Raw genomic sequence first — 72089 nt, 5'->3', positions numbered from 1 at the left:
AAAATAATTTAAGGTGCTAAATACAATTTAACTCAAATTGATAAGAAAACAAAAAATAATAATAATTAATAAAAAAGCACATAACATAAGGATTAAAAAAAAAAGAACCACGCTACCATTTGGGGAGAAGCATTCCCATAAATTTAATGAGCATAGAATGTTGAGCCCAAATTGTCAGATTTAGAGGGATTATTAAAATCCCTTCCTTCTTCTTTTCTCCTCCCTTCTTCACTCCATGAACAAAACGCTACAAAAGTGAAAATAAAAATTTTATCATTGGAAGAATCTAAAAATTTATCCATACATGTGATCATGTCATTTCTTAAATAAAATCAGTTAACGTTTTATTAAACTAAATTATCATAATATCTTAAAGAAACTATTTTTTTTTGGAAATTATTAGTTAAATAATTCTAATTTAAAGGTGATTGAAATTTAGAGTTTGATGGTTGAGTTTACTTGCCCTTAAATGTTAGGCTCTCTAGTTGACAAAAGAGAAATACAACTGCTAACCATATTATAAGGCTTTTTTTTTTTTTGAATAAAAGAATAGTCATTATTATAAGTAACTTGATGAATATAATTTAATCTTTCAATATCATCCTAATTTAAAATCCTTAATTATGAGAGAGAACGCAATACAAATGTAAATTTTTTTTATTGAAATATGGGTAAAATTAAACATTTATTCTTTTTTACAGACTAGGTTAATAATTTAACTATTTTTTTTCTCAATATAGTAAGATGGATAGGACTAAAAGGGTCACAGAAAGTGTTTAGATTAATTTTTCTAAAAAATAATTTTATAATAAATAAAATAAATATGTAAAAAAAATTGTTTCAAGTTGCGAAAAGATAGAAGTTGAAACAAACGCCCTTAGGATTTCTTCTTCTTCTTCTTCTAACCAAGAACGCCCTTAGGACAGAGCTGGTAATATGGGGTTGTGACCCGTGGGCCAGCCCGCCAACCCAGCCGTTATGCTCATTACTAAACTTGTTGAAGAGATAAAATATAACCAAGGTATATCTTTTTGATCAGAGGTTGAATCGATCATCAGAAGAAGAATTAGGCCCAAAGAGGCGGGTTAGGGTTGGTTTTTTTCCAGCCCACCGAAAAACGAGTTACAGCAGCCCGAACCGTTTAACCTGTGAGTTAGCCCGCGGGTTGGCGGGCTGGCCCGTATAACCCGCCAAAATTTTTTTAAAAAAATTTTATATTTTCTCCTTTTTTGGTTTTCCATCCGAGACTCCTGACTCCACACCAAAGTCACTAAGACACTAATCTACAAGACCGCAAGTCATAACCTTAAGTCCTTAACCCTTCCGGCCTTCCAGTTTCAGCAGCTAACCACTCGTCACTCGAGTACTCGACCAACCGTCCCCGATGACTCCCCCCATCCCTCGCCTCACTCGCTCAGGCGCTCGGCGGCGTCGACGCTCCATCACTCAGTCACTCCCTCCTCTCGCCTCTCGGCTCTCAGTCACTCCCCAAGGACCCCAACACTCAGACTCAATCACGGACTCACGGTCAGTCTTCACTCTCAGAGTCTCAGTGCGACGCTCGCTGACTGTGCCTGACTCTCACTCCCTCAGTCCCTCCGACAGTCCGAACATCACCGCTCACGGAGTCACGGCCTCACGCTTAGGCTCTCACAGTCACGGCTCACCCTCACCTCACGGCACGGTCACCAGTCACGCAGAGGCAGAGTCTGAGAGACCGAGACAGCAGGCTCTCATCTCACACAGAAACCCCTCTCTCAAGTCTCGAACTCAAATCCTCAACCTCAATCTCGCTCACTCTCGTCTTTGGTGACTACCAACAGCGACTAGGGGCTCTTGGAGTTGGTGGCTGGTCTCGCACTCTCACTCGCAGGTCAAAGGCAGAGACAGAGATCGCGTTTGCATCGCTTGAGTCCGTCTCCCTTCTTCATCGTCGTCGAGCTCCAGTCTGGGTTCTTCGAGCTCCATTGCTCCAAGTCTCCCTCCTGCTCCGTCGGTGACTACTCGCCTGTTCTGTGCAGCTGTGCTCTCCTCTCCCTCTCGGCCTCTCGGTAATTTGCTAATTCATTGGAATACTGGATTGATTAAGTCATTAATTTAACACTTGTTAAGGCTGAGATTGTGACTGGAATACTGGATTGATAGATTGATTATTCTTTCTTCAGTTAAATTTCAATTTTTTTAGTTATGTTTGGGCGATTTGGATCTGATTGAAATAGATTAGTAGAATTTAATTTTTTTTCAATGTTTTCTTGTTTGTGTAATTGTTGAATGGAAATATGGAATATCTTTTGCAGTATACGTTGTTAAACCAAAATGGGTGATGAGGCACATAAAAGAAAGTATGTTAACAATGCTGCTGAAAGTAATACTATTCAAGATGAATCTGCTCCACCCGTGTCTTCTATGCCTGAATCAAATAAAAGGGCTAAAAAAACAACATCTGAGGTTTGGAAGTTTTTTACTAAAAGTATTATAGATGGCAAAGAAAAGGCTACATGTAATGGGTGTGGAAAAGTGTATTTAGTTGGTGGTAAGGATTATGGGACTTCAACTCTCCGGCGTCATGTTAATGTATGTGTGTCTCTTCCAAAATATAAGAACATTGGTGCCATGATGATAGATCAAGCAGGGAATGTGAGGGCTAGACAAATTGATCATAACAAGGTCCGGGATAAGATTGCTTTTGCTATTATTAAACATGATCATCCATATTCCTTTGTTGAGTATGATGCAATTAGGGATTTACTTTCATATTTAAATCCTGATTACAAGAACATTACTAGGAAAACTGTTGTGGTGGATGTTTGGAATTTCTATCTTAGTCAAAAAGAGATCCTAAAGAAAACATTAGCAAACAGTCTTTGTAGAGTGTGTTTGACTTCTGATTGTTGGACTTCTATAACTGGTGAAGGATATCTTTGTTTGACTGCTCATTTTGTTGATGATAAATGGAAGCTTAATAGCAAAATCCTTGCATTCTCTAAGATGGATCCTCCTCACTCTAGGATTGAATTGGCTAAAAGGACACATGATATATTGAGGGATTGGGGGATTGATAAAAAGGTATTTTCTATTACTTTGGATAATGTTTCAGCAAATGATAATATGCAAAATTTGTTGAAAGAACAATTGAATCTGACCAATAGCTTGATCTGCAATGGAGAGTTTTTCCATGTGAGATGTTGTGCCCATATCTTGAATCTCATAGTGCAGGAGGGCTTGAAAGTAACAAGTGATGCTATGCATAAAATTAGGGAGAGCATTAGATATGTAAAGCAATCACAGGCAAGGTTCATTAATTTCAAGAAATGTTGTGACAATGTTGGGGGTATTGAAACTTCAATGGGTTTGAGGCTAGATGTACCGACTAGATGGAATTCAACATACACAATGCTTGAAAGTGCTATTAGATATCGTCGTGCTTTTGTTAATTTAGCTTTTCATGACACCCATTACCACTATTGTCCAACAAATGAAGAGTGGTCTAGAGCAGAAAAGATGTGCACGTTCTTAGAGCCTTTTGCGGTGATAACAGACATGATTTCTGGCTCATCATATCCCACTGTTAACATGTATTTCATGCAGATATTTACAATTGAGTTAATGTTAAAATCACATTTGGATGATGAAGATCCAGTGATTCGGGATATGGCTGTGAGAATGGTTGAGAAGTTTGACAAATATTGGAGTGATTATAGTGTAATTCTTTCTCTAGCGATTGTTCTTGACCCACGGATGAAGTTTGATGTCATAAAGTTTTCTTACTCAAATCTTGATCCCATCAATTATAATGATAAGGTTGAAAACATTAGGAGCAAGTTATACTATGTTTTCAATTATTATAGAAATATGGGATCATCAACTTCATCTTCGGTCCCTTTTGTTGGAGAATCAAGTTCAACTTCTAATCTCAATGTGAGAACTGAGATGGCAACACCACCTTCTGACTCTACCTCTCATGATAGTGATGATGAAGGCACCACCTCCTTGAAAGCTTTTAGGGTGGGTTTGAAATTCTTCAATACTTATGACTTAAATGTCTTTTTTGATGTCCCTTTTCATTACTTAGCTTTTACTAATTCTTTATTTTAATGATTAATACTGCAGAAATATCTTAAATGTAAGAGCAAAGATGCCACATCAATTGAAAAGTTTGAGTTAGACTATTATTTGGAAGAAGTGCCCCTTGATCCTAACTTGTTTGTGAAATTTAATGTTTTGGAATATTGGAAGACTAATGCAGCTAGGTTTCCATGCCTTTCAAAGATGGCATGTGATATTCTTAGTATTCCAATTACTACAGTTGCCAGCGAATCAGCTTTTAGCATTGGTTCAAGGGTTCTCACAAAATATCGAAGTTCTCTTCTTCCAGAAAATGTTCAAGCTCTTATTTGCACTTGGAATTGGATTCTTGGTTTTCCTAGTGGTAATATATTTGTTTTGTATATATTAAGTTCACCATAGTAGTAAATATGCTAACACTTTTTTTTAGGGAAAATTTCACTGTAGGACCGTAGAAGACAATTAATCTCAAAGAGCCCCCAAAACTTTCTGAAACCTCACTGCAGGACCAAGGGGCCAATCTGATATTAATTCCACAAACGAAATGACGCCACTGCCCCTAGTAGGAGGGAACAAGTGCGGGAGAGTGCATTTACAAGGGGAACTAGCCAATTTGCAGAATAAATATATATATTCACACGTGGAATCAGTCCGTTCACATGTAGACTGGTTCACCTGATACATGTGTCCGTGAGGGAACAAGTGCGAGAGAGCGCATTTGCAAGGAGAACTAGCCAATTTGCAGATAAAATACATATATTCACACGTGGAATCAGTCCGTTCACATGTGGACTGGTTCACCTGATGTATGCGTCTGTGAGGGAACAAGTGCGGGAGAGCGCATTTGCAAGGGGAACTAGCGAATTTGCAGAATAAATACATATATTCACACGTGGAATCAGTCCGTTCACATGTGGACTGGTTCACCTAATGCTAAGGGTAGTGGCGTCATTTCGTTTGTGGAATTAATATCAGATTGGCCCCTTGGTCCTGCAGTGAGATTTCAGAAAGTTTTGGGGGCTCTTTGAGATTAATTGTCTTGTGCGGTCCTACAATGAAATTTTTCCTTTTTTTTATATGTGGCAGATACATCCGAGTCTAACACCAAGAAGAAGGACATTGTTGATGTTGATCTTTTGGATGCTTCAGATATTGCTTCTAATGTTATTATTGCATATTGAAAATCATTAGATTAGACCTATTTTGTTTGAAAACTTTGTATGATTAAGACTTGTTGAAACCTTGAAGGTTATGTTTCTAGTTTATGTGTTGGATTTGCTTATCAAATCTAGATTGTATAACTTATAATTGTATTTTGATAATAGTTTGGATAAATTTATATTTCAAAAACATGCTGTAAAAAAACATTAAAAAAAAATTGGCGGGCTGGCGGGCAACCCCCTATGGCGGGTTAGGATTGGCTTTTTGCTAGCCCGCCAAAATACGGGCTGAAGCAACTCGCACCATTTAGCCTGCGGGTTGTGATGGGGTGGCCCGCAACCCGCGGGTCAGTCCGTTTTCCCAGCTCTGAAGAATATCAAATCAACATTTTTAATAAAAGTCAAAAACAATATTACTATCCATATCCTCATAGATTTCTGCGATATTAATGGTGTGGTCGTCGTTCGGGTCCCACTTCGTTTGACAAAAAGCCATCCGTACTTTTCACAACTTAAATTTTTTAAAAACTTTAGATCGGACAGTGATTGGGAGGTTTCCCTTGAAGACAGCAGAAAAGAATTGCTCGTTGTGTCAGCTGGAGACCTCAAGTGGACCCCTCTGGTTGGCATTTCCAAAATTCCTATCCCTCATCATCATTTCAAACGCTTTTCTCGTAAATTTAGAGGCTGAAGGAGCACGTGGAGGTGATCTTGTATGTGACTGGGAAGTGTTGACTACGAAGTGCTTCATCCTTTAATTTATGAATAATAGATATATAGTTAAAACTAATTAAAAATAATAAATAAATTAAAAATATATTTGTTTTTAAATATGTATTTATAATAAATAAAAAAATAAAAAAAATATGTAGGGAAATATGACAAGAAAGAAATAATTTGGAGTAACATTGGAAAAAAATACATTACCCAGACATTATTTTTAACTAAATTTAACTAACTTTTTAAACCATGTAATTTTTTTTGTAGTTGTTTCTTATAATAATTAATAAGGGATGGAGGGAGTAATGGTTATTTAAAGATTTATATTTATCAAAAAAAAAATTATCCACCTAAAAAATTCTAATACATACATATATTTCCAAACTTCTTTATATGTTATAAAAAAATTTTAATTTGTATTATATTATCAAATATTATAATTTTAATTTTGCATCACATTTATCAAAATTTATCTATCTAATTTTTTGAAACGACTAAAAGCATACTCCAAATGCATATTTCCTTTTGGGGTCTGGCAAGCAATACCCTAGATTATGTCTCAAAAGGTTGTTTGGGGACTATGTTTAGGAAGATGTGCACACGTTACCCGATTTGTTTTCCCCTGCTGTATGTTTCATATAGGAGTTATTAGCTACTGTGATATATATGTTAACTTATTTGACTTTTCTATCCAAAAAAAAAAACACCGAAAGAAATGAATAAAAGTGAAGAAAATTTTATAGTCATATTTAATTATAAGGCACTTCAACTATGTTTAATATGGACTAAGGAAAATACTAAGAACTTATTCGAAATTATGGCAGTAACTTTTTATTCGTGATTTGTAGAATAATCTTCCCATTTCTTATGATAAAATACAACTACTAATTCTTCCACACAAAAAAAAAAAAAACAACTACTACAATCGCACAATTAAAATGCTAGTTAAAAACAAAAGAGATAAACTTTTGGGTTTGATTGGCGAAAATCCTGGGCCCTTATCTTGTCGGTTTCATGTCTGGGAAAATTCCACCCTGCTTGTTTAGTTTATCCCAAACAGAGAGAGGAATATCTAAAGATAGGGTTATAGGACAGAAAGAACTAGTTTTCTTCCCCTTAACTTGATCTCATCCTTATGGTTTCTGTCCTCTCTATCAAGCAAAGTGTTAGTATGGGGGATTACTGTTATGGTATATGTCACGGATTTTGGTTTATGATTAATGGTGAAATAAAAGAATAACCATTTTTTATTGAGAGAATAGTTTGGACCTCTTTTTTCCTTTTTGGTTGGAAATGATTCTTGAAATTAGAAAATAAATTTTTTTAAAGATTGTACAATTCTATTAATAAAAAATGCAAGCCAAATTAGGCACACATTACTTTAATTTAAGTATTTGTAAATAAACAATTTCAAGCAATACAATAGTGCATGTTTGGAATTGTGTTAGGAACCTTCAAAATGTCAGTCGGGATTTTTTTTTTTTTTTAAAAAGCTAGTTGGATGGGAAAAAAGAGGTTGTGTGTGGCCTCACGAGCAAACCGGCTTTTTACTCTAAAATCACTTTAATTGAAACAATATTTTTAACTTTTACTTTCTCTTCAAATTTAAAACAATTTAAACTGATTTTTTAATGTATCCTTTAAACCAGTTAATGCCAAATTGACTTTTTAAAAAAGCCTATATAAAACGGAAATCAAATTACGCAAATTGATTTTTACCCCTATTTTACTATATAACAATGTATTATTGTAAAAGTCACTTTTAGTTTTAACAACTCTTTGATGATTATTAATGGATGCTTTGGAGGCTCACCATTTGAGAGTGCCAGCGTGAAGGGCTGTGGTCAGATTCCCCTGTTTTCTTATAATTGGTAACAAAAGTGGCACTTCAGCTTACAAATTTAGTATGAACCCATATTTCTTCAACGGAATTAGTGACCATTTCCAATAATGAACGCTCATTCATTTCATCCCAACTAAACATGGATAGATAGATAGGCATCCCATGATACACCAAAGGAAAAAGAAAAGGACCCCGCAAGGCCAGTTTTTGACAGAACATAAACATAACTGAAACAGAACAGAACAAAGAAAATAAACATAAACATAACTGGAACAGAGCAAAGCAAAGAAAATCAATCACTGTCGTTTCGAGGAATTGCTGCCCTGCGTTTCGCCAAGTATAAAACCACCAGAACTCCCCAGATTGCGAATAAGACATACACTAACGGCGTCTCACCACGGGAGAGGAGGAATGATATCAATACTAAACAGGCTAGAGAACCAGATATGACATCCTTTGTACACTTATGGATGGATCTGCTTATGAGAAAAGCCCCCGTCCTAACAGAGTTTTCCTTCAACGGCGACGAATCTCCGTAGTATCTCTCCACCATACCAGCTAGCTCTTCAATTATTTTACCCAAACCCTCATGTGTGGGAATGGACCTGCATTAAAAAAGCATCATTAAACTAATTAACAATCAGGGTTGATGCAAATATACTTAGTCTTAGCTTATTGAGTTACTGATTATGAACTACTGTTAAATATGTGACTGTAGGAACAATAAATTATATGGGGTGAGACCAAAGGCCAACATGTTTCAGCCACCAGAGCAATGCCATTCAATTACACTGGAGATTCAAAGCCCTAAGAGCTTAAGAATGAGATGGAAACGGAAAAGATTAAGATATGACAAAGGAGGAATGAGATGGGACGACACTGACCTCAAGAACTCTATGATGGATGAAAAAGGAGAAGAAGGCATTATCGCTCGTGCCGCGTGGGCATAGATGATGAGTATTACTGGAGATATGATGGCCAAGAATATCAAAGAGCGTGCCCCCTGTAATAGCAATAAGGGTGATAGCACTCCAAGCATAGTCAATAATGTTGAGATGATAAACCGAAACCTGCAAATTAAAGCATATTGGTCAGGAACTTTCTCGTGAGAAATGGGTAAACTTTGCAGATGGGTTACGAGTCAGTTCTGAGTAACAGAGAATTTATAGTTCAAAAGGAAAACATATTCAATAGCTGCACATCTATGCAGACTAGCTACAGATATATGAAAGCGAGTGGAAGAGAAGTTGGAAGAAGGCAAAGGAGGTAAAGAGGAAGAAGATAATTGTAGCCGCAGGAGCAGAGCTTAATTAATGGAGGTACGTACGGTACCATTGGGTTACTTGCCTGAAGGTGTTTGATGAGGAAGAAGGCATCTTACTTTCAGATTTGATGCTTTGCGGAGGAGGAAGCAACAAAGCTCGATCAGAACACAAGGGCGCAATGGTGGTGTGTTGCGAGCGGATCGGAAAGGAGAAGTGTATATGTAGAGAAGTCTTAGGGCAGATGAAGTAACAGAGGTTGGGCTGTAAGGAAATGAGTCGGCTGCCGAGGCAGGCTTTCGCATTTTGACTTGGGGACGGATTGCTTGTCCCAAGTCAATTCTTGTCGCCATTGCTTGTCACCATCGCTCGTGCCGTGCTTTGCTTTTTTAATTGAAAAGTGTCATCATGGCAGAACCAACAAAGAAAAAGCTCAAACCAGTAAACTATCATCTCCCTCCCTTCTCCACTTAGAAAGGGTTCCTTGGCAGTTTCACATCTGCTTCATTGGTAGTGAACACCCAATACCACCACAAAAAATATTAAATATAAATGAAATTAAAAAAAAGAAATAAAAGAATAATATAAGTTTGAGAAATCCACCATACCCTTATCTATTACCTCCTATACACACTCACTTTCTTCCTTTTCTATTTTATTTATTTTATTTTTGTCCACATCTTTTTGCTAATAAGTGTATATAGTTTTTCATTATTGGCTTATTATCTATTGTATTTTCCTTTTTTTTCCTTAGCCAATTGATAAGTGGAGCATCAAGTATGAATTTTCATTCATATCTACTATATATGTTGACTTGAGTTTCATGATGAATTATTTTTGGGTGTTTTTTCTTTTTGTTTTCAAAAACACTCCTTTCTTTAAAATATATACCCTGTGAGATTTTCAGAATCTCTGAAGGTATCTAGATCTATTGGTAAACTATGTGAGACTATGGAAGTCTACGCAGGAATATCAATGTGATTGCAAAAATTTTCTTTCTAAAATAAAAAGAAAGAAAATAATTTTGGCCCTGTATTTATAAATAAATAATAAAGTAGAAAGTATTTTTTAAATATATATATATATAATCTCAAAATGTTTTTCCGGAGCCCTGTGAGGATTTTAGAACCTCTGCATGCTCAAACCATTATTCTCCCGTATAAAGTTATGGGAACCTCCGCAGGAAGAGTAATTCAAACTTTCTTTTAAAAAAATATTTTCTAAGTAAAAATATAAAAATTGTTTTCATACATTAACAAATACTAGCCCACCAAAAAACTTTTTTTGATTAAATAAATATTTTTGAAAAAATACTAACTAAGTGACACGCATGTTTACCTCCCAACTATGTGGGCTTTAATCCCTCTAAAAGGCACGTAAGTTTTAGGTTTTTATCCTAGGTCAATTTCAGTTTTATAAATAATTTATTTTTTCCTTTTTGTAAATACAAATTTTTCTATCTCTTTTTTAGGGTAATTAAAATGTAATAAAGAGGCTATATTAATTTTGAGTAGTTCATTTAGAGTAACGTTCTCTTAGACGGGTATTGTGAGGTGCATAACGCCTTCCCCACACACAATAGACTCTCGAACCCTATCCGATTTTCATAGACTACTTTTTTTTTGTTTTCAAAATTAACTTTTTAAAATTTTGGTGACGACTCTTTTTTCTTTCTTTTTTATGAGATGACCAGGATTCGGGTGTGACACCCTGCCTTGGTGATTTTTAAAACCAATAGGAAAGGATATGTACCCAAGGGGTCACAAGGAGTGAAGCATACCCTGAGTGGAAGTGTTGGTGTAGAATCATCAGCTCTATGTTCCACTCTCTGATAGGCTAGAGCTGTTAATAGGTCCCATTCGGTACAAAATATTAAAAATGAAAGGTAGGGATTGGAATTGGGATTGAAAAAACTTATTAAAAGAATATTTAATATGAGAGATTTCTTATTACATGAGATTAGACAAACTCATATATGTGAGATTAGATAATATCATGATAACATATGGTATTCTCTAATCCCACATCAATAGGTTTGCCTAATTTCATGTAACAAGTAATTACAAATACTAAATATTTTTTTAATGCTTCGTACAAATGAGAATATATAGAAATCCCCTACCTTTTTTAGTTTTTGGCCAACGGAAATCCCCTGACCTGGGTGGAATCTTTTTCCTTTATGGTATATCTGATCCCGGCCAAACCACGAACACCCCAACAAATAGAAAAGAAGCACAATGGCTTAGGAAAATTTAAATCATTAGTAATCCAATGCGATGTACTCCAATCATTGGAAACCTGGACAATTTAATAATCTTGTGAACACGTATATTTTGGGTAAACAACTTTCAAACACATTATTTTTTTTGCCATATGGTAAAAAATGACGCAATTTTAGGATCTATTTCCCCAAAGTAAAATTATCATGAATTAAATTAGTAATACTCCTCCGATCTTTAATATAGGACCCAATTAGTAAGTTGGTTTTGGTTCTAAATATAAGACTCATTTCTCATATTTATCAATTATCTCTAAATTACCCCTATGGATACCCTTTCAACCATAATCAAGTAGAAGAGAAAGATGAGGTATTAAGAAATATGATTATGGTATTTTAGGAAAAACATGTCATATTTCTTATAACTAACTAACTTACCTAACTTCCTTAATCTAATCAAATTAGTTAAATGAGTCTTATATTAAAGATCAGAGGAGTATGTTTCAAATTTCATATATTTTGGGGAGTATGTTTCAAATTTCATATATTTTGGTGCTTTCTCTATAAACTTCTAATATAATAGGAAAAATATAAGTTGCTTGACCTTTTTTTTTTTTGGGTACCTGTCAAGTATCATAACAATTGATGATTGTTAATTTAAATTTTCAAATATAATGTCTCATTTACTTGACGACTTTTTACACATAAACGTCAAGTATTTTTTATTTTTTTTAAAGAAAATATGACATCATTACTTAACCTACGGTTGTTTTGCTTAATGATCGATTATTTATTAAATATACTTAACTTTTTGTATTATAACCATTAAATATTAGTTTGCATGTGATGGCAAAAAAATATACATTAGTTCACACGACCTCCATCTCACTATATTTGACAGTGTTTATCTTTAATCATTAAGCGTTATTTATATATCGCGAAATCTGTAGCGGTGTATTCATGCAGAGCGAAAAGTGCGGTTCCTACTTCCTATTTCCCAAACATTCAAGAACGATATGGAAAAATTAGTAATTAGTTTTGAATGCGGGTATATAAATATTTTTTTTTTATTTTTACTGATTTGGTCCTTCATAACAATTTAACTTTTAAGAGATTTTAAGTTAAATATTCTTACATCTCGGTCCTTCATGGTAGGAGTAGATCCTCTAAATTTAAAAATAAAATATTTTTTATTATTGTGCTTTTTAAAATTCCCTTATGGTTAAGGAGTAGATTAGTCCTTTGTATTTACTTCGGTATTTGTAATTTATGTGTATATTACAAATTAGGCATTCTTTTTTCATACATTATATATTGGGTCTAAAAAAATATGTTCTACAATTCATAATTTATTACAATTTGTTATAAATTTACATTGCTACAAGATACAATTTGATTATTCATAGTATGAAAAATTCGTTCCCAATGTTAGCTAAAAAATAAAGATTAAAAGTTACTTAATAGTTACATTACTGAATTAATTAGTTACATGTTGGTGATTAATTAATTAATTACTATTTTATTTGTAGGGAAGGATTAAGGTGTAATGTTTAATACTACATCCGGTCCTAATTATAAGACCTAATTGACTAATTTGAAGAGATTAAGGAAGTAAATTAAATTAGTTATTTGTAACAAATAAATGTTGTCATTTCTAAAATATCCTTGCTAATTAAGTGTGTTGGTTAGAACTATCATTATTAGAAGGACTATCTTGGGAAAAAATGCATAAATATGAGAGACAAAATGAATTGAGGTCTTATAATTAGGACCAAATTAAAAGTCAAACGGAGTCTTATATTAAGGACCGGAGGTAGTATTTGGGTTTTGGTCAAGAAGAAAGTTCTACTTTTGTCTTTCACATTGGGAAACGTCCCACTTTTGTACTTTTGGAGAATCTAAATTCCTCCATTCCTTGCCTCTTCCCTCTTCCTTTTGTTGCGCCTTCATTTGCGGCTCACTCGTACCCTTATATTGGTGACTAGCTTCATAAGCCGTGTGTCTTTTTTTCGTTCGAAAATAAGCCTTTTGTCATTCAAGACTTGCTTTATTAAGGATTTTCGTTTTCCTCTTCATTTTTTTAACACACAAACTTTATTAATGAAAGAAGCAACGATACAAAGAGCAACCAAAAAATAAGGCTGGTTAGGATACAATACGAAGGGAGGAGGGGGCAAAAAAAAAAAAGAAGCTAACCTATACCAGCACGAACAACAGAAATGCCGTCTCTTAAAAAAAAAAAAAAAAAACACGATCTATCCTAACATTGAAACTGTCAGAATCTGAAATTCCTTGAAGATGAAATGGTGCTATTGCCAGTCTTCCACTGGAACCCACCCCCTTCTTTGCACAAATTGCTAAATAATTAGCAGCATAGTTACCATGCCTAGAAACAAGAGTAAACATGGCCTGAGGTCTAAATTTCAGCATACCAAGAATGTCTGTAACCGTATCAGCACTCTACCATTCAACACTAGCTAAGGAATTGTTCATAATAGCTTTGTAAAGTTCCTAGCAATCGGACTCAAAATAGATTTTCGAATAAGCGAAACGATCATTAAATGTTACAGCATCTCGAAGAGCAAGACACTCCGAATGAAAAGGAGATACAGCCTTAACTCTCTTGCACATATTGCCTAGCAATAAACCGCTTCCATTTCTCCACAAAACTCCAACACCAGCATAACCATTACCCTTACCAAAAGCACCATCCACGTTAATTTTGATAGAGCCAGCTGAGGGGACTTTCTAGGACATTTCTCTTGGAACTCGAACTCTTTTTTCCCTCTGCAACACTATAAAATCCAAGCCTTTAGCTGTCCAAATTTTGTTAACCAGCAAAGAAGCCAATGAAACCACCTTCGTTAGATCAATTTGAATTCCTTGAAAAACAAGGAACCTTTGCTCAAACCATTTCCGAGCACAAACTAATTGATTGCCAGTAATAGTTAAAGATAAAGGAGAGCCAAACCAAACTCTGTTGGCCCAAAGACACAGAAACAACAAATGTTCAATACTTTTAGGATCTAATTAACATACAGGTCAAAGCATATCAGCAGAACACTTCCTCTTGTAGAGTTTCTTTAGTTGCAAGAGCACCATGCAGCGGTCTACAAATGAAATGTTTAATTTTAAGCGGCACTTCTGACTTCCAAATGCAATTCCAAAGCTGTCAACGAATTATATAAGAGCTACCAGGCCCCTTAGCTGTTGTTCCTTCTTCCTCTGTTTTGGCAGCCCGATAACCTTATTTAATAGTATACGGACCATTTTTAGCGCACAGCCAAGTTGGAATATCAATGTCATACAGCTCTGGAGCTTTTATTTTTTTGATTGCACTCTTCTCCAACATAGTAAGCTTATGAGCAATTATACTCAGATCCCAAGCACCATTAGAGATCAAATCAGTCGCCTTCAAAATTTTCTCAACATCGGATTTTATAATCTCCACTCAAAGACAATTAAACGAAATCCATGTTACAATGTCACTTCCATTTCCATCTGTATGCTTCAACCTAGCTCTGAGCCTTCAGTGGTCGTAATTTCAATCTTTCGGAGTTGCTTGAACTTCAATTTGCTAAAGTTCTTCTTGATTTTCCTTCCGAGGGAAAGGGATTTGTATGGTAGTAATTTCAATCTTTCGGAGTTGCTTGAACTTCAATTTGCTAGTTATTCTTGATTTTCCTTTTAGGGGAGAAGGATTTGTTTAAGCTGATGGCATATTTGTTCTTTATGATCTCAATTTTCTTAAATTTTACTAGAATAATTTTTTATTAATAAATAGAATAACAAGTAATGTTATTAACGCATAGTGTACCTTAACCACCCCCCCCCCAAAAAAAAAAAAAACCACCTCTAATGGATCTTAGATACTATGATCATGCTTCTGTTTCTCAATAGAAACATCATAGTACTTCAAACTTCTCAGAAAATACATCCAAAAGCTCATCTTGACCTCCAAGTTACAATTTGACAGGCGACGATACCCACAATACAACAGCTCAATTTTCTAAGGATAGTGCAACCAAGTTCAACGGCTGATCAATTTCGTGGAGGTTCATGTTTGGTGTATATTCATTGTTTCATCAATTTGACGAGGCCAGTAGTGATTAATGTGTCAAATCATGGCTTGGGTGAAAAAGTCTCCATCTCCACCAAGTATCTCAGTACAATCATTCAGGAAAAGATTTACCGCCAAGTTCCAAAACTTTCAAGCCAATAAAAGATGATAACAAATAAAAATAAAAACTTGATTGCTAACACCAATCACTCGTCCTCTTGGCTACGCAACCTGGCTGTTCTGTTGGTAACAACAACATCCAACTGTGCTGCCCTCTCAACAATCTCCTTTCGCTTCCGGGTTGATACGTTGTGCGCTATCTCAGCACAGTAAGTCCTGAAATTTCATCATATCAATAAACATAGAAATGAGCCAGTGAATAATAAGAAACAGAGATAAAAATGCACACCAAAGGGAGTCAATTACCTGTTGTGCATCATCAAGAGTTCCAGCTCACTCACATTGTGCACAACAAATTTCTTAAATCCATTAGGGAGATGGTGACGGGTCTTCTTGTCTGACCCGTAACCAATATTTGGCATCAAGGTACATCCTTTGAACTTTCTCCTTACACGGGAATCAATACCCTTTGGCCTTCGCCAGCTGGGCTGCACACCACGATAAGAATATAGGCTTAATGAATGATTATCCAAAGAGCTAAGGAAGATGAAAAGGAAGTCATAATAGCTACCATGGGTCTCAATATAAGAGCACAATACAGCAATGAACAAGCATCAAGCATCAAGCATCCAACATACTTCAGTCCTAAATGTGTGTGTGTGTGTGTGAATTCATTTGAATAATAGAGGTTGTCTCCAGCTGCCTGAACTGCTTTTGACTGGTTAGGTTCAACTTCCCCGGCAAGCAAACTACAGAATGCCACAATGATATCTGAATGATTAAGATAAAGCTAATTTCAATATTCATTTTAATTACTTCAATTTATCTTCTATTTTAAGGCCATCGAAGCACCTCAGAGATGACTGGTTTAGTTGTCATTTGGTTACATCAATTGAGATTATTTATGACCTCTGATACGGTAATAACAAGACAAAAGCCAAAAGGTATCAAGTACACCATAACACAAACGATACTTCTATTCTTTCTTGGTTCATGTAGTCACCTTTTAGAAAGGAATCGGCAAGTGCATGATAAGCCCTAAAAATAAGGGTGCGAACAAGGTGCAAAACCAGTCTCAGCGTTACATTATGATTATGGAGGCGGACAGATGAGCTGAATGAGAATATCGGATTCAAAAAGACTTTTAAGTCAACTGATATTAAAAGCTGCAATCCATGTGAAATATATAGTATACTCTGAAATGTTTTTCACAGTCCCATCTCCAACAATTTCAGACCGTTCGCACCCACGGTTGTCACTAGACGATAAACGAAGTACAGTACACATGAAGATCAATTCTAAGTAAACTAATTCCAAGTAAACTAAGTGCTATGTGAAAACACATACCTTAACAGAAATTTTCCTGTCACTCTGGGGCCTCTTGAACTTTTTGACACGCTTCTTCACAATTTTCTTGCTTATCAACGGAACCGCCATTTTTTCTCACACAGATCTGGAAAAGAAACCACAAATTATCAACATCACTCAATATGTTCAACATAAATAAATATTGGGAAAAAAAAACATAAAATGCAAGCGGCTATCTCAATGCAGATATCCTGAGACTATCTATTGATGCATGAACAGGGCATAAAATTCAACCTAAACTAGACTGATGTTTTAAGGAACTTGAACTCACCACAAAAGAAAACGAAAAAACAACTAGAAGGCTAAAACAATGCTAGCTCATCATTGCAGTGAAAGTTAAAAACAATTTACATAAACCTGAACTCAATTGCTCCAAATCGCATCGACCACTTGTCTAGCTCATCATTGCAGTGAAAGTTAAAAACAATATCAGTAGAACAACCACAACTACAAACAAGTTCCGTTTCAACATCCCATATAGGTTCTAACCATTTCAGAGCAATTTTCATTTCCCAGGTTGCATATTCCCCAATTATCCCATGTCATGAAACCCCATACAGACAGATGGATAGAATCATCGATGAAAGAGGCAGTAATAGGAACCATAATTAGGCAAGCCAAAAACAAAAATCAACGTGAAAAATTCAAGGAAAGGATTGAGAAGTTGCAAACCTGCTTGCACAGCAGCTCGGTGATCTGAACCTGGGAACGTGAAGCGACGTAGGGTTTTAAAAATGCTAGATATCCGAACGGGTAATGATCCGGCGTTAAAATGACCCATCGGAAATATTATGGAGTAGTCCATTGTCCTTCATGGTTTGGGCCTCTACTTTTAATTGGAATTTATTTGGGCTAAGTATCTCATGTCTTCTGTTTCTGGAAAAAGAAAGAGGCCGGCAACTCAAACAATAATTATTACTGTTCTAGTTCAAAATATAAAACACATTTTATAATATAAAGTATATTATATACTTTATATTATAAAATGTGTTTTATATTTAAAATTGAATAAGTACATCAAATTATTTTAGACTGTTTGATTTTTGTTTTGAAAACAGGTTTTTGTTCAAAACTACAAGGGTAAATTACTTTGCATGTTATAATTTACATCAATTTTTTTGGGTAAATGCATCAATTTTGAATCAAGTCTCTATAATTTATTTATTTTGAATTGAGTCCTTATATATATTTTTTGTAAACAAAAGTCTAGATAGGTTAGGTTAGTGAGGACACATATCTATGTTCAAGAAGCACTTATAAAGGTCTTTACAAATTGTCCACCAGTAAAATTCTCATATGACAGTGGAATTCGAACCACAATTTAATAAGTAATGAGTTAACTCCTTACCAATTAGATTAACTCTTGTTGACTATGCCCTATATGCTAAATACATCCATTTGTCAGGATCTAAACACACCGTCGTCAATTTTAGTGAGTTGGACACATAGACATAACATGTGATTTGGCCGCCAGGCAAATTAACTCCCATATTTAGAGTCTTTAATATTCATATCTCTTTTGGCGATAGAAAAGTTTACAAAATTAAAAATATGCATTTTCATTCTGATTAATGTACTCTTCCGGTCCTTAATAGAAGACCCATTTAACTAATTTGATTAGATTAAGGAAGTTAGGTAAGTTGGTTAACTGTAAGAAATGTGACACATTTTTCTTAAAACATCATAATTATTTTTTTTAATACCTCATCTCCTTCTTTTACTTGATTATGGTTGAGAGAATATCTATGTGGGTAATTTAGAGAAAATTAATAATATGAGAAATAGGTCTTATATTTAGGATCAAAACTAACTCAACAATTAGGTCCTCTATTAAGAACCAGAGGAGTATTAGCTACTAAATAATCATGGTCATTTCTTGTGTTTTTTGGATCTAAATCACATCCCTTCTGCTCTAGCTTTCTTGTTCGTTGTCGACAATTCGACATTCGATTCGAGCATGGTTGAGATGATAAGAAGGGAGGCATGTCCACAAAACAAAGATTGGGTATTGGTCATCTAGTTAGAGAGATTATCTTGCTACAGTTTGAGAGTAATTTTTCTTCCTTCTATTAGCCGTTGTGCTCAAGAACACACGGAAATGAACGGGGTATTTGGATTAGTTTTTTTAAAGCAATTTTATGGTGTTCAAGTAAGTATGTAAATAAATTTTGTCTCGATTTGCATGAAAACACATTTTTAAGTGCTTTTGGCATTGTCCAATACCCCACTATAAATGATGGAGATTCTAAACATTAGGAATTAATTCACCTATTCTCAGTACATTGTTATGTTTATGTATCACTTAGCCTCCAGCACATTAAAATTAACGGTGTTACGACGCAGTTTATATCTTGAAGGATGGATGGATTTAACGGATTAAAATAATAAGGGCTCAATTTAAAAGAAATAAACTATAGAACTTGATTCAAAATTAATATAAACTATAAGTTTAAAGGTTGGCGGTTTCCTAAAAATCGATTACAAGTTCTGTATAAACATTGACAAGTCTACTTGTTACTAATCAAAACTAAAAATTCAACCTTGATTACTACTTTTTAGAGAACCAATTTCTGGGTTAAAGGATTAATAGTGACTTTGGAGCTCAAGGACAAATTTAATATAACAAGTAATATTTTGATTATAACAATGACAGGTATAAGTTTATCAGTAACAATTAATTAATTTTTCAAGGTGTCAGTACGGTAATTTGGTAAGAAATTCAACGTTAAAAGTCCTTAGAAACTGCAATATAATCAGCTCATTTGTCAGGCTTATGTTAATACCATATTTTATGTTCCTCAAATATGTTCTCCCTGAAAAAATTACCCGTTACAGTAACAAATTAAAGCCCCCAATACCTATTATTCCCAATTTTATATAGGTATGGACTACATTTCATAAGTTAATAACAAGTTTTATTTAGCAAGTAAAAGGCCACTCCATTATTTTATTCACAATTTTTGTATAAGTATTGACTCTATTTCATGGGCTATTAACAAATTTTGTTTACACAATAGTAAGGTTTCTCTTGCAAGTCATTCATAACTTTGAATGGGTATTGACTACATTTCATAAAGGATTAAGGTGCAATTTTAATAACAAAAATTACCTTAACGGATACTGAGCACCATAAAGTTTATTTAGGTGCCAAAATATATATGAAGTTATCAAAAGAGAACATCGGGCACCACGTTATTAGTGTCCATTAGTTTTACCGTTAAAAGGGCCTATGAAGTCAGTTTTGAGGCTATTTTTAACAACAAATTTATATCAAGAAATATTAGATACCATGAAGTTTACTTCAGTGCAAAAATACATATGACCTTTCTAAAAGAGAAAAAGATACCAAAATTCTCCAAAAAGTCGAAAATCACTTTTGAAAGGATAATCTAAACATCTTCTCATGAAAAGTTTGTTAAAGAGTACTTCATTAAAATTGTAATAAATTGAATAAATTTTCGACTTTTTACTTGTAGTTAACCGCTTAAAGCTATCATTTTAAAATAGCCTAGATTAGAAGTTTACAAACGGCTAGTTATGAAAGAAAATACACATAAAAAACCTCGTGCCAGTAAAATCAATTCATTTTAACTCTGTCAAAAAGTCAAATCAAATATGAAGCCAACAAAATATGCAGCTCATAAACACCTGAAATTAAAGCATGTTATATAGGTTGAGATGCATTAATATGCATATATGAAACGTTAAAAATACCAACCAGGCATTATTGATTATCGTCAAAACCTACTAATGCGGGAGGAGCTAGTAAGGACGTACGTACATGATCAGTTAACAGAAAGCCAAAACCTAACACTAAAAGCTTCTGAAAACTTGGGAAAAAGGCTGTGGAGTCAAATCATTTCTATCCTTATTTAATGCATTAGGCGAATATACATATACTCCTCCGTTTAAAAAAATTATTTATGAATTTAATTAGATTAAAAATTAGATAAATTAATCAATTATAAAAAATATGACATATTTTTTCTTAATATCATAATCATCCTTTCTTATACCTTTCATCTATCTTTTATTTGATTATGGTTGAAATAGTCAATAAGGATAACTTAAAAAAATAATAAATATGAGAAATAGATTTTATATTTGGAACTGAAATCAACTCAATAACTAAGTATTACATTAAATACCAGAAGAGTACTAAGGAGTATGATTCATGGGCATATACAAATAATCTTTTTTATTTAAATTATTCTATCCGTTCTAAATATAAGAACTAATTAAAAATTATTTTAATCCTAATATAATATTATAATCAATTTTATCTCTCAAATTTGCAATTTATTATTTGAATTAATGAATTATCCCTTGTAAATTGTACTCATTAAGAGAGTTTTCATTATGAGATAATTTACAACGTCAATTATTAAAAGAGTATTTTAGAAAATTAACACATATTTTTATAAATAACTAAATTAATTTTTTTAAGCTTTACAGATTAATTATTTATTTTCTATGTTCAGGACAAGAGAATAAGCATTCATATCATTCCCTGGCATATAAATGGAAGGAAAAAAAAGGTGCTTGCCACTCACAATATAATAGAAATCATTATGTTAAGCCATTGATTACTATATATGAGTGCAAAAAGGTTGAATGAAAAAATTAATATGAAATGTTTGAACTGTCACATATATAAAGGCCATTTCATTATGGTGCATGCATTGTATAAACACGTAATTGCAAATAAAGTTGTTATTGCTTTCTAAAAGTAATAAAGAAGTTGTTGTTATTATCACTAATAAATGATGGGAGGGACAAGGCTCGTGTGGTTGTTGTAAGTTTGAGACTTTTGAGAATTTAAAACTTCTTCTTGTTGTCCCGATGTACAGTCAGGACCTGCATTTTACCAGCCCCAACTGCTTCAAAAGAGCTCTAATAAATAAGAATAAGAATAAGAATTTTAAAGCTCCATTATTGTCCTTTTCAGCATTTTGCTCCACGTTGATTAAAAAAAAAAAACTACTGAGGGAAATAGCTCAACTTCTTTCCTTAAATTTTTCTCATGTTCCTCATATTTTTTCTTAAAAAAACTCTTCCAATTTTATATTCTTTGTCATGCATTCATAATATGTATCTTCTCTTTATTTTTATGACATATAAAAAAAATACACATATCCATGAAAAAAAATTAAACTTTTCTAGTTTCTACCATGAACTCCTTCGTCTTTGAAGGCATGCATATAGTAACATATTCCCTGTCTGTTAAAGCTAAATAGTACACACGTGAACTTATTTACGAAAGAATTAAAAAAAATAAAAGAGGATTATTTCAGTAAAAACTTTTAAAGGGGGTTATTTGTAAAATAAAAAATAAAAAAAACCTCTTAAATTTCAAAATCAGAAATTAATATATTTTCAAATATAGTCAATTATTATTAAAGTTTAGTAAATAAGATTGATTTATAGTTTTTGAATAGGTTAAGGTGCGTATAGTATGTCAAGTATTTTGTTAAGTGCACTCAATATCTCAAAATATTTTGTGGTACTCCATAATCATGAAATATTTTTTTAAAGTATATCCAGCATCCTAAAATATTTTATAGTGTAACTTTGCTCTTAAAGTATTAACGTTTTAAAAAGTAGTTGTGCTTTTAAAGTATTATTTCATGAGCATTCTTAACTTCATCGTTAATTCCTCAAAATATCCATTAAATGAATGTGTGTAAGTACGATAAAATATTTTTTAGTATTTTTCAAGATACTTGATGCATCTAAAAAAAAACCTTCAAAGTGCTAAACGCACTACAAAATACTTTAAGATACTAGATGCACCTAACAAAATACTTTAAGGTATAGGATGCACTATAAAATATTTTAGGATGATAGGCGTATCTGAAAAAATATTTCAGGGTATTGGATGCATATTAATTCTTTTAAAATTTAAGAGCTTTTTTTTTTGGGGATTTTTCCTATTTGTTGTAAGGAAAACCCAAAAAAAATATTACTTATCCTCCTTCTGGTTCACAATATAAGTGGTTTATAGAAAAATAATTTGATCTGAAATATAAATCACTTGAAGTGTAATTGATGATCATTTGTCAATTTTGTTCGTGCAATTAATGCTTGAACACAACTCTTTGTATGTTTCTCTCACCTTTTCAGCCCCATTTAATATAGGTAAACTTTAAAAAAAAAATCTAAAACACATTTAATGAATTAACTATTACTCTACAAACGAGATTTTATAATTAGAATCAGAAGTAATATTTTTTATATTGATAAATTGATTAAAATGGCTTATATATATTATGAAGTAAAATATAATTTTTTTTTCTTTCGGCCAATCGCAAGGTATAATTCTTTTGTTGTTAGGGTCTTGGCATACCAAAATTTGAACTGTACCGTTTGCAATTTGACTGTGGAATCACGCACTCGACGGCTCATTTCATACATTTGTTGGTTTGTCCTGAAAAAATGCATTGCTCGTGACCGCAACCTTTTCACACTTTTTCAAATATTTGTGTTCCAAAAATTAATCATTGGGTAAGTATAACTAACCAAAAAAGATATAAAGTCCATTTCATCGTTCTCCATTGGAAAAATTGCAAATAAAGACCCCTTAATATATAAAATAGCAATCAGGGACTCTAAATTTGAGAAATTGCTCACAAGGATCCGGTCCCAATTTGCAATTATGAAATCATACTCAAATTACCAAAATACCCCTCTTTAATTTTTTTTTCCCAAAAAAGAACACCACTGCCTCGCCGGAATCCGACCGCCGGCGCCGGAGTTTCGGCCGCCGGAGCTCGCCACCTCGGCCGCGGAGCTCCGATGCCGGCGGCCGGATTCCGCCGGCCTTCCTTTTTTTTTTTTGAAACTGTTTTTTTTTTTAAAATTGGGGGGAAGTGAGGTTGGGGGGATTTGATCCCCTAACCTCATGCTTCCCAAAATTAGGAATGACTATTGAGCCAACAAATTTTTGCTAACATTATAATACAAAAAAAAAAATAAGTTAACTCATTTACTCTTGTTCCAGGTGATAACAAGAATACATTTGAAAATAACAAGTTCTGATTATAAAATAACAAGTCTGGGATTAAAATTTAACAACACGTTTTTTTTTATAACAACACACTCTGTTGCAGGTGATAACAACAATACATTAGAAAATAACAAGTTCTGATTATAAAATAACAAGTCTGGGATTAAAATTTAACAACACGTTTTTTTTTATAACAACACACTCTGTTTCAGGTGATAACAACAATACATTTGGAAATAACAAGTTCTGATTATAAAATAACAAGTCTGGGATTAAAATTTAACAACACGTTTTTTTTTATAACAACACACTCTGTTGCAGGTGATAACAACAATACATTTGAAAATAACAAGTTCTGATTATAAAATAACAAGTCTGGGATTAAAATTTAACAACACGTTTTTTTTTATAACAACACACTCTTTTTCAGGTGATAACACCAATACATTTAGAAATAACAGGTTCTGATTATAAAATAACAAGTCTGGAATTAAAATTTAAGAGCACCCTTTTTTTTTTATATAACAACACATTTATTCCAAGTGATAACAACAATACATTTGAAAATAACAAGTTCTGATTATAAAATAAGAAATCTAAAATTAAAATTTAACAACACATTTTTTTATAACAATTAATTATTTTATACTTTTGAAAATAATTATTTATAACTTATAAAAAAGTATTTTAAATCTATTTAATTTGCTAAAAAAATAATTTTTATCTCCAATTTATAATCAAAACTTGAAGTGTAATTTATTATAGATTAAAAATACTTTTTTATTGTTCAAATTTATAAATAAAATTTAGGAAATGACAACACACTTTTTTAATTTTTTTTAAAAAATTTTAATCTATATATCTATACAACTCATTATAATTTTTATATTATTTCATTCTTTAAATATTAAAATTTATTATTAAGTATTTAAATATTATAGTATAATTTATTATTTCATTCTTTAAATATTAAAAATAGTTTTTATATTTAAAGAAAAAAATATTATTTTTAATTATAAATTAGAGATAAATTCATTTATAAATTTAAGCAATCAAAAAGTATTTTTAATCTACAATAAATTGTACTATTTATAATTTATAAGAAGTAGTTTGATTTATAATGAGTTGTATAGATATATAGATTAAAAATTTTTTTAAAAAAATTAAAAAGTGTGTTGTCATTTTCCCTAAATTTTATTTATAAATTTGAACAATAAAAAAGTATTTTTAATCTATAATAAATTACACTTCAAGTTTTGATTATAAATTGGAGATAAAAATTATTTTTTAGCAAATTAAATAGATTTAAAATACTTTTTATAAGTTATAAATAATTTATTTTTCAAAAGTATAAAATAATTAATTGTTATAAAAAAATGTGTTGTTAAATTTTAATTTTAGATTTCTTACTTTATAATCAGAACTTGTTATTTTCAAATGTATTGTTGTTATCACTTGGAATAAAATGTGTTGTTATATAAAAAAAAGGTGCTCTCAAATTTTAATTTCAGACTTGTTATTTTATAATCAGAACTTGTTATTTCCAAATGTATTATTGTTATCACCTGAAAAAGAGTGTGTTGTTATAGAAAAACGTGTTGTTAAATTTTAATCCTAGACTTGTTATTTTATAATCAGAACTTGTTATTTTCAAATGTATTCTTGTTATCACCTGGAACAAGAGTAAATGAGTTAACTTATATTTTTTTTTGTATTATAATGTTAGCAAAAATTTGTTGGCTCAATGGTCATTCCTAATTTTGGGAAGCATGAGGTTGGGGGATCAAATCCCCCCAACCTCACTTCCCACCAATTTTTAAAAAAAAACAGTTTCAAAAAAAAAAAGGAAGGCCGCCGGAATCCTGCCGAGGCAGTGGGTTCTTTTTTGGGAAAAAAAATTAAAGAGGGGTATTTTGGTAATTTGACCATGATTTCATAATTACAAATTGGGACCGGGTCCTTGTGAGCAATTTCTCAAATTCAGGGTCTCTGAGTGCTATTTTATATATTGAGGGGTCTTTATTTGCAATTTTCCCTTCTCCATTTCCGGGGGGAAAAAAGGATAAAGTGAAAAGCAAAATATTATTTTGTAAAAAAAAAAAAGAGAATACTTATACTTTTTTGTAAAAGTTAGTGGTCTTAACAAATATGGAAGGATACTTCTACAACTATTATAAATAATTATAATTCATAATAATTTCAAGGGTTAAGATGCATTCGGAAATAGTTTTTTATGTGCACTCAGCACCTGAAGTATTTTGTTATGCACCTAACATTTTAAATTATTTTTCAAGAGCATCCAATATCTTAAAATATTTTAAGATATTATACACACTAAAATACATTCAAAAAATTACTTGGGGTGTTTGATGCACTCTAACCCAGTTTCAAAATATTAGCGTCATATAAAAATATGTGTGTACCAGATGCCAGCGTTAGAGTTATTTATTGAGAGCATGTAAGAAGTAATTGTGATCCTCCCCATCTTCTTAGATGGTAGATAGGTTGTAGTCTGTCTTCAAATGTTGTAGGTAATTTTAGAATTTCATGATATTTTAACTTTTTAAAAAACACCCAATTTAGTTGGGAGTAGATTGGGAAAGAATAAAATTTTTCAAGGAAAGACAAACTTCTTAGAATACGATTTTATTTTAACGTTTAACAATAGAAATTTTTTTTGAAATATTTTAACTTAACCCGTTAAATTTTGCATCATTTTATATATAATATAATAATAGATTTCATATGATGCAGATAACATAAAATAAATTTACATAGCATAAGCCATAAGTGCATAACCTTCTGTATTTTTCACATTCCACATTAATATTTAATATTAGTATTGATACTTTCATTATTTAATCCTAGTAAAAAATACAAGGGATAAGGTGCTTAAATATTCAAGAAGTATTCATAAAAGAATATTTAGGGGTGTACATAGGCAGGACTGGGCAGGACAGGACCCCCTAATGCCCAGCCCGAAAGATGAACGGGCTGCACCTGCCTGGTAGAAGCCCTATCTATTTTGAGCTAGTCTAATAAGACTGGGTAGGACAGGTTTTTTTTGTCTAAATTTACAACTTGAGTCATGAAATTTAAAATACTACCATATGTTTTAACAAATATCCATGCTTCAAAAATTAAACAATATCCATAATTATTAAAAACAAGACAATAAAAAAATTGTAATTAAAACCTTAAAGATAAAATGATTTCCATCAATCTTTACAAACTTGAGAAAATGATGAAGCATATAAAACGAATACATGCTATATTAACATATTCAATTATATTATTAACTTATGGTTCAACATAATTTATAGAGATCTATATATTACATTCAAATTAGATAATTAGTATCATTCCATGACATGTGAAGTAATATTAACCTGAAAAAGTTAAAAAACAATCATAGTACACAGCAAAATAATTCAGAAAAGTTAAAATATGTGGTGTATTTTAAAAAAATTAGAACTTTAAAAATGTAAAGTCTAATAATATAAGGGAGTAATGTTTGTTTTGGGTATTGAAAAATAATAAAATAAAATATGTTAATATTACAATATATATATTATAATTCTAAAAAATATATATTATAATATAAATAATTATATATATTTCGAGTATGGCCAAATGAGAAGGGTTGCACGCCTTGTCTGCGGCCCAACCCTACCTATAATTAGCCCAACTGGAAAATGCCTATTTTTTCTTCGGACTGTTTTTTTGGGCTAGGTAGAGCTTTTTTTTTTGTGGGCTCGGCCCGGCATACCAGGTTATTGGGTTTCATGAATACCCTTAGGAATACTTAGAACTTGAAAGCTTTTTCTTATTATTATATGTCCTAAAAGTTTTATTTTGTAACACTTTTGTCTTGAACCATTATGCGCTATCAACTTGACCATTAAAGACACTAGTCAAATTGTATAATTCAATGATTAAACTTAACGATAGACAACGATTAGTATATTTTTACTACGAAAATAAACTTTTAAGACACATAAGAGCCAAAAAAAATTTTAGATGCGAGTGCTCTTTCGAAAATATTTTTGGGCATTTAAACACCTTATCCCAAAAAACAATTACTCCCTCCGTTCCTTATTATAAGGGACGAATAACCGAATTACGTTAATAAAAAAACAGTTAAAATTAATTAAGAACAATTAATGTGTAAAAGTATAATTTTTTTTTCCAAAATGCCCTCATTAATAAGGAGAGAGAGCATGAGAGAGAACAATAGTAAATTCTTAAAAGAAAGAGAAGTGGGAAGGAGAGAGTGTGTGAGTTGAAGACAATAAATATGAGTAAAATAGGAAATCAACACAAAAAAGTAGAGACAACTTTTAAGTGTCTCTTATATTTAGGAACATACTATGAGTACCAAATGTCTCTTATAATAAGGAACGGAGGGAGTATTATTATTAATATTGATGCTTTCATTATTTAATCCTCATTAAAAAAAAATTACGCCCGAAAGTTCCGCATCACATCAACTTCTCCACGTGTCATCTTCCAATTCACAACTAAACCTGATCTCTTCTGATACTTCCCGCACCCAACCATTCCCTCTGGTTCCTATTCCTCCTTAAACTCCCCGTTGCGTTGCGCCTCTTTTCGAAAGTTTGTGCATCTACCTTTCTCTCTCCCCCCACTTCCCTTCCATTTTGGTCCTCACACACTCAGATTCTCTCCCTCTAGAAACCGCCAATCGGAACGCAACTTCACACACCCACCACCACCACCAATGGCGTCTCCGCCATTCTCCACTTCCTTCTTTTTCATCCTGTCGTTGTGTTCGACGGCGACGATGATGCTATTCACGCCCGTCGCTTCACTCACCTGCACGTCGCAGAAACTCAGAAGCAACGAACGATACTCAAACTGTATAGATCTCCCTCTACTCTCTTCATACCTTCATTGGACCTATAATTCCTCCAATTCCTCTCTCGCCGTCGCTTTCGTCGCCGCTCCTTCGAGTTCCAAAGGGTGGGTCTCGTGGGCGATCAATCCTACCGGTGCCGGCATGGTCGGGGCTCAAGCTCTGATCGCGTTCAAGAACAGCAGCGCGATGACCGTCAAGACCTACAACATCAGCTCCTACCAATCTATAGTACCTGGGAAGCTGTCGTTCGACGTTTGGGACACAAAGGCAGAGGAATCCGGTGGGCTCATGATGATCTTCGCGAAGATTAAGGTGCCGGAAAAGAAGGATAGTTTGAGCCATGTGTGGCAGATGGGGCCCTCTGTCACCAACGGCATGCCGGATCAGCATGCCTTTGCGCCGGCGAATATGAAATCGAAAGGTACTCTGAGCTTGAGTGGAGGCCAGAGTACCACTAGTGGTGGGGTGGACTCAACAACAAAGAAGAAGAACGTGAGTTTCAATCTTTAATTAACACTTAATTATTATTGTTTAATTTGATGAAATGAATTTTTCTGGTTTTTCTAATTTGATTAATTTGTTTTAGCTGTGCTGTCTCATTCAATGGGATTTGATTTTGCATCTCTTTAGAAGAAGATAGAAATGGCTATTCTCAACGAAAAGTAATGAATTTCTTTTGAGCAACGGTTGAAAATCAAAGGAAAAATGTTTTAATTTCAGTAAAACTTGTTGATTAGAATTTTAACATAACCTTTGACTCTGTCTTGGTCTCCTTCCTCCGGTAACCAGGTGACTGAGCTTTGACTACCGATTAATTTTTTTATAAGGGAAAAAAATCTATAATAATGATCAGGAACTGAATCTAAAACGACCAAAAATTCAAGATATTAAGAGGTAAGATCTTCTCTACTACTTGCAGCATCTGATAGTTATCTATTATGGGGGATTTAAGGTTCTTTTTTTTTTTTTCCTGATTTTCACTCAAAGTTTTTGATCTATAATATTTTTGCTTTGAAGTTGATACCTATTTATTATTTATGAATTGATGATATTTCACCAAAAATTATTGATTTTTTTTTTTTCCTGAAATACCTCCAGATTCATGGAGTACTAAATGCTGTGAGCTGGGGCATTCTGTTTCCCCTTGGAGCGATCATAGCACGGTATCTGAGAACCTTCCCATCTGCAGATCCAGCTTGGTTCTATCTTCATGCTTCCTGCCAGGTTTCTGCTTATGCCATCGGAGTAGCCGGCTGGGCCACCGGTCTTAAGCTCGGAAGCGAATCTAAGGCAATCCAATATTCCGGCCACCGCAACATCGGCATCGCCGCCTTCTGTCTCGCCACATTACAGGTAAATCCTCAGTTCTCTTTATCTTTGGTGCCAGGTTATTGACAAGGAGTGTCTTGTCTTTGAGTTTTGTGAATGAAAGCAAAAAAATGTTCTGATAGTTTAATTCCCTATTCAAAACCTGACAAAACTATATTGGATACTGCAAAATTACTAGTTCTCATCTGTATTGGTTCAACCAGGTTTTTGTGTGTATTTGAGAGAATTTTGAATCTTAGAGAGTGTTTGGATATCCTACACGTTTCTGTAAATTGAAACAAACTTTTTTATATATTTACTTGGTATATCGTAAAATTATTTTTAAAATTATGGTTTGGTTTCTATCCAAACACATAAAGTGCTGGAACAGAGCAATTTATAAAGTGTTTTAGCTTTTAGTCAGTTTCTGGGTTGTTGAAGGAACTATGGATGGATGGAACATAGTAATATGCTAATAATGTCAAAGGATGTAATGTAACAGTGAAATTGTGTGTGTCTGTCATTCATTCTGATAAATTCTTGCTGTTTGGATTCCCAGATTTTTGCTTTGTTCATACGACCGCAGAAGGATCACAAGTATAGATATTACTGGAACATCTATCACCACAGCATGGGATACACTGTGATCATCCTCGGAATCATCAACATATTCCGAGGTTTTGACATCCTGAGACCTGAACAGAAATGGAAGACAACCTACATTATAGTGATTGCTGCATTGGGAGGAATTGCCTTGTTCTTAGAAGCGATCACTTGGATTATTGTGCTGAGGAGAAAGTCTAACAAGTCCACGAAGCCCTATGATACGTACAACAATGGACAAAGCCGGCAACAGCCACTTGCCGCATGATCTAACCGGTCCGGTCCGGTCCGGTCCGGTTGGCCCTGCCATGTCAGCTTCTGATTTTGTAGTATTGAGTACTGAGATGTTACATGTCTACTGCTTCTATATTTGTCATGTATCTTGTGTTTTTTTTGTTTTTTAAACCTTGCTTGCTTTGTTTGAACAGTGATTCTTATTTGGTATATATGTACAGATTCTTCTACATTATGTTTGCATTGTTTAATTGTTGTTTTTCTTTTTTTGTGGGATGAGTGTTCCTTGTTTATTTTTTTTTTCCTGGTGAGTTTTCCATTGATGGGTTTGGTTACTCTACAGTTCATCCTATACTTGGGATTTTGAGATCAAACTTGCGTATGATAAACGAGAGAGGGACGTGACGAGAAGATCTTATCATATGTTTCATAAAAGAGAAGTTAAGATTCCTCGAACTTAATTACTTTGAATATGTTAGGAAAAAAAGTCAGATAAATTAATTAATTAATTACTACTATATTCAATCCTTAATATAAAATGTAATTAACTAATTTAAGAAAATTAAGAAAATTTTTAAAAAATTAATTATAGCATATGTTGCATAATTTATCTAAAATAGTTATATGTATCATTATTTTATATACTAGTTTATAAGCCAAACAAATTAGCTCAAAGAAAAACAATAAATATAATATTTTAATGTAATTTTTTTGACTTTTTTAATATCTTCAAATTAGTCAATTGGATCTTATAGGACCAGGGTAGTATAGCAATATGACATGATATCCTTAAAATGTTCCTACAAAACATTAAATTATATATCAATTTATAAGTTAAGTAAATTAATTTGAGAAAAAAAAATACGAGAGATGAAGTAAATTAAAGTATTATATTTAAAACCAAATATAATCTCTGTCCAACTCTTATATTAGGGATTATAGGTAACACATAAGAAATGTGCGTACATAGAATAAATGATTCTTAGAAATAATTTTACTCTAGGGATAGTACTCTGAAATTCCACATAAACAATCTAATTACTAAAAAGTCCCCCAGCGCATGAGTAGCATACAATGACAAAACCTATTGTAAGAAATGACAATAGATCATGACATATTGACAACACTATGGATTTTTTAATAATTAATAGTTAACTTGTTTATGTGGTAGTACACAGTCATTCTTTTTCTTTACTTCACATCACTCACTTTCTAAAACATAATTAATTTTTGAAACTATATAATAAAATTATAATTAAATATATTTTATAGAAGTACAATAAAACTCCTTGTTCAAGATTGGAAACAAAGGAGACCACAAATAAGGCCATCACAGTTTGTTTTAAGTACATGCAGTGCTTATCAGGTTCATAGGAAGGTTCCAAAACTTGGAAATCAAGTGGGTACTATGGGCAATTCAATGTTTGCCCGCTTTGAAAGCAATTTCTCATGTTCATAAGCTAATTATTATTGCTTCTTCTTCTACATCTCTTGCAGAAGAACCTGGACCACATAATTCTCTTATATTCATCATGCTTACCTCTTCCTTACTCCACTTACTATAAATTATTTTCTTATTTTTGTTCTTAAAAAAATATATTATCTAAAATTTTATCTCGATATTGTCATCTGTTTTGATTTGAAGAGTCATAAATTTAATTTTAATTAAAATAAGTTTTATAATCCTACACTAGTAAACTATATAATAAATATTTTAATTATTATCATTTTAATAATTTTGAAAATATCTTGAATACTATATGTATATACTCCTCCGGTCCTTATTATAAGACCCCATTTGACTTTTTATTTGGTCCTAATTATAAGACCCCAATCCATTTTGTCTCTTATATTTATGCATTTTTTTCCAAGATAATCCTTCTAATAATAATAGTTTTAGCCAATATACTTAATTAGCAAGGATATTTTAGGAATGACAACATTTATTTATTATAAATAACTAACTTAACTTACTTTCTTAATCTCCTCAAATAAGTCAATTGGGTCTTATAATTAAGACCGGAGGAGTATATAATAATAATAACTTGTTTGGGCAAAGGAAATCGGTTATAGTGTATGTAATTTATTGTTTTATTGAATGAGTGTAGTCTTTTTAAAATAAATATGATCTACTAACATTTATGTGTTGTCACTATGTGATTCTGTTTAGGAATAGGAGAGTAAATCAACCTTTCTGTTAAATAAATGAGTTAATGGGAAAAAGTATTAATGGAGACAAAAGGAAGGTTAAACGTTTATTTGCACTTGTCATGCCAATTTGGTACCTGGAACCATATCAATTATTTAAGGGAAAATATTTTGCATCGTAAAGTCAATGCTCTCTTTGTTTGGGGAACCGGATCAGTTATTTAAGGGAAAATATTTTGCATTGTAAAGTCAATACTCTCTTTGTGTGGGGTGTTTATCTATATCTCAATAATACCAAATACCTCTTTTAACCAAGAGGGTGGGCGAACAAAAATTAGTCCTTTACAGCATACAACATAGTAAATGAATATTCGAATCCCTTTTGAAATAAGTACTCATATTTAGTACTCCCTCCGTTCCTTATTATAAGAGACAAATAACTAAATTACGTTGATCAAAAAAACAGTTAAAATTAGTTGAGGACAATTAATGTGTAAAAAGTATAATGTTTTTTCCAACAATACCCCCATTAATAAGGAAAGAGAGTATGAGATAGAACAATTAAATTATTGAAAGAAAGAGAAGTGGGAGGGAGAGAGAGTATGAGTTGGAAACAAAATAAATAGGGGTAAAACAATACAAAAAAATAGAGACAACTTTTAAATGTCTCTTATATATAGAAACATACCATAAGCATCAAATGTCTCTTATAATAAGGAACGGAGGGAGTATTAGATAATGTCTCAAACAAGATTATCTCTGATTGTTTAGCCAAAAAAAATAAAAATCCTTTAAGTATATCTTAAATGCGAAGTTGTGAATTCGAGAGAGTATAATTGATGCATAAATTAGACCCAAAAAAAATTAATACTGGCTCTAACCCTAAATATTTTTGTTAGATTATAGAGATTTAAAAAATTAACTAATTTAATTATTTGTTATAAATATGTGTTAATTCTTCTAAAATATCTTCTATTCATCAGCATTGAAAGTTACCTACATTAATATTTTTTTAACCCATATTAATATAATCTCTTGTAATATATGTAACAAGTAAAAATAGTTTGAGAAGAAAATTGTGCATTTGAGAGATAAAATTAAGTAGGATCTTATATTTATAACTAAAATAAATCTTTTAACTAGTTTTTAAATTTAAGAGGGCATGGAGTATTATTTTCGAAAGTTTCACTTTACACATAACACAAGAAGATAATAGTAAGAATCCAAAACCTAGAGTCCTTTCTGGAACGTTGTCTCATCAAAACGGGGTCATTGACCTCACCCTAGTAAAACAAGTCAATTATTGATGCTTAGCTTGTGTATTATAATATATATATATATATATATATATGTAAAACACTATTTTATAACACTATTTTGTGTCTGCTTTGCCCTTAATCTACGCGTTGGGATTGAAATGAGTAAAATTTTTTAAAAAATGAGAATGATGGTGACGTGCACTATAAATATGGTATAAAGATCTATTATGATGTTGAAGTTTGACTAAACGCTAATAATAAATTTATTTACAATAATGTTGCTCCCTTTAATTAGTTAAAGGGTCCATTATTATTGTCTAATGAAATGAAATAAAAGCCACATCACACTTTCCTAAAGCCCATTGTCAGTTGCTTTTTTTCATCCTTTCGAGAAATTTCTTGAAGAAACCTGCAGAGTTTAGATATGACGCATGAATGTGTAAATAAACGTACATAATTTGTTGATGGGATAATCATCAATGTGTAAAAATGTTAAATATTTTTATGTTAATACAATGTATGATTAATATGTATATATGTAGCTGGATTAGTTCATTGATTTTAATAAATAGATTGTTATTTTATTTAAAAAGTTTTGGTAAGCTATCAACATATTGATCATTAATATATATGATTGTTGGCATTTTTTCAGAGTGTCAAAAGGTTTCTAGATGTGTCAAAGGTGAATGCAACTTTTGATTGCCTGCAGGTCCAAAATCTTTTACCACAATTTTCTGATACCACTGTAAGCCAGTACAATAAAATGAAAACAAAAAATCAAAGTTAATATTATGTTTAATTCTTAAAATTAAATTTTATTTTGGTTTTGGTAATTGAATTTAAAATTAGTGGTTTTTTATTTCAAGGACCAGGGACAAAAAATCTATAAAAGGTCCACAATGATATCAAATTTCAAAAACAATAATCATTAGTTTCAAATTTTAGATACTAAAAACAAAATGAGGTCAAACTTTAAGGAGCTAAACATAGTATTAACCTAAAACTTAAAACAAAATATAAAAAGATATAGATGAAGAGGGGTTTTCCATGTTAGACCAACACTTTTGGCCATTACTTCTGATAATTAATTCATAAACTTTATTCAACATCACAAATTTTACACATTAGACTCATTTCCCATATTTCACACCCCACTAAAAAAACTTTAATCAAAAGCAAAAGTCACACACACACTTTTCTTTAATTTGCATTCTATCTTTAAAATATTTTGGAAGGGCCTTAAAGTAAGGACTACATGCATGCATGTTTTCTTTTGATTTGATGATTGATTTGCTTTTATATCTTTGAGACAACATGACGTATTCTCCACATGGCATGCCACATGCATGCCGTCCAATCTTTAATGGTAGGCACCAACAAAAGTATTTTGAAAAACATTATGAGAGAAAAGTATTTTTTATTGTGTTTGATAAATTATAAAATGGTCTTGTTAAGAGATATTCTCATATCTATGAGAGGAAATAAATTTTATTTTCATTCATTTTTGTCATTTTTTTATTTCATACCAAATGGCAAATGAGGTCAAATGTACCTCTCGCTCTTATTTTATTGTGTGCCTCACATGTCCTTCCCCATAAAAAAAAAAAATAAATTTGATCAATTTCAAATACATACATATCTCACTTAAAACTCAATTCCTCCACTAGTTATTGAATTTTTAAGTAACTCGGTTAAAACTCAATCTCTAACCTTTTTAATTTTTTTAAATAATTTTGTCTTTTTCATGTATAGCCCATGCAAAATCATCATTGGGTCATCCTACATAGCAAAAAATATATTAAAAAAATTCCCACGTGGCTTTCCAGCTCAGCTCTCTAGATGGATTTGATTAAAAAACTGGGATCAATTGGTGGCCTCTTAGGAATAATGGCCAGCTATCAAAGTGCTGTTCGAGCCTTGGGTTAAGTCACCGGAAAACGGGGAAGTCGAATAAGAAGTGATGAAGAAGAGCTGAGGAGGAGAGTGAGATTGCCTAGTTTGTAGATGACTCAGTAATGATTTGGCATAGCGTGTAGCCCCTGTTTGGGATCATAATTAAAATTACTTACAAACAAATTTTATATGAGTCGGGATAAAACTTCTTTTATATCTTTACCTCACATTTCATAAGTTACGATTAAAAAGTTATTTATAAATCATTCCAAAAGGGTTCATAGATGATAAGGACAAAATTATTGAAAATTAAAAAGGTTAGGGACTGAATTTTAATCGAGTTAAAAGTTTAAGGAATAAGTTATATCCGGTCATAGTTGATGGATTGAGTTTTAAGTGCATTAAAACTATTATTTTATTTTAGATTTTAGGATTTCCTGCATAAATAATATGTGCACATCAATATTTTTATACAATTATATGATATTCAATGTAATTATTTATTGAATTAAATTTTAGTACCATGGAGTTCCACTCATAAATGTGATTCGAATATACTACTTCCGGTCCTAATTAAAAGACCCAGTTGACTTATTTGAGGAGATTAAGGAAGTAAGTTAAGTTAGTTATTTGTAATAAATAAGTGTTGTCATTCCTAAAATATCCTTGCTAATTAAGTATATTGGCTAAAACTATTATTATTAGAAGGATTATCTTAGAAAAAAATGCATAAATATGAGAGACAAAATGGATTGGGGTCTTATAATTAGGACCAAACAAAAAGTCAAACGGGGTCTTATAATAAGGACCGGAGGTAGTATTTAACTTTAGTAGTTGGCAAAAAAAAAAAAACTTTAGTAAAAGTAATTGAGGTCCTTTTCGATTCAACCACCGGTTTACAACCATGTCAAATGAAAAAGATAAAGTTGGAACTTTGAAGCAAAGTGAATTTAAAAGAAGAAAGAGATATAGTGTTACGATTTATTAAAGTGAAAGCAATTCATTTCTTAATTCAATTTGCAGAATAGGAAAACTTGTTTTTTTAGAACATACAAAATGCATATATATTAAAAATAAAACGTCATAATACAATCTAAATAAAATGACTCCAAAGGAAACTTGTGTTCTGGTTCATGACGATATAAATCAGTTTTAATTAATTTGGTTCATATGGACCCAAAAAAAGTAATAATTTGGTTCGTATTTTTCCTGGAATTACTTCATTTTTAAATTTTTCTATTTTGGGGTTGTGTAATTTGGTTCATGCATTCTAAATTACCCATGTAGCTTCATCAATTTGGTTCATTTTCTTTTCATTTTTCATAATACAATATATTATTTTTCCCTTGAATAACGTCATTCGATAATTTTTCCCATTTTTTCATATATTGTGAAATGCATGGAGTTTTGAGGAAAATTAATCTGAAAATTGAGTCCTACCTTTTATAGTTTTTATAATTAAAAAAAAATTATTCATACGGTTCTAATTGATAACTGTGATGAGCTGTGAAGTCATGCAGACATAATTATTAAATGTAATCTAAGTAATATTTCGCAAGGGAAAAATGAAATCTTTTTCTTTTGCAAAACGAATGGGTCAATTGTGTCTGACGCCATAGTGATGCAATGATGATTATATAGAAGAAACCAAATATATGGGCCCCAATATCTCACTATTATCCTACTCTTTGGTTTTGATTTTTTTATTCATATTTGTTTTTGCCATCAATTTTTATAATCATTTTTATACATAGAAAGCATCAGTATTCTAAAAGATTTTATACCTTTTCCATTATTTATATTTTTCTTACCAATAAAATTTTTAAATAGAAACTTTTCATTAAGTTTTTCCTTAAACTAAATTATGCAGTTTATTTTTATTTTTAGTTTGACTAAAATTTCCCACAAACTTTGTTTTAATCAGTCCATTTTTTAATCTAAATCTAATTTTAATTTAATATTAAATTCTAACAAAATACAATGTTCATAACTCATGCACTAGGCCTTTTTGCACAGTATGTGACATGAATTCATTTTATTAAAGTATATAGTTTTTTCAATTTCAGTAAAAATATATGTTTGGATCTCTAAATTTACATCAAATTTCAATTTAGCCATTTAAATTTATGAACCGTGTTTTTAGTTCTATAATTTTAATAAATTATCTTCATTTAAAGAAATGCTGACTCAATAAATTTAAATAGTGATATTGCAATTAAATATTAATAAAACCTATTCTAAATTTTAATTCTCTAAACTAACAATTTTTATATTTGAAAACTTAAACATGTTTTGTTAGTATTTAATTGTAGAGTCATCAATTAAATTTGTTGAGCTAACATTTTATTTTGTTTATTAAACAAGGCTAATGATGCTGAGACAAAAAAAAAAAGTAAAATTAGATTTTATAAAATTAAGGGACTAAATTAATATTTGATGTAAATGTAAAAAACAAAAAAAGAGCACAAAACATATATACTTGAACTTATATTTTTAAATATAATTTGAATGTATTTTAAATATATAGATAATTAGATGTGTATAAATTTGACGGTACTAAAATATATTTTGATAATTTATTATTTTTAACAGAAATTTTCTTAAAAAACTGTTCAATTTTAAATATATAATGATCTTAAAATATGAAAAATATTTATATAACTTTACTCAAATTCAAAATATATACTCCTCCAATTTTTAGTATAAGACACATTTAACTAAATTTGATTAAATTAAAAAAGTTAGGTAAGTTAGTTAATTATGAGAAATATGACACTTTTTTCCTAAAAATACTATAATTATCTTTCTTAATATCCCTTTTTCCTCTTTTACTTAATTATAGTTGAGAGAGTATCCATAACAGTAATTTAGATAAAATTAATAAATATTAGAAATGAGTCTTATATTTAAGTTCAAAATCAACTCAATAATTGGATCCTAAATTGGAGGACTAATACTCTCCTCTGTGTGTGAGCGAGAACATCCCTTAGACCACAAGCATATTATCATCTGTTTTTTTTTTTTTTTTTTGGTTTGTGGTCTTAAGTTTTTGTTAGGGACAGCACCATTTGTTTTCGTTATTCTTTTGGTCTAGACAGTTGAAGTCAACATTGGAATATTGGTACGTAAGCAACAAGTGGTCTTAGTAACTAAGCTGCCCCACTTAGATAAGGTCTCAAACTTGAGTATAACATTGACATGTTTGTGTGTATGTGTATGTTTAATTACATAAATTTTTTTATTTTTTATACATTAAAACAACTTAAACTTTTGACATTATCATCCCATTATCCCATTCTTGCCCTTTCACCGGGTTGCGATGGTTTACATTTTTCATATTTTTATTAAAGTACATTAAAATTTTAAAATGAAGATAATCTTCTAAATTTTATCTTTTGAAAAATGTATTATTTAAAAAATTCAATATTGAAAAATTTAAATTTAAATTGTCCAAATTATATGTCACCTTGGCAACAGCTAATGAACAATTGAACATCAAATTTGGATATGTCAAATTTCAAATTTAAGTTCATTTATAAATTATAATTGACCAACATGATTCCATATAATCAATTAGGGCTATTCACGGGACGGATCGGGACCGGGACAGGCCCGTCCCGGTTCCGTCCCGATGAACAGTAACGGGACAGAAAATCTGTCACATGTCCCGGTCTATCCTGTGTGTCTCGGTCCCAGTCGGGATGAGGCGGATCCGGGACGAGATCGGGACGTCCAAAGTTTTTTTTTTAATTTTTTTTAATTTTTTTAATTATAGTTTTTTGGGCTTAGGCCTTATAAAAACATCTTTTTATTTTCTTTTTTATTTGTTCGGGCACTCTTAAATAAATGCCCAAAATATTACATATAATCATCATTAAAAACTCTAAACAAAAGCTTTTAACACAATAAAAACTTGCTAAATTTCTAATCATCAATAATCTCAAATCATCAACAAATATAAAAACTCTAAAAATATATCCACAGTTCCATATAATAGTTTCAAATCTTAGAAAAATATAAAAAAATGGTATTATATAAATGAGATAAAAAATTTAAAAAAATTAAAAAGAAAAGGAACCGGGACGGGATGACCCCGTCCCGTGTCCCATCCGGTCCCGGTCCCTTTTTTGTCCTGCCCTGAAAAATTTTGAGACGGGTCCGTCCTATCCCAATAAGACCGAGAACGGAATGGGCCGATCGGGACGGACCGCCCTTGAACACCCCTACAATCAATCATTCATGCAATCGTATATTTTAATTAATATAAGAAAATTGTTAGAGGATTTTTTTCTTTTTGCTTTACGTTATCATTTTTTAAAAATATATCATATGCAATCGATCTCACACAACGAATTAAATTAGTCACTTTCTTGACACAAAACTTCAAACCATAAATGATCCTGGTAAAAAAAAAAACCATAAATGATCCAATATTTCAAACAAGAAAATAATTAATTCCAAATAAAAAAAGAAGAAAATTGGTGAAAAATCTCTCAATATAAAATATATTTTTCAAAGCTATATGAAATTTGTTTAAGGACTTACATGCAATTTATTATTAGTTATTTGCACATAACTCAATAATGGAGGAACTTGAGACAATAAATTTTATAATAAGAGACTGTTAGCTATTTTCTCAACAAAATAATATTCATTTGATTCTTAATTTTATCAGTTTTTTCTAAATTACCCCTATAGATACTCCCTAAACCATAATCAAGTAGAAGAAGGAGAGGGGGTATTAAGAAAAATAATTATGGTGTTTTAAGAAAAACATGTCACATTTTTTATAATTAACTAACTTATCTAACTTCTTTAATTTAATCAAACTAGTTAAATGAGTTTTATATTAAGAACCGGAAGAGTATATTGTTTGGAATGTCAAGAGAATAACTTATTTCCTCTAAAAAGCTCTTGGTCACCACGGGTCATACTCATGTCTCTAATGGAGGTGTTGTCTTCTAGAAGTTGCTCTTTGCAGAGCATCTTTTCAAAATGCTAATAATATAATTGTCTTTTATTAAAAACTGGGACGCAACTATGAATATAATGTGATACTTTTAGAAAGATAATAAATGCTTTGCTTAGTTGATTATACTTACTTATACGTCTTCAAAATGTGAGCAGTGAGTTCTAATAGTGACATGTGTGAAGGAAATTTCTGGTGAGTTGGATTTTGTGACTCAGTAAAATTAGGATATGTCATTAAACTCAAAAAATATTTATAAAAGTGCTTATCAATTTCTTACTAATAAAATCTTCATATTAATTATAATATTTAAACTCACAATCTTATAAGTTATAAATTAACGTTTTATTGATTGGACAAACTTTTACCATTCTAACTGTGACAATACTAATAAATCGCTCTTCCAACATTGCGTGACAAACATCATGAATGGAAACGACTCTAGTCTGCTTTAATAAAGCAATCGAATTAATGGAAGTCTGAATGTGCGTTAAATTTTTTGTCCTAGACCCACAATTTAAATACTCCTAATCTCTAAGCTTTTGATTACCTGAGTCTAGTTATTCTTCACAACCGGGCAAACTTTTTTTTTTTAAATAAAATTTTTATTACCTATAAGTTCTATTTATTTGTAAATACATAATATAATTGATTTTCCTTATTTAGCACCTTTTCAAATCCATCTATGTACTATACAGTGCTACTGCGTTTCGTTTATTCCTTTCCACATGATTGAGGGGAGCCTATTACATAGGAAACTGAATATAATTTACCATAATGTAATAATACATTAACTAATAATCATCCAATATTTATTTACTAAATAGGTTTTTTTCGTTACAATATTACATAAGAGTTTTTTTTTCCCATTTGGAGGGCATAAGTGTCAGTGTCAATGTTGGCACATCTCCCCGGCAGGAATTCAAACACTATTTCATTATGTTGTAACTTATGAGGAACTAATCCCTCTCGGGAGGCTTAACTTCCGTTCATAATATTACTACATGGGTACATGTATACTGTAGAGCTGAGAAATGAGCTGGCTCGGCTTTAATGGGCTAACTCTTGACGATGGGCTTGACCCATAAAGAGTTCGGGCTCATAAACAAGAAGCATCATAAAACGCAATCTATCTTATTGTAAGGGCCTAGGCCGAGTTCTTAGGCTTATATAAATATAATAAATATGAGCATAAAAAAATAGAGACTTTTTTTTTTTGCCAATAAGATGAAAAGTTCCATGCGGGGATGATGCGAATGATTTAAAGTCAATAAAAAATTACCTCCATTATTGGCAAAAAAAAAAAGTCTCTATTTTTTTTTGGAAAATTATATTGAAGAGCCAAAAGGAATATTCATTCGGACCTTAATCTTTTTCTTTAATTTTGTTTGGAAAAAATCCGTTTTATAAAAATAAAAATGATGTTGAAGTACAAAAGGAAATAAAAGGAAAGTTAAGCACACATTTTTAACAATAAATTTTTTTAAATTGGGTTTAGTACTCGGAATTCAGGTGTATTAGCTAAAACAAACCAAGCTAATATAGTCTGATATCCAAAGCTTTAGTCTAAATAAGGCTACTCATTCTCAACTCATCAATGGGTCATGTTAGGACTCTCAACTTTGAATACCAGATCTAGAATAATTGGAAAGATTTTCACTAAACACTCCTTTATAGATCGGGGTTAGATTCTATTTCTGATACACAAGATCCTCTTAAAGAGGCAAGTGCAGAGCATACTCAGAATCTCTGGTAATAGAAGAAAAATATTATAAGTGAGGCTTTCAGAAGAAGATAGAAATTTAGAGAGAATTCATGAGGAAAGCACACTGTGTATTATATCGAGAAGTTCTTACAACTCTTTTTGCCCATAACTGGTGGCAGAGTAGGTTTACATAGAGGCTTTAGGCAATAACATGACAAATCCTAATAGTAAACACTATTATGACGACTTGACATAAAAGTAAAAGTAGATGATGACATAAAGTAGACTTTTGGCAGGTCCCCCTTATCTTCTGAATGACATAAAGGAGATTCTTGACGGGTCCCTCTTATCTCATTGATGATTGTGTCTACTGTAGAATTTTACAGATAGGTTCATGGCTAGATGACAGGTTCATGACATTTTCTGGGTCAGAGTCATCCGAGTCATAGTGTCCTCTTGTGCAGTAGAATTCTTCGAGTTTTGTGAGCAGAGTCTCATTATCATTTGTTTAGTTAGGATCTTGGGATTCTCCTGCAAGAAATGGAAGTTGTGGCTGGAGACTTGGCTGAGGGAAATGGAGTCCTTCAGGCTAAGTGAACTGAATCTGTGAATCTCTTTAGTAAGGTTCTTGGGATGCTTCTGTTGAAGGAGGAGCTTGTGACCTATTTGGTGGAGGTTTGACAACGTTTATTGATAAATCATATTTTTTATACGCTTGGGAAGTATATTTTAGGCTATTTTAAGGAATAGATCGAACATTAATTGCATTAATAGTAAAGATATTATTTCTAGGTTATTGTTCTAAATTCAAGGGTAGAATAGTAAAGATAAAGGGTAGAAACACATTTCCAATGAGAAAGGAAAGGGGAGTCTAGAGGAAAAGCAATTCCATTACTGATAGAAATGGAAAAGAATTCCTTAAGGAAAAAAAACACTTACACTTAGTTCCGAAAATTTCAATGGAGAAGTGGAAAAAGTAAAAAGGGTTCAGAAATTCATTGGGAGCTGGCAAATAAATCAGTTACAGCAACTTGAACCCAAAAACAAGATTAATAACCGCATAGGAGGAGGTGGTGGAACCGAACCATTTTTTCATTTTTCTGGCTACTTGATTGCGCGGATTGACGGATACACAGGAGATACTCCTTTTTTCACTGGTTCTCATTCCTCTCTGTCTTCTCAGAACTACTGCTCCGTCACTGATCATAATTGCCGAATTTGATATTTTCATGAGCTACAGCCTGAGTTTGAGGGGAGGAGAAGTCGCTGTCATGTGTAGCTAATTATGTGGTTTCTTCCAAGAGCAACATCGAATATGAGCTATTGGATTGTAGAGGGAGTTTACATTCATCTATCTCCTTCTATTAGTTGTAGGGTAATTAGATTAGAGTTTAGTTGTACTCTGTTCAGATATTCAATTCAGTGAAACAGCATTCAATTCAATGATTTGGTAATTCATTCTTGAGTTAGAAATTAATCAGATTCTTGTTTGATTAATTGAGTCATTCGAATGGAAGTTTGGTTTGATTAAGAATGATTAGTTATTTGCACATTCAGTGATACTTAGCTCCAGATTATATAATGCGACGAAGATGAAGCAAAACTCTTGGGAGAATTGATACTCTGATTGTTTTTCTTAAGTTCCAAAGTATTGTTTGCACTTTCATTCACTCTCATTTTGGTACTGCACCTGAAAATCGACAAAGATCTTTTTGTATTGATATGAAATGTTCTAGCTCTATATTTTCTACAAGTAAACTGTGTTAATTTTACTTAGAAATTAGAGTTATTAGACCAAGTGATTCGACATTTATTTTACATCAATGTACTGCATACCCTTTCTCTATTGTTTTTGATTGCCTATACAACCAAGGACAAATCAAATGGCGCAAGTAATATAAAAAGTATCGCTCTTGATTAGGTTAAGTGAGACAAATGTTGTGAAAGAGTTTGTGAAATGAAATTAAGGCACTATAAAATCTACTTGACTTTGAAACAATTAAGAGACTAGGGTTATTCTTCACTAAGATACTTCATAAAACTGGATTATTCACTTTAAGTAGTACTTAGCAATGAGTTCAGTTAGTCGGGGTTCACAGAATTGATTAAGCTTTCTCAAGTCAAAACCAAATGTTTGCAAACACGATAAAACCAAATGCAATCTCTTGCATTTGTTTGAAAAGGTTGCACTTTGAAAACCAAAATCCCTTTAGTCTATGCTAGGTTAACAGATACATCTCTATTCTATCAACAACCCATCTATTTACTTAGTTAAACTTTTGGTCTAGCACATTTTTACCAAAGTTTACAGATTAACTTAACTTTCTCAAGTTTGAACTAATCAAACAATCAACCCAAATGTTGGCCAGATATAAGGAAGCATTAAGCTCAAGGTAAAAAACAACTGAACATTATCATTAATACTCAAGAGAAAGCAAAACCAAGTCTCAATTCATATAATAGATCAAAATAACCCCAGAAAAATAGATTTAGCTATACATATTAAGTAAAAAACTACAACTATAAGAGTAGCCAGTAGTCATAGCAGAAACAAGAAGGGAAGAAGAAGGAAACCCAGAAATATCAAGTAACAAGCTACGAATCTCTTCTAGCTTCGAGCCCAAAGATCCCAAGCCTTCAAAGCTCCAAACCTTAGCAGAGCAAGCCTCCAAAATCACTCCAAAGTCAAAGTATATCCAGAAAAACCCAGCATCCCCCCTCTGTATGCCCTAATTTTTAAGTTACATCATAAAACGTACAGTTGCGAGGGGTCAAGCACCGCGATAGCTGTGGTCATCGTCCATGACGGATTACATAGAATGGCTTGCTGTGACCAGCTTTGGCACCGCAGCTGTGGTCATCGTCCATGTGATCATCGGCTGCAGTGGATTACACCAAATAGGGACTCCTCCAGGAGCCGCAGTGCCTCACACAAAAATGCACTCCCTTCTCTCTGTTAGAGCTGCCGTGGCGTTTGCTCATGGGCGTTTGCTCCCATGAGCCACGGCGGATGGTCTCTTTTCAGCTCTCTATTCCTTACTCGCCTCAGGGTTTTTCTTGCAAATGAAATTGACTTTCAAACAAAATAAAAGAGTACTAAAACAAGTTGAATAAGTAGGGAGAGGTTATCACCCCCCAAACTTAGACTTTTGCTCGTCCTTAAGTAAAACAACAAACCAGCAACTAAGTAACAAATTGCACATCAAAGATTGTGCAGCTATGCTCAGGAAAATATACAAGATAGGAAATTACTGAATCACCCAAAGAAACAAGTTTCATGAGCTTAAAATAAACTTTCAAATGATTTTGGAGTGTGAGTGTGTGTATAGAGTCAATGAACATCTCTTATGATAATGTCTCAGCAGAATGGGAGACTTTAGCCAACATACTAACCGCATACTTTCATAAGCCTGACTCAAAAATCAAGAGGTGAAGGGAAAATAGAGTATACAAATACTTTGAGATAAATTTCTATTCATAATCAGAACTCACTTCAACCACTTTCATTCTCCCAAACTTTACCAAAATTTTCAGAATATTTTGAACTACCCCTGCCAACCATTCAAAATCTCAGAGCTAGGGACTTCATGGTTTTTCTCAATTGGTTTTGGGCTAGGAAGAGGTTAAGGGTTTGAAACAAAACGTAAACATATATACTTTTTTTTTACGGTTCAAACGCATTTAAGAATTGCCCTAATCCTTTTTCAAATTCATATATAACAAACCATAAACTTTGAGAAATCAAAAGAAGGATCTCAAGCAATTTAGTTAAAATAAACTTTGACCCTTTTTTGTTCATTAGTTTCTCCAAAATTAAGGAAACACAGGTTTTAACCTCACAATTCAAGCATCAAAGAGCAATTCAAAACTTCCTATCAAGCATAATAACTAAGCATTTTGTTCAATCATTGGACCAAACGAGCAAGAATTTAAGCTAACAAAATTTCTACTATTTCAACTGTTTTAAAATTTACTGACCTTTCAAAACTTTTCAAATTTAACCCTGTTATCCACAAAAATCCTATTATCTACAAAAATCAATCCTCACCCCCAAATTTAAAATTGACAGTGAAGATCCTACATGCAGTCAGAATCTAAAAACAATATATCCACAAAGTATAGAAATATGTACAACGATCAACAGTATCGCTATCAGATAACCACAATGAAAAGATCTGTTAACACAGTTCAGTGATAGATATTGTTCAAGAGTCACAATCAATCCAACAGGCCATCAGTAGCCTTTTTAGAACCAGACAAGCAAATAACAGCACACAAAATAAATCAAGACAAAAAAAATGCAAGAACACAAAATAACAGCAGCATCCTCCTCCTCGGACTGCTGACCCCGATCCTCATCACCCTCTACAAACGGTCGACGGCCATATCATCTCCCGAACCAATACCAGCATCAGAGGTTCCAGCTTCATGTTCCTCTCCCGGTGACTCTACCTCACCTCAGTGCTTGTATCTTCCACATCTAACGCGTTAATGTCCAGTTTCCTCGCCATGTGGACTAACAGTTCCTCCATGCCCTTTATCTACGTCTCCTGTGACGTATCTCTCTATCCAATTTCTCGTGGAGGAGATCCAAGCTTCGAGCGGTAGGGTCAACACTAGTACATGGCTTCAGTGATCCTCTACTGTTCTCGTTCAGGAACCAAATTAGAGTAGTTGAATGTTAGAGTAGTTGAATGGTGAAACCGGCTTGAACTTTCGATCTTTTTCTTTCCATTCTACCTCTGCTTTAGTTAATAGATCCGAGATGAGATGAGACATGACGGGATTGGTGCTGTGGGGCTTTGATCATGAATAGATATATCAGAAGTGTCAGATTCCGTGGGGCTTCACTAAGATGAGTGGTTGGCATAATGTTTCTTGTGACAATATGCAACCGGATTCTGGCCTCAGGTATCATGTCCTTTCGCATAATATAAGCCTGGCCCTCTTGGGTCTTACATCAGATCTTGTGAGTGTCGCTGAGATTGCACCGAGAGGAATCTCCTTTTGGTTGCTGAGATACCACTGATATTGGCCATTTTCAACCTCGAGAAGTTCATAATAATCTCTGATGCACTCTGGAGTAATGAGGACATGTTGATACCGGATAAACATCTCATTACTCATATTTGTTGCCACCCTAATATAGAATTTCCTAACTCATTCACCTCGCTTCTGGGTCCAATCAGATTTAAGAATTTGAGCTTCCTTGCTTTTTTATAAAACCCAAATTTGTTTGTGCAAGGAAATTCCCTTTCTTGATGCAACCCTCTCCTTTCAATAAGCTCCTTGATTGGGGGATCAGGTATTTTGTCTTTTTTATACTTTCTTGATTGTGCAAGGAAAGTTTTCTTCTTTTTCTTTGTCGGTTGTTTTGTGATTGTGGTATGTTATTTGCTTAGTTTGTGTGTGTGCTTTGCTTTTTCTTTCCAGGTAACAATCCAATGGCCCCCAGGAAGAAAGCCCGTGCCACCTCCCCTGATCCTCCAAATAAATTCGGGTTCTATAAAAAAGCAAGGAAGCTCAACCTCCTAAATCTGATTTGGTCCCAAAGGTGAAGGGAATGAGAAGCTGGTCAGAAAATTCTATGTTCGGGTGGCTACAAACTTGAGTAATGAGATGTTTATACGGTACCAGCGTTTCCTCATTACTCCGGTGCGCATCAGAGATCACTATGAGCTTCCTGAGATGGACAAGTGCCAATATCAGTATTATCTCAACAATCAGAAGGAGATTCCCCTCGATGTCATCTCAGCAACACTCACCGGTTCTGATGAGATGTGGGTACGACCTAAGAGGGGCCAGGCATATATTATGAGAAAAGACATGATACCGGAGGCCAGAATTTGGTTGCATATTGTCACAAGAAACATTATGCCAACCACGCATCTCAGTGAAGCCCCAAAGAATCTGTCACTGATATATCTAGCACATCTCATCTGCAATATATCAGGAGTGACAGATTCTTTGGGGCTTCACTGAGATTGCGTGGTTGGCATAATGTTTCTTGTGACAATATGCAACCAAATTCTGGCCTCCGGTATCATGTCTTTTCTCATAATATATGCCTGGCCCCTCTTAGGCCGTACTCACATCTCATCAGAACCGGTGAGTGTTGCTGAGATGGCATCGAGGGGAATCTCCTTCTGATTGTTGAGATAATACTGATATTGGCACTTGTCCGCCTCAGGAAGCTTATAGTGATCTCTGATGCGCACCGGAGTAATGAGAAAACGCTAGTACTGTATAAACATCTCATTACTCAAGTTTGTAGCCACCCGAACATAGAATTTTCTGACCAGCTTCTCATTCCCTTCACCTTTGGGACCAATCAGATTTAGGAGGTTGAGCTTTCTTGCTTTTTTATAGAACCCGAATTTATTTGTGCACGGAAATTCTCTTTCTTGATGCAAACCTCTTTTTTCAATGAGCTCTTTAATTGGAGGATCAGGGGAGGTGGCACGGGCTTTCTTCCTGGGGGCCATTGGATTGTTACCTGGAAAGAAAAAGCAAAGCACACACACAAACTAAGCAAATAACATACCACAATCACAAAACAACCGACAAAGAAAAAGAAGAAAACTTTCCTTGCACAATCAAGAAAGTATAAAAAAGACAAAATACCTGATCCCCCAATCAAGGAGCTTATTGAAAGGAGAGGGTTGCATCAAGAAAGGGAATTTCCTTGCACAAACAAATTTGGGTTTTATAAAAAAGCAAGGAAGCTCAAATTCTTAAATCTGATTGGACCCAGAAGCGAGGTGAATGAGTTAGGAAATTCTATATTAGGGTGGCAACAAATATGAGTAATGAGATGTTTATCCGGTATCAACATGTCCTCATTACTCCAGAGTGCATCAGAGATTATTATGAACTTCTCGAGGTTGAAAATGGCCAATATCAGTGGTATCTCAGCAACCAAAAGGAGATTCCTCTCGGTGCAATCTCAGCGACACTCACAGGCTCTGATGTCAGACCCAAGAGGGCCAGGCTTATATTATGCGAAAGGACATGACACCTGAGGCCAGAATCCGGTTGCATATTGTCACAAGAAACATTATGCCAACCACTCATCTTAGTGAAGCCCCACGGAATCTGACGCTTCTGATATATCTATTCATGATCAAAGCAACAGTGAATATAGGGAAATTGATTTTTGATGCCATATGGGATGCTAATAGAGCCCACAACACCAATCTCGTCATGCCTCATCTCATCTCGAATCTGTTAACTAAAGCGGAGGTAGAATGGAAAGAAAAAGATCGAAAGTTCAAGCTGGTTTCACCATTCAACTACTCTAATTTGGTTCCTGAACGAGAACATCAAAGGATCACTGAAGCCATGTACGCTGAACAGTTTCCTGAGGAATATAGGAGGGAACAGGAAGCTCAAGCCAGTGCTAGTGTTGACCCTACCGCTCGAAGCTTGGATCTCCTCCACAAGAAATTGGATAGAGAGATACGTCACAGGGGCATGGAGGAACTGTTAGTCCAGATGGCGAGGAAACTGGACATTAACGCGTTAGATGTGGAAGATACAAGCACTGAGGTAGAGTCACCGGGAGAGGAACATGAAGTTGGAACCTCTGGTGCTGGTATTGGTTCGGGAGATGATATGGCCGTCAATCCGTTTGTAGAGGGTGATGAGGATCAGGGGGGTCAGTAGTCCGAGGAGGAGGATGACTAGCTGGGGCCGTTTCTACTACTGTTGTTGCTTTTTTTTTTTTTTTGCCTTTGTTTTTGTTTGTGTTCTTGTATTTTTTTTAGGTCTTGATTTATTTTGTGTGCTGTTATTTGCTTGTCTGGTTCTGAAAAGGCTACTGATGGCCTGTTGGATTGATTGTGACTCTTGAACAATATCTGTCACTGTTGATTATAACTGCGTTAACTGCTGAGAACTGATTGAATATGTGGATTGTTAACAGATCTTTTCATTGCTTAATTTGTGGATACCAATAGTAATTATTGATTTCATTGTGGTTATCTGATAGCAATACTGTTGATAGTTGTACATATTTCTATACTTGTACAGGAAAAAAGCCAATTTTGACCTTTCATGCAGTGGATATATTGTTTTTGGATTCTGACTGCATGTAGGATCTTCACTTACTCTTGTTGACGGTGAGGACACTGTCAGTTTTAAGTTTGGGGGTGAGGATTGATTTTTGTGGATAGGATTTTTGTGGATAACAGGGTTAAATTTGAAAAGTTTTGAAAGGCCGCTTTTGTTGAGTAAATTTTAAAACAGTTGAAATAGTAGAAATTTTATTAGCTTAAATTCTTGCTCGTTTGGTTTTATGAAAGATGAGCTGAAGTGGCGAGTTGTTAGTTGAGAATGTATGAATGGTCCAATGATTGAACAAAATGCTTAGTTATTATGCTTGATAGGAAGTTTTGAATTGCTCTTTGATGCTTGAATTGTGAGATTAAAACCTATGTTTCCTTAATTTTGGAGAAACTAATGAACAAAAAAGGGTCAAGATATTCCAAGTGATGATGTTGAGGTTGAGTAGATAATTTAGTCTTCATACTTTTATTTTAACTAAATTGCTTGAGATCCTTCTTTTGATTTCTCAAAGTTTATGGTTTGTTATATATGAATTTGAAAAAGGATTAGGGCAATTCTTAAATGCGTTTGAGCCTTTCAAGCTGACCTTCAAGATCTTGTCCTTTGAACCCATACTTTGAGCCATAAAAAAAAAGTATATATGTTTATGTTTTGTTTCAAACCCTAACCTCTTCCTAGCCCAAAACCAATTGAGAAAAACCATGAAGTCCCTAGCTTTGAGATAAATGGAAGTTGGAAGGATAAGGAGTTTGATGAGATGCTGAGATTTTGAATGGTTGGCAGGGGTAATTCAAATATTCTGAAAATTTAAAGCGTTAGAAACTAAGCTGTGAGTTATTGTTTTTAATGTCCTTAAAAAAAAAACAATAATAATAAAAAAGAGAAAAAGATAAATAAGTTTTGGTAAAGTTTGGGAGAATGAAAGTGGTTGAAATATTTGTCTCAAAGTATACTCTATTTCCCCTTTCTTTCCTAAACCATCACCTCTTGGCCACCTTATAAGCCAAAAAGTCCCTTGATTTCAAATTTATATGGGGTAAGTTGTAGGCAGAGAGAGAGAAGAAGTCAGGCTTATGAAAGTATGCGGTTGAAGGTTAGTATATTGGCTAAAGTCTCCCATTCTGCTGAGACATTATCATGAGAGATGTTCATTGACTCTATACACACACTCACACTCCAAAATCATTGAAAGTTTATTTTAAACTCATGAAACTTGTTTCTTTGGGTGATTCAGTAATTTCCTATCCTGTATATTTTCCTGAGCATTTGATGAGGATATGCTACACAATCTTTGATGTGCAATTTGTTACTTAGTTGCTGGTTTGTTGTTTTACTCAAGGACGAGCAAAAGTCTAAGTTTGGGGGTGTGATTGACTTTTTGCTTGTATTGCGTATGTAATCTAGGCGAGCCTTGTTCAATGTGTCCCTAAAAAAAGGGCATAGTTGTAGTAGCTAACACCCAAAATGAACTTATTCCTGCTTAATACAGTTACTGGCTTGCAAGCATGTATGGATTATCAAAGGTTGCATGCCGTTTATTGACTAAATGCTTGGCAAGTTGGCAGAGCAAGAATTCTTTTGCATTCTATATAGTTGCTCGTGGTGTAATCAAATTGCATGAGGTGGATTCACATACCTTGTACGAAGCTTGATTGCATGTTTGCGAATTAAAATAAATTACCATCAGTAATCTCCCAGTGCTCGTGTCTGGCCAACATATGCACACTCAGCCAATGCCCCCTCACCACAACACACAACCTTCCATATCCTGCAAAATATAATGCATGATTTGATAAAAATTGCATTGTTTAATACCCAAGACAAGAAACATAAAAAATGAACATATGTACGAACATGTCATATGGAGAAAAAAGAAAAGCACCCCCAGATGTAAATTAAGAGTAATTCAAACCATCGAATATATTCACAGAAAGTAGTGTTGGCTTTCACTAAACTGCTTTATAAGTTATGCTCATTTAGTTGCAGCAAGTGGTGTTGCTATAAACAAATGTAATAGAAAAGAATAATAGATATCTTTCGCTCCCTTCTTGTAATGGACAAGAATACAGAGCACTCTCATTATCATAGTCCGTTAATGATGTAGTCAAAGTAATTTTTCCCAAGTTTTCCCTATTCTGTAAAGTGAGGGCATGAGAAATAAAAGAAATAAGAGAGCCATTCAATGAAGACTTCCGATGAGTAATAATCTCAAGTTATGCACTTCATGTCCAAGATTAGAGTTACCTTTCTACTTCAACTTTTGCAATTTATGGGAGGCAAATTTAGCTGATGCCACCAGGACGATATGGTATGAAAATAATTGGTTGGCTATAACTATATGGAAGTCTTACCAACTGTAAAAATTTTCCATTGATTTTATATTAAAATCGGCTCCATTCAAACCGACTTCTATGAATCTGTTCTGGAAAAGAAATATCAAATAACCGCAGCCATATTATAAGAAATTTGCTGCAAAAATTGCCACCTTAAAGGATAATAAACAAAAAATCATGAAAGTGTCAGATTCCTCTCTATTAAGCAAACATCTTTTACTCTCATTATCAGCTTCCTCTGTTAAATAAGAAGCCGTTCCTCGCATTCATATGAGACATGAAATTGATGAACTCGTCAAAGCAACAAAAATTTCCATAAAAGAAAAATCTCTACATCACCTACTGAGCAGCAAATGGGATACTGATATAAATTTGGCAAGCAACCTTTACGACAAAGTCAGAGCTACGTATCAATTTTTGTAAGGAAAAGGAATTACGGGCATGGTTAGAGAGAAAATACCTTCAACTCTGACATGATTCTCGGTCTCTGGATTTTCCACAACGCAATCACACTCTTTCGTGGCTCCCTCTGTCTGTATCTCACTCTTCCGCCGGGCCCTCTCTTTCTTTCCGCCTTCCCTGAAATCTCCTCTTCGTCTTCCTCCGGATCTTCAGATTTCTACTCCTCATATGGAGGGCAGCACGGAAGGTGAACGTAATCGGCGGCAACGATCTCGAAAATGACGACGAAGAGGACATTTAGCACAAGTATGGAGTTCTGTCGTTCATAGGAAGACGGATCGAGTGACTTCAAATTGCTCAGTGGAGAGGATCCGGCCGAAGATATCATATTAAGAATACCAAAACGAAATCCAGAGAGTGAAAACAGAGTTGCATCAGCGTCAACGAAAAATCTTCAGAGGGATTTTAGTTGGGAGAGGGAATGAGGTGAAAGATATTGGCAGAGAGATTTGATTTCTCTCTGAAAATTTGAAGAAAATGCCGTTGGGTTAGGAATGAAAAATCACGTGAAAGATATTCGCAGAGCCATTTGATTTGATTTCTCCTGAAAGTGAAGGAGCAACGGTCAGAAAATGCCGTTGCAAGTCTCGACCCTTTATCTGTGAGTAACGACTATTTTTCTCCCACGGAATTCCTCCCTTTCCGGTCAAAATTTCAGGCCAATTTAAATATTGAACAAAATATGTAATTATTTTAATTCAATTCTAATTCGAATAACATTTTTAGGTAAAACAATCTCTAATTTCTTGCGTCCCTTTGACGAAGATTCATAGGTGTTTTTTTTCTATTCTTTTTATATTTTTCAATCCAGATATATATTAAGTGAACAATTATATACTTCGGTGTAAATTGTATTAGGGGGCAATAGGTTAAGTAAAAATAATCATTTTCAATAAAAATAAATAATAAACAACAAGTGCCTGGGTGCATGCCCATATAGAAAAATGATTATGAAGCGGTTTTGCACCATTTGGGTAATTTTCACCCTAATCAATCACAACTTTAGATCCGTGAGTGATTTTAAAATATCCAAACAGAATTCAGAATTTTTATTTTTCTTGCAGAAACAAAAATCATATTTAATTAATATCACTTTTAAGCAATTCCACTTATAAAAATTACAATTATTTTAAGACACATTTATTTACTGTTAATCCAAACGAGCACAAAATTGTGAAAGCATTGGTTTCCTCTCTTAACCGTGCAGCGAGAAGAACAGAGAGACAAAATGGGGTCTCTCTGACTACCTTGCAATGTTCAAAAGAAAGGATAAAATTTCACTCCAAGTGACTTTTAGGCCATTTTTCTGTTGGTTTTAATTTTTTTTTGTCTCGAAATTTTTGCCATATACCTCTCTTGTCCTAATCCATTTAGAGTGGCCCTTTAGGGCTTAAGAGTGCCGAACTTTAGAACCCGCATGTCATATAATCATGTTATTATTATTATTTTGCCTGCTCAAGTTTTATACTCCTCTACACTTAATATAAGAGTTAATTAGAAAGTTAATATTAGTTCTATATTATGACTTGTTTTACATGTTTATCATTTTTTTTAAATCAACTCTATTAATATTCTCCCAACAATCATCAAGTAAGAGAGGAAGGGAAAGAATCAAGAAAAATGTTTAGGGTATTTTAAAAAAAAACATATCATAGTAACTAATTTAACTAATATTTAATCTATTTAAATTAGCTAATTAGATCTTATATTAAAAAATATAGGAGTATTATTTTAGTAAATTTCAAATTTTTTTAAATATTTTGAAATATGAAAAAATAAAACAATAAATCTCCTAAAATTCCTAATTCAAATCATAACTATTAGTAAAATAAAGTGTTAAACAAATTCAAACTAATACAAACCAAACCGCAAACAAAAGTCATATATTAAAAAATGTCAAATACCAATAAAGTATTGTTCAAATTCAAAAAGGACCAAAACTAAATAAAAGCAAACAAATCATAAAGATAGAAAATCAAGCCGCTAAAGATTAGCAACATCAATGTTACTATCATATTCATCTTCATTATTGCCTTTTATTATAAGTAGACTCTAGGAAAAATATCAAAACTTTCATCCTTTCATCATTATCTAATACCTAGGTTTTTTTTTTCTTTTTCAATTGAGTGACTTGCAGCGTCACTCACACGGTGAATAGTGATTTATAGCTAATAATATTATGTTATTTTAATAATTTATTAGGATTTAATAATTAAAAAAATTAGACTGGTTTTAACGGGTTAGTCGTCAATCCTAAAAGGTTCACATTTTTCAATTTATGACCCCAAAAGACTAGTCTGTTTAAACTCAATTCTTTTTTGTTTCGATTCCGCTAAAACACAATCTCGATCCTCCGTTTTGACAGCTCTATTTTTAGTTATTTTTATTTTTAATGTTTTCTTATATGAAAATACTTCTTAACATACTTTTTAATTAGGGGTTTATTTGCTGGTCAAAAAAATAATTAAGGGTTTATTTGAAGCTATTTATACTAAGTATTTATTATAAACATATTTATATAAGTTGAGATAAAACTCTTCATATATTTCTTTCATATTTCATAAATCGCAATTAACAATTTCAAACAAGCACTAAGATTTGTGAATAGCTTGGATATGTTATAACTTAAGTTTTCACTTTTGCATTAGTAGTAATAGCAAAGTAATATCAATTAAATTAATTGATACTAATATCAATTATTTTTAAATTAGTTTGATTTATGTATAATTTCATGAGTCATGTGAATTGAATATAATTTGAGAAATATGTCACAAAATTTATGTATCACTTGTTAATATTTTTAAATTATATAGAAAAAACAATATGCAAATTTCTTCTAATGTTTAATTAAATTCATGTACTTTTTTCTTTTATTGTTTTTGTAATTTTTTTTATTATACTCATAATTTGTCAATTTAATTTTCTAATTTGTGAGAGAAATAAATCGGATCAAGAAAACCTCCTCCCATGTCCCATCTCAACAATAGTACAAGCGGGCTTTTCCTAATAAGGGGAAACGAATCCGTGATTAGAGCCAAGAAAACAGGTCGAACTTGTTTAAGCTGAGAGCTGGGCTTGCATTTTGAAGCCTTGAAAAAGAAGTCGGGTTTAAAAAGATTAGCCCTGTAGGGCAGAAAAATAAACAGGCTAGCCCGTTTAAGCTCGCCAACATTTTTTAAAATTTCTATTTTTTTCTTAACTTAAAAAGGAAAACCCTAACATTTTACATAGAGCATACTCTTAGTTTCATTTACCCTAACCGCTCACACAGATAACATTTACACACAAAAAAATCACCATAATTGTTGGGAAAATAACCAAAAAAATGAGAAAGTTGTAAAATTTAAAACTAGGTATATTTACAAAAATGTATTGTCATTTATAAATTGTCAAAACCTGTTAAAATATTGCATGTGTAATTTTACAGTCTTTATTTGTCATTCTCCCGTATTTTTTATACTTGAAATAGGATTGGTTAAAGAATCTTTTGAATTAAAATAAAGATCTATATCATTTTTATAGTTAGAATAAATTTAGAACTAAGGATGATGGACTCTTTTCTTTTTTGTTAGTAGGACAAATGATTATTCTTTATGTATACTATGTTTGTTAGTTAAACTTTTTTGTTAATTATTTATAATTAAACTAGATCATTCGTATTATAATTATTTACTGAATTTAGTGCTTATTTAGTTATTTATTTATTCAATTCAATAGACTCTATTACACTGTGATAGATGTTTAGACATAATGATGTTTATGTTTGTGACTTATTTTTATTTATATTTATACCTTTTATTAGTAATTTTATTGTTTTATTTTTATTATTTTGATAAAATATGCAAAAAAATTACATTTTAGTTAAACAGGCCAAAAGCCTGCAGGCCAGCTCGAGCCCATCATCTCACGGGCCGGGCTTGGAAAAATGGTTCATTTACTCGGGTTTAAATAAGTCGGCCTGTTTAAGCCCGAGCTCCTGACGGGCTGGCCCTGTAGGATCGGGCCGGCCCGTTTTCCCAATATTAATTCGAGACGATTCATCCTGCATTTTCCCATAATACAGCAAATGTTTTTACCCTAGCGTAATAACCATCCAATCTCAACTCGACCATATAACAATGAAATAGATAATCTTCCACTAATTAGTGATGCAAATATTTATGATTTTCTGTTATTTTAATTTTAATTTTAATTATTTATCTTTATAGTTAATGATTTAATGGGCAGTTATCATAACCCAACTTTCCCTCCCTTTTCATTTTCAGATTTTTTATTATTATTTTATTTTTATAATTAATTTCATTTTGATGGCATATTGCGTTATAGATACGATTGAAATGTACAAACTTTTTAGTCTCAGTTTTATCTGCTTTTCTCTTCATTCTTCCTGTTCCCTTCTAATTTCCTTCATTTTCTCCTCAATTCTCAATTTGCCTTCGTGTTTTACATCAATTGTTTTCTGCATATTGGAAACAATGAACAAGCAGTTAAAAAAAAAAACTCATCTTGCAAATAAGAATAGTTCAGGCGTTAAAAACATTTAAAAAGATCATTAGGCTAAGCAAAATAGATACGATCCCATCTCATCAATGAGCCGGGTCGGATTAGTCTTCTTAAATAACCACATGACATGGTTCTCACTTCATATTTATCTGGTTTATCTTGCCATATGGATATAAAGAAAATCAAAATCAACCAAAAGTATAGATAAATTAACTTTTATTTTATGTTGATAATAAATCTTATTCCATTGTTTTATCTTTAAAAATTTCTTTTTATTTTGTATCTTTGTAAGACCTTACATATCGCTTAGTCAATATCCATATCAGCCTTAGTTAACAAATTATGGGCATATAGACTAATGCTTATAGTTGATAAAACTGTAAGTGTTCAATAAAAAGAAAAAAATTAAAATGATGATTAAAAATAAGATAAAATTATAAATGTTAACAAATTAATTTGTCCAATTCTATATACGTTTTTCAACGTGCTTCATATTTTTTTTAGACACCTTAAATAAATTAAAAAAATTAATCAGTCAATGGAATTCAGTTTCGGATTCAGTATTTTAATTATTTATATGATATATGACTTTGAAACGTTTAATATTAAATTTAATTATACTCTATACTTTTGACCCATCTCGCATAAATTAGCAAATTTAATCAATGGGTCGGTAGAATTCAATTTCATATTTAATATTTTGATTGCATACTACTACCTCTGGTTCTAATTATAAAAGATAGTTGACTAATTTGAAGAGATTAATAAAAGAAATTAAATTAGTTATTTGTAATAAATATGTGTTGTGTTTTCTAAAATATCCTTGCTAATCAAGTATATTAACTAGAACTACTATCATTAAAAAGACTATTTTAGAAAAAAATGTATAAATATAAGAGACAAAGTGAATTGGAGTCTTATATTTAGAATCAAAATAAAAGTTAAATAAAATCTTATATTAAGAGCTGCAGTTAGTATGATCTTAGATTTTGAAATGTTTAATATTAAATTAAAATTGGAAAAAGAAAAAAAATGCGAATTACTCAAAAACCAGCAAAGAGCCAAGAAAATTGGCGTGAGGAAGTAAGAGACCGGCTGGTGAGTAGATGGCTGGATATTCCTCCGCGTATAGAGAGGATGCCGTTTCTCTGGTTGCATTAGAAGAGAGATTGAACGAAGCAAACCTTCATTCGATTCTGAATCCAGTTTAATCCAGTCAGGTCGGTGGATTCCGATCCTGAGCGTCTATCTCCATGCAGTTCATCCAGAGCCGAGTGGAACCGTGGATCAGAGATCAGCGAGCCAAGCTGTTAAAGGTCTCTTGGGGGCCACTGCAATGGCGGATGAAGTGGCCGTGGAGCAACGAGCGGGAGCAGAAGAAGAAGATTCAGGAGGAGTACGAGCGAAGGAAGAAGCAGCTTCAGGATCTCTGCCGTGCTATCAAGGCCGAGTCAGTTTCCGAGTTGCAGGAAATTCTTTGTTGCATGGTTCTCTCTGAGTGCGTTTACAAGGTAGTTTGCCTGTTCAACTGGTATTCACCTGGAAGACAACTATAATTTTTTATCTTTTAAAGGAATTTAATGATAAAAAGTCACTTGAGAATACATTTTTTGGCTTGAATTATAGGGAAGTGGTAAAAACGAAATTACAGGTTGGGTGTTTGTTTGTTTGACACCACCAATGGTAAGGAAGCTGAATGGGAAGTTTGTTTGTAAGGATAACTACGCCAAATTGCGGATTGTTTTATCAGAACCCCTTAGATAAGGTTGAGCTTAGCCTTGGGCGAAGTGTTTGAATACGAGTCATCTGAATTGCAAATCTTGGTGTTAATTTTCCTGGGGGACAAATATTACTGATTTGTGGGGTAAGGGATGGAACTAATTACCCTCCAATTCCATTCCTTTATTTAAATTTTGGAACGTATTAACAAGAATTAACGTTTCTTTTGACTCTGTTGGGTCCCTACGGACAAAGAGTCAATGATATTGATTAATTACATAAGATCTAGGAATTGCTTGAATCATATATTCCCTTCTTACAAACGCTTATGACCACTTTGGAGCCTTAATGAGGGTATATTTTTATATTGCCTGAATATCTCTTAATTAAGTATGATCTGTGAATTACTAGTACTTATATGTTTACCCTTCCTCATATCATAGAGACCTGCCACTGAGTTGATTCGAGCTGTAAATAAATTCAAGGCTGATTTTGGTGGACAAGTTGTTTCTTTGGAGCGGGTACAACCTTCATCAGATCATGTTCCTCATAGGTTTGCTATTCTTAATTTTTTTTTTTTTAATTTTGTCAAATTGTGTTTTTTATTTATTATTTCTGAATTCTCTGTTATGCTTCATTAATTGCACTTCTGACATTTATTATTGACATCTGGAGACCTTTTATTGTTATCATTTTATAATTTAGAATAGTCTTTAACTCAGATTATTTTAGTAGTTTCCCATACCTTCTGAGATGTGAAATCTGTGAGAGCTCCCAATTTTTAAGAGAAATGTTTGTGCAATAGCAGTCATTTTTTTTTTTGCAATTTAGTTGGTTGTGTTTTCCTACTAAGTAGTACATGTGCTACATTTTTTATCAGTGTTTTATGGTGTTTAACTATTGAAGATCATTCACGTTTAAATTTGATATCTATAAATTTTACAAATAGTGATTTGATTGATGATGTGGTAACAGGTATTTGTTGGCAGAGGCCGGAGACACATTGTTTGCTTCCTTTATAGGAACAAAGCAGTACAAGTGGGTACTTTTTTTAGACAATCCTTTGTCTCATCCTCCTAAGGCATTATAACTTTCAGGAATATATTCAAGAATATTACGTTTATTTATCTCTTTCTTGAAAGGGATGTTATTGCTGATGCAAATATACTTCAAGGTGCAATCTTTCATGAGGATGCTGTTGAGGAACCTGAAGGCCATGCGGCAACCGAACTTGACCAGGATGGAAACCAAAATGGTAAAGCGGAGACCATGTGGCCCCTAGAATCAAGGTCTAAACAGTTGAGGAATAAATCCCTACCTGCTGCTCATCGGGTAAATGTGACTGTTCTCTATTGTGAACGTCTTCAATTTGTTTACTGAATTTTTTCTGCTTTGATTGGTTTGTGGTTCAATCATCATGGATTTCTTTGTCCTTTTACGTTTTAATTATCTCATTAGATGCATCATGTTTCAATCAAGGAAGTTATTATGTGATTTGGTCAAAGAAATTCATGACCACTTGAATCCTAAATTCTATCTGCTTGGTCATATGGGTATGTAAACTTGTGGTCTCTTTTTTCTAAACTCTGATATTATTTCTCAGGGTTTTATGGCTCGCGCAAAAGGAATACCTGCTTTGGAATTGTATAGGCTTGCTCAGAAGAAAAAACGCAAACTTGTTTTATGTGGCCATTCACTTGGTGGAGCTGTATGTTTTTTTCACTCACCTTTATTTTACAAAAATGCTTTATGTTATATTTAAGAAGTTTTCTTACGCTCAGTTCCTTGGTTTTGTGTAGGTAGCTGCATTAGCTACCCTTGCCATTTTGAGGGTGGTTGCTGCTACATCTCCTTCAAAGGAGAATGAGAAGGTCTCTGTCAAATGTATAACGTTTTCTCAGCCTCCTGTTGGAAATGCTGCTCTGAAGGAGTACGTTTTGCTTGTTTTTGCCCCTTCCCCCAGTCTTAATTGTTTTCATTCCACTCCTTTCATTAAACTTGAACTACTTATAAATTTATAAGTTATGGTATATGAATATATTAATTTCCCCTCCTTTCCCCTCTTTTTCTAGTTATGTTAATCGAAAAGGCTGGCAGCATCATTTCAAGAGTTACTGTATCCCAGAGGATCTGGTTCCCCGTATTTTGTCTCCAGCTTATTTTCATCATTATAATGCTCAGCCTCAGTTGGTGCCTCGTGAAGATGAAATTAATGGCTTGCTGCTGAAAACAAATGAACAAGGGGCAGAAAAGGATAAAGAGAATGGGAGAGAGCGGTTGGTTTTGGGGATGGGTCCTGTGCAGAGATCCTTCTGGAGACTCTCTAGGCTAGTTCCTTTGGAAGGGTTGAGAAGACAACTCAGTAAACACCGAGAACGCCAAGCTAGTTCTATGGAAACAACTTTAGTGCCTGATTCTCTTGCCTCTACTTTAATTGAGGAGGAAGTGGTTGAACCGCAGTCTCTTGAAATACAAGAGGGTTCTGATAGTATATCGCTTAAGCCCCTTCCCAACACTGATAAACATGCAATGGAGGCAACGACAAATGAGAAAACAGACACCAAGAGCAATACTGTCATTGGAGATAAAAGGACATGGCACAGAGTGCCATATTTGCCTTCATATGTTCCATTTGGGCAGGTATAATCTTCAGTATAACCTGTGCAATCTTTCCTTGTTTTTCCTCAATTAATGTGCTACTTACCTCAATTAATGTACAATCTTCAGTTTATTTTTACACACTAGCCATGCTGTTATTTCCTTTTACTTCAGTTAACCTGTGCAATCTTTCCTTGTTTTTCCTCAATTAATGTGCTACTTACCTCAATTAAGGTACAATCGTCAGTTTATTTTTACACACTAGCCATGCTGTTATTTCCTTTTAATGGAATAATGCATCCACCTGAGCCTTTTTCATGTAAAACAGCTTTATTTATTGGGAAACTCCTCAGTGGAGACACTATCAGGTGCAGAGTACTCAAAGTTAACATCGGTATGAGCTTCCTTGCTTATCTATCTTTTGTATAGTTTCCGGTCTTTAAGTCCAAAAGCATCTAAAATTGTTTAAGGATTCCAACTTTGTATTCATGAATGAAGAAGTTCTCTCATTTTGTTTGCTTTCTTCTGGCAAAGACATTTTCAGGTTGGATCTCTTATTGCGGAGCTGAAGGAAAGATTTCAATCACATTCAATGAAGTCATACCGGTCTCGATTTCAAAGGTAATTATTGTAATTGTAAATATTAATAATTTCAGCTATATAAAAGATAAGTTATGCTTGTTCACCATCCTGAATTGTTATAAATTGTCTGTGGATATTGGATGGAGCGCATCATGATGTGTGCAAAGAAAGAGGTACAGCACATCTGCAGTTGTCTTTGATATGTTTCTAGATTTTGGAAATTTTGTCTTTTATTTGTCGGGCAGAAGTTTTATTGGACAAACTCTATGCATGGAATTTATATTCCTAGATTATCAGGAATCCATGATGTTTTTTATTAAGAAGATTAATGTTATGTAATTATAATTCGTGTTATATAAGTAAGGGTAGATAGGACATTTTAATATAGCCGTTAGATTATGATTTTGTGAGACTACGTTAGTTAGTTAGTTAGTTAGTTAGTTAGTTAGTTAGTTAGTTAGTTTCCTTCTATAAAAGGATATTTCCAGGATCAAACTGAGATGTACTGACTTTTGAGTGAATTCCAGGATTATCCACCAACTCCTCTGTTCTTGTTTCTCTCTTCCCTCTTCTCTCTCTGTCACTCTTTCCCTTCTTTCTCCCTTTCTGTTTTCCTAAAATTCAAGAACGTACCAATTAACTGCTTGGAAGATTTTTTATTTAAGATTATTCCAATTCGGGCAGGACTTTTCAGTGCCCCACTGTTTAGAATCTGGGAAACTACATTTATATACATACATACATACATACATACATACATATATATATATATATATCTTCCTTGCACATATGCCGTTTCATAGTTGAAGGTTTTAAGTAAGTGAAATGTCTAAGCCATGTGTGACTAAATTATCTCTATAACCATGAGCTATCCCGTTACAATTTCATAAAAGCTAATTATTTCCTACATAATCGGTCTTTACCTGTTGGATAGATTTAATAAGACATGCTTGATGCTTGAACTTCTAGGCTTTTTTTCTTTATATCTTTTGATAAAGCACTTTTGCTGCATTAATATTTCAACTTCAAAATTGTTAACCATTCTTGTGTCCGCTTTTCCCTTGTGGTTGCAGAATCTATGACTTGTGCATGAGTGATGATGCATCACGCTTCTTAGGAATTGAGCAGTGGCAGCAGCTTCCTCATTTACAGCAATGGCTTGGCCTTGCAATTGCTGGGACTGTTGAACTTGGCCATATAGTGGAGTCTCCAGTTATTCGCACCGCAACTTCAATTGTTCCTCTGGGATGGAATGGTGTGCCCGGTTCAAAAAATGGAGAACCTCTGAAAGTTGACATTAGTGGTTTTGGTTTGCATCTGTGCTCTCTTGTCCATGCTCAAGTGAATGGTAACTGGTATTGTCATTTCCCTACAATACACTGCATATAAACAATTTCATTTATTGAGTTTTGGCAAGTTTTCCTGCTCAGATATTTTGTTTTTTTGGTGGGAGGTGGAGGAAGTGAGGGGAGTGAGGACCTAGACATAGTGTTTGCAATGAATGAATTTTGATAGCGAACATTAGATATCAGAAACAATTAGGTCTTGTAATTCGCCAAAAACAAGAGATCTTTGAGAAAAGCTAGAGGATTATGATAGCGAGCTCCTAGGATGGATAAAATTGGAATGAAGTGGCTTAAAAGTGTCCTCTTGGAATAGAAAATTTGATGCCTTGATTACTGTTGCAATCTGAGAACTTGAGGTCAGAGAAACTGTGGTTCTTGTGCCCCATAATGGATGGGGCCATAAAATTAGAGGGAAAACAATTAGGCAAATATTTGTCGCCTGGTCGCATATAACATAATGGACTATAGATTTTGGATCCCTTACTAGGTTGGTCTCTGAAGTGAAGAGTAGGTAGTAGCTGCACCAATATATTTCATCTGTTAGACATTAGCTACTTTCTTAATATACTTATGTATAATGTTGTTTGTTTTGGGGCTTGCTGTGCAAAAATAATATCAATCTAGATTGCTTGATTGGCGGCATGGGATGATACAATTTAAAAGTATTTTATCAGTTATTCTATATATGCATTTTCATTGTAAATGGTCTAGAACTGGTTAGTCAAGGCATATAAAATGGTGCCTTCTCTCAAGTTACTGTTTTTCATTACTTTATATAAAATAGGTTGAACATAGAGTTATGTGTATTTTTTCTTCTTAAATAGGTGTTCAACTACAGTTGAATCCTTTCCTTCTGCTCCAAAATATTCTTCAAATCATGGAAGCCAACCTGACTTACAGAAGATGAGAGTACTAGTTGGTCCTCCGTTACGAAGCCCACCAAAGCATCTAACAGTGTTAGACTCTTTGATGCCTGTTTTTCCTTCAATGAATTCAGATGCAGACAGTCTTGTTGGAGAACATATTTCAGGGCCTATTGAGAAGGAGAAATCCTTCCGTCCTGAGAGTTTGAATAATTTTTTAATATTCTGTACCAGTGATTTTACTACTGTCTCCAAAGAGGTCCATGTTAGAATTCGTAGGGTCCGGTTAGTTGGCCTCGAGGTATAAATAATTTTTTCCCCCCTAGGATCTTTGGTCTATTTCATTTCACTATACATGTCTTGACTTGCTATAGTTGGGTGCAGGGTTCTGGCAAAACTACACTTTTAAAGGCAATCTTGAACAAAGGTAAAGTAAATACTACTACCAATGAGGTTCTCATTCCAGAGGTTGATGTACAAGAAGGTATTGCGGATGGCTTATACTACTGTGATTCTGCTGGAATAAACATGCAGGTCTTCCCCCCTTTCTATCTTGATCTGTTCATTTTATTTAGGATTTACTTATGTTGGTTTCCAAGGTTATGAAAATTGGACTGAACTAATCAGTTCAACTGGGAAACTGGTGAATTGGCCCCTAGTTTGATTCAGAACTTTCTAATGAGTGGGATGCCATATGGAAATCACTGCTGATAAATTTGATAAAAGAGAAAAGAGATACTCCCTCCGCTTTTTATGAGGAACGACTACCACCTATTGCTTGTTTTTATTTATAAGAGTCATTTACCCACTGTTTGGATGGGAAAAAGTTGAGAGGAGAGAAAATAAAGAGGAGAGAAAATTAGAGAGAAAATATTATCACCTCTCATGTTTGGATGGATAAAAGAAAATAGAAAGAAAATAAAATGACTAAATATGCAAATGACTAAAATACCCTTTCTGTTATATCAAAATGTATCTTGATTAAAATCAAATTAAATATCATAATAAAAACCATATTTACATTAACATAATCATATAATTTAAAATCAAATTATTGATAAAGATATATTATCATGTTATTATATTTTAATATAAAATAGTTTTGTAAAAAAAGAAAAAAATAGCATTTTGTGCAATGTAGTACTAAAAAAACCAACAACAACTCTACTTGTTTTTCCTTTCAGTTCGTTTTAGAAGGATTTTTTTAATTTTAGTTATTTTATTTTTCAATCAAGCAAACACAAAAGAAAGACTTGATAATAATAAATAAAGTGAAAAAATGAAGAAAAAAATAAATAGGTATTATTTGCTGAAAAAACATATGTAAGGGTAGAGAGGAAATATATGTTTTCTTCTCATTTTCTCTCCATACATGGAGAGAAAAGTTGGGAGGAAAATAGGTTGTGGAACCCGCCTCATTTTCTTCTCAACTTTTCTTTCCTCACACTTTTCTTCCCTCATCCAAATAGGAAAAAAACCATTTCTCCTCCCATTTTCCTTCCTAGTTTTTCTTCCTCCCTCATTTTCTCTCCATCCAAACATAGCATTAGAGTATGTCTCAAATTTTCTGTTTATTTCCCATTTTGTCCCCATTTAATTACTTATTTTAATATCAATGCATTTATTATCACACAGCCCTTGAAGTATCAATCCTTTCACTCACACATTCTCTCCGCCACACATTCTCTCTCACAATCCTCTTTATTCTAATAATTTCCTTATTGTTTCCCTTATACTCTTTCTCACCCTATAAGTGAGGGTATTTTTTATTTGGAAAAAAAAAAAAAGTTTATAGCTTTTACATACTTATTGTCTCTAACCAATTTTAGCTTCTTCTTTTATCAACGCTTAACTGTCTCTTATAGAAAAGAATGGACGGAGTACTGGATAAAAAAGTATCCGAATGAATTTAAGTTTTGTTTGTTCCCTCCTCTACACGTCCATATATAGGGGGCGAAAAATGTGAAAAGGGACAGGTACAGTGCAGCGCAATGTACTACTTAAACCCTAGAGGCTATACTAGACCGTATACTAGTACTGCTATTCTAACACTCCCTTTCAATTTGGAGTATCTAAAGGTGATTTGCACCAAGCTTGTTACACATAGTTAATTGGAGGGCCTCTAAGAGAGGAAGTAAATTTGCTTGTTGATCATTTGAGTTATAATTTTGGTAACAAGATGTCCGGATTGAATATTTTCTCTTATTGAAGTGATAATTTAACTTCAATATATTTGGTCCTCTCATGAATCACTGGATTAGAAGCAATATACGTTGCTGCCTGGTTGTCAAAAACCAAGTCCATCTCATCAATACTTCCGAACTTCAACTCCAGACGATATTGCTTTAGCCAAATAAGCTCAGATGTTTTGCTAGGACATGGCATGATTTTAGGTTCTGTGCAAGACCCTGCAACCACATCTTGTTTCTTGCTTTTCCAAGAGACCAAATTTCCTCCAACATGCAATATCCTATGTGCTATATAATCTCGAGAAATAACTTAGAAACACTTGGACAATAATAAACTCTAAAACTCGTGTATGCTGATACTCATCCTATAACACTCCTAATTCAGAAGCCTTAACTTTCAAAATTGTTTTTTTCCCCAAAACTTGCCTTTTGAGATGTTCGTTCTCTCCTTTCTCTCTGATAACAGTTTTTGCAAAGATATTCTGATGCATCTCTGGTATGATGTGCATGTTATGTGGTTGGTTGTATTTAAGTTCCTAAGTTATATATGTACAATTTTATTGTCAATGAAGAGATAAGTTGCAAGGCCAGTCTATGGATCAACTTTTCAGCCATCTCTTCAACTGGTTTCTTTGTTTGTGTATGGCAACACTCACTCACTTGCAATCCCATTGTTTTGCAGGAGCTGAATAAAGAAAGTTCTCGCTTCAAGGATGAACTCTGGTTGGGAATCCGTGATCTGAGTTCGAAGACAGATTTGATTGTTTTTGTTCATAATCTATCACATACCATACCTCGATACAATACTTCCAGTGTGCCTGAACAAAAGCCTGTCCTGTCCCTGTTTCTGGATGAGGCTAAATCTCTTGGGATTCCTTGGGTTCTTGCAATAACAAACAAATTCTCTGTTAGTGCACACCACCAAAAGGCTGCAATTGAAGCAGTTTTAAAAGCATACCAAGCATCTCCAAGCACAACTGAAGTTTTAAATTCCAGTCCATATGTTATGGCTACTGTTTCTGAGGCTTCCTTGTCGCCACATGTGAGCAATGAAAAACTCAACAGAAGAATTGGTGTTCAAAAGCTTTTATTTGCTCCTATTAATGTTGTTAGGAGGCCTTTCCGGAGAAAGGAAATTGTGTTTTTCCAGTTGAAGGTGTTAACTCTCTCTGTCAGCGAGTCCACAGCGTTCTACATAATCACGAAGAGGCTTCATTTCAGGTGAGAATCTTTTGTCATAGTATCAGATCTCGTTTGTTCTCAATTAATTATTCTTATTTTGACATGTACATGACATTTTACTTTATTGTTTATATTTCTTCCTATATCTGAAACAAAAAATTAGGAAAGGACATGCAAACAAAAGCTGCAAAAACTGGTCAGTCATTGAGTAGTTCACAATCGAAAGGTCTAATGCAGTCAAATTGAGGTTTAAGTGAAGCTTCTTCTTAGAAATTTCGTCGAAAGATTCAAGTTTGAATGTGCAAAGTCAATAAGCGGGGTGTGATGTAAATTCAAATTAGGAGCATGAAATTTATAGCTTTCTTATGTGAACCAACATAATATGTGACATCTAGTTGAACTTTCACATTGAGTAATATGTGATGCTTCATGTGATATTCAAGTGGATTGGTTCTCCTAGGAGGTTTCCCCATCCCTCTTACGTGTCTATCAATCAGTATCAGCATTGGTGGTTGTCAGCTCCAGGAAGAGCTAGCTGTGAAGGGTTTTCCATAAGCGAATTGGTTTACTTGTTCATTTGATAGAACAAAATTTATAACAAACATGGATAATAGTAATTTCATTTTTAATGCCTTTATTACAGGAACTTGCTAGAGATAGACTAATGATGGAGTTGGCACGAGAACATCCAATGTCAATCGATGCAAGTAAAGATGCCACAGCGAAGGCAAATTCGTTGAATTCCGCAGCAGTGGGCGCATCAATAGGGGCTGGTATCGGCATTGTGATGGCCATTGTAATGGGCGCAGCATCTGCCTTGAGGAAACCGTAAGGACCAATTCAAATCCTTTACACTTATAAGGTGATTACATATGATGCATTCAGAGAGAGATAGAGATGAAATAGAATGAGTTTGAACAGAGGTACATGTCATCCACAGACACTCTTTTAATGTCACTTTCTCCTTGAATGTATGACTTTATATGATTGTAGAGGGTCCAATTTTCAACTCCTCTCCTCTTTTACGATTGAAACTATGCTTTTAGTATCGCGCAATAGAAATTAGGTTGTATAGGTTATGTGCAGGTGCTCATGTTATTAGAATTTCATTCTTTTCTTGGATGTTACGTGTAAGATGGATATTTAATGAGGTTAAAAAAATATTTTTTGATTATATCAATAGCACACGTGTTTTCCGTTTATATAAAAAACATGCAAACAGTAAGAGATTAGTCTTTTATTATGCGGGTGGGAGGATATTCCGAGCAACCAACCAAAAAAAAATGCAAACCAATTTGCAGCTGCAGAGCAAACTCTGTCATCCAATCAGCGACCTGCAAAGCTTCTGTTATGATTTGAGCTAGGTTATGTTTGCCTTATGATTAAATTTGAGCGCATTGAAGTATAATCTGTATTTCACAAATTTTCTTCTTTTCCTCTTGTTTGAGGATGGGAGCTACAGAGTATTGATAGCTTTATTGCAACCTTCCGAGGCAGTAAAGAAAAGCTTAGATCTGCAGAATTAAACCTGGAATGAGGGAGCCTTGGGGACTAAGCCTACAAGATTGAGATACAAATCAAGCTTCCCTGAAGCTTCCCACAATCACGTGGGTCATTTAACTTATTTCTTAAAGTGGTAGCATTCACTTAATTGCAGAAATAAAGTTAGTCTTGATACAAATTTCCACGTCAAAACCCCAAAAAAAATGAATGATCTCCTGTTCTTAATATAAGAGCTAGCTGGAAGGGTTAGATTTGATCCTAATATAATATCTTAATCTATTTTGTTCCTAATCTTTTCTCAAAATACTTCTGTTAAGTGTGATTGGAGAGGATATTTTAAGAAGACTGCATTTGTGACAAATAATTAACTTAATTAATTGTTTTAATATTTTCAAATTAGTTTAAGAAGACTAACACATATTGTGACAAATAACTAATTTTTTAATATCATCAAATTGGTTGTATAATTCTATATTAAGGATATAATTGAACTAATTATTTACTATTAAGATCACAGGTCAACATAAGATGGCATAGGGTGGAAAGGAACTCTTTTGGACCATCTAATAATGTGGTATTAAGTTGTTAAGAAAATGAATATAATATTTTTAATAAAGTGTTTGATGACAAACACTTATGTAGATGTATACACACACGTTGTAAAAGTAAACCAAGCTCAAGGGTCTACAATTTTTTCAATATTAAACACAAGAATATCATTTAAAATGAATTATAACTGTTCAGTGCCCGTTTGGATTAGCGGTGAATAACTGTGATTTTAGATAATCGTGATTTTATAAATGATACTGGCTATAAGTGACACTAGTTAATCGTGATTTATGTTTGGATATTTTTTTATAAGTGATTTTAAGAATTGTTATTATATTTGGTTTTTATTTATTAAAATCACTTATGGGTGTATAATTACTAAAAAGGACATGAAGTTAATAAAGTTGTTTACATTTTCATAATTATTATATTTAATAATAAATTTTATTAAATATTAAATTTTATTAAATATAATTTAATAAATGACATGAATATTTAAATATTATTTTTATGTTAAAATTATTATTATTTAAAATTACTTACAAAATTTATGTGTAGTACAAATATTAAATAAAAGACCCCATATAAATAAGAGATGAATGAAAATATAAAAAAAATTAAAATAATTACTATTAGAATGAGGTTTAGATTAGAGAAAATTTAGTTACTGAAAATTCATCGGGATTTTTTCAAACGCAAAAGCTACTTCTTATTGCTTATCCTAAAAGTGCGGTGGAAGGTTAAAATCATGATTCATCGGGATTTTATAAAAATCATCCAAACACCCTAAACATGCTTCATAAGCACTTATTTGAATTTAAACGGGCTTTTTTGATATCCCACCACTTAACCAAACAGGCTCTCAGTTGATTTAGATGTGAGATTTGTCAAAAATTATAATTACTTAATTAAAATGTTGAACTAGCTAAAATAATTAAAAGCTCAATATTTGTTTGAAATAACAAATAAAAGCCAAGCTCATCTGAGTTTGATTTTCTTTCCGTTCCTAATTAGCCTTAACCACAAAGCCTGTCGTCACAAATTAAATTTAGAATTCACCACTTCTCATTTAAACTATTTTCTTATATTTAAACTAGTCATTTTTAATATTTTATAAAGGTTATTAAAAATTTAAAACAATAAAATAAATAATCCAAACTGTTCAAATTTAGGATGTGTTTATTTGAAAAATGTGGCTCTTATAAGATAACATGAAACAACCATATCTCAAATTAACAAGAAAAAAAATGATTTTCCTTTATTTTGACTAACCACTTAAATTAACTTTTAAGTAATTATTTCTAAAAGCTAATCCAAGTAGTTGATCAAAATAGGATTTAAGCAAGTGATGGTTGTTTCATGTTTGGTTTACC

General features: G+C 32.9%; 2 protein-coding genes and 1 pseudogene across 3 annotated transcripts; 2 read left to right on the top strand and 1 right to left on the bottom strand.

Annotated features, from left to right (window-relative positions):
• Positions 1–15399: 15399 nt before the first annotated feature.
• LOC114739128 (60S ribosomal protein L32-1) lies at positions 15400–20523 on the bottom strand. 2 transcript variants are annotated; one of them, XM_028927170.1, is made up of 4 exons: positions 20520–20523; positions 16796–16849; positions 15755–15936; positions 15400–15664 (listed from the first exon to the last, which is right to left on the bottom strand). In XM_028927170.1, exons 3-4 carry the CDS (start codon positions 15868–15870, stop codon positions 15535–15537), a joined length of 246 nt encoding a protein of 81 aa, XP_028783003.1. In that variant the 5' UTR covers positions 15871–15936; positions 16796–16849; positions 20520–20523; the 3' UTR covers positions 15400–15534. The 2 variants fall into 2 exon arrangements, with proteins under 2 accessions (XP_028783003.1, XP_028783002.1); XM_028927169.1 differs by lacking the exon at positions 20520–20523 and adding an exon at positions 17489–17571 and having other exon boundaries at positions 16796–16901.
• A 7899-nt stretch (positions 20524–28422) lies between these two features.
• LOC114739125 (cytochrome b561 and DOMON domain-containing protein At3g25290-like) lies at positions 28423–31115 on the top strand. The gene is made up of 3 exons (XM_028927168.1): positions 28423–29193; positions 29800–30054; positions 30569–31115. Exons 1-3 carry the CDS (start codon positions 28564–28566, stop codon positions 30878–30880), a joined length of 1197 nt encoding a protein of 398 aa, XP_028783001.1. The 5' UTR covers positions 28423–28563; the 3' UTR covers positions 30881–31115.
• A 28172-nt stretch (positions 31116–59287) lies between these two features.
• On the top strand, positions 59288–69786 carry LOC114739127 (uncharacterized; annotated as a pseudogene).
• Positions 69787–72089: the final 2303 nt, after the last annotated feature.

The sequence above is a fragment of the Neltuma alba genome, unplaced genomic scaffold, assembly GCF_004799145.2.
Source record: "Neltuma alba isolate B1F8T4 unplaced genomic scaffold, ASM479914v2 tig00013776_pilon, whole genome shotgun sequence".
NCBI classification, from domain to species: Eukaryota; Viridiplantae; Streptophyta; class Magnoliopsida; order Fabales; family Fabaceae; genus Neltuma; species Neltuma alba.
Note: the sequence above shows the minus strand (reverse complement) of the source record. Positions and strands in the feature narration are given on the sequence as shown.

Excerpts from the sequence above, each read along its gene's own strand:
- LOC114739128 (XM_028927169.1), bottom strand. The coding sequence starts at position 16,885 with ATGGCGGTTCCGTTGATAAGCAAGAAAATTGTGAAGAAGCGTGTCAAA. Across the intron at positions 15,937-16,795 it reads ACAGGAAAATTTCTGTTAAG|CCCAGCTGGCGAAGGCCAAA; the intron begins GTATGTGTTTTC and ends CGTGGTGTGCAG. Across the intron at positions 15,665-15,754 it reads CTCTTGATGATGCACAACAG|GACTTACTGTGCTGAGATAG; the intron begins GTAATTGACTCC and ends ATGAAATTTCAG.
- LOC114739125 (XM_028927168.1), top strand. The coding sequence starts at position 28,564 with ATGGCGTCTCCGCCATTCTCCACTTCCTTCTTTTTCATCCTGTCGTTG. Across the intron at positions 29,194-29,799 it reads CAACAACAAAGAAGAAGAAC|ATTCATGGAGTACTAAATGC; the intron begins GTGAGTTTCAAT and ends AAATACCTCCAG. Across the intron at positions 30,055-30,568 it reads TCTGTCTCGCCACATTACAG|ATTTTTGCTTTGTTCATACG; the intron begins GTAAATCCTCAG and ends TTGGATTCCCAG.